Below are 63,622 nucleotides of genomic sequence, written 5' to 3' on the forward strand. Positions count from 1 at the left end.
GAGGGCTTGATTTACCACATTTAACATTATGGTTTTTTTATGTGGACAATTTGCAGCGATGTGCCCAAAACTTAAACATTTGATTTCTGAAGTTTTGGTGGGTGACGTAGGGGTAGAAGGATTATGAGTAGAAACTTTTTTTGGAGAAATGGTTTGTTTGGAAAAATTGGAAGGAGAAATTTGAGTAGAAATTGTGTTTGCATTATTCCTAGAAGAGTTGTAGAAACCATCATCATGAGTATGTTTGAAAGTTGTCTTCAAAAGGTGTGATTCCACTTTGATGGCTAGGTGAACCACTTTCTTTAAAGAAAAGTACTCATTTAATTCTACAAAATCTCTAATATCTCTTCTCAAACCACTTACAAACTTAGCTATCTTGGTTTCTTCATTATCATGCATAGGAATTCTAGCCAAGGTTGTTTCAAAATCTTTAAAGTAGTCATCTAGCGTCATATGTCCTTGATGAAGCCTTTGAAACTTCAACAAGTGTTCCTTCCTATATGGAGGAGGAACAAACCTCGTGTGCATACATGCCTTTAAATCATACCAAGAAACCACGGGAGGTCTCTTGTTTAGTCCAATGTCCATAGAGTCTTATGCCACCATTGCATGGCATAGTCTAAAAATTCTAAAGAAGCTAGTCTAACCCTTTGGTCTTCTAAGACCTCATGTACATGAAAAATTTGCTCAACCTTTGCCTCCCAACCCAAATATACATTAGGAGCACCATCCCCACTAAAACTAGGCAATTTTACAATTGGAAAATAAGGCTTTGCCACATTTTGGCGCCTATCTTCATGATGATGATGATGATGCCTCCTCCGTCTATTTTCTTCTTCATGGCTGTGAGAAGTGGAAGAACTTCTTGAAGAATGTCTATGAGAATGACGGCTTCCATGGTTGGAATGGTTGGTCCTATCATGAGTCACTTCAAGTCTTTGTAATCTTTCCTCTAATTGTTTTATGGCTTCATCTTTTTGTGCAAGGGAACGTTTTACCTCCTTTCACCAAGAATAAATTCTCTTTGTGGAGAGTGTGGTTTGGAAGATTCACCACTTGAATATGTAGCCATTGCCAAAATGAAAACAACAAACACAATGAACAAACCATTTCAAGAAAACAAGGTTAGAAAATTGAACAAGTATGTGGCGGTAATGGAAAGTAAAAGGCACTTAAAGCACTCCAAGAAATAATTCTTTCCTCAACCAAGCTTCTCTTGGGGTTTGGGTAAATCTCAAATGAAAGATGTCAAAGCAACCCACTCTTTCTCAAAGCCAATACACCACAAAACTTTAAGGAACAATAAAAGACAATCAAGAAAAGGTGTAAACAAGAAAAGGCTATAGCAAAAGGAATACAAGAATATTGAATTAAAAGACAATAAAAAAAATAAGGTACTCAATTAAAAGATAGCACACAAAAGGAACCTAGAGAAAAACACTAGAATAGAATGAAGAAAAACAAAAAAACAACACTACTGGAAATTTTTAGAAAATGTGCGTAACTTTACAGATTTATGGTAAACTGGATAATGCAAACTGGAAGTTGAAATTTAAACCAGTGAAACTTCAAGATCTTATCTCAATTTAGGCACTGGAATCATACAAAAACAGTGTACCAATTAATTGTGATAAATTTTCTAAAATCAATGCCGCATCACTGTTTTTCCAGAGTTAGGATTTTACACTATGTACGTATTTTATTTATCATTTATTTATTTATTTTTTCTATACTTATTTTTTTCACTCTTTTGTAACACTTCAAACTACTTCAATCCAAAATTTCAGAATTTTTCAGTAACCACAAAATTTTTGATAAACCAAACAGTCAGCACATTTTCAAGAAAAAACAGAATAAATCTAATTTGGAATGAAAAAACAGAATTGAGAACTTCAAAAGACACAATAGAATTGATGTTTAAGAACTTGTATGGATCTAACACACAAGCATGAACTCAAAACTAAAAATAAAAGGCACCAAAGGATCAAAAACAGAAATATAAAATTGCACTCAAATAAAAGCAATCAACCAAAATTATCAAGAAAAGTACTACATAGAATTGATGACATTTTGGGAGAAACATGACTATGAAAAAACTTATAGAGATTCAAAAATCAAATGACACAAACACAATGAATTGCAACAATTAAAAACAGCAAGAAAGTACTCAAAATAAGGCAAAAACAGAATGCTAATGACAATAAAGGCAAGGTATATGAAATTAAAGAACAAGAATGTAAAGTTCTTGAATTAAAAGTGCCAAAAACAACTCAAACACACAAGAACACACCTAAGACTCATGATACCACATCATGTGAGTTGGTATATAAAAAAACACTTTCAAGAATTGGATCAAGATTCTATAACCATTCAAGAACTCATCAAGAACACATAAAGAACCCGAGATTTGAAATAAGAATGCAACAAGAATTAAAACTACCGATTGGAACACAACAAAGAACAAAACCCACCAATTGAAACTCAAGAATTCAATATAGAAATGGGTTTCTATGGAAACCGAACAAAATGTAGAACAAGTGTAGCAAATGAAAGGAAACAACAAAAGAAAACAATTGAATCGATTGAAATTGAAAAACTACAAGAAAACAACAAATGGGTAATTATGGAAGATGAAAGGAGATGGACTTATGTGGTTGATGACCCTTGGAGTGTTTCACGCCACTTGAAGGGTGGAGAAGCTTCAAGATGAGTGGATGCCGCCACTTGAAAGTCCTAAGAACCTCCCAAGATAAGACTAGGAAGAAGAGTAGAGAACAAGTCTCACACAACTCTCTCACCAATTTGGTATAGCTTCTTTACTCAAAAATTCAACTTTCAACTTGTGTTTACAAAAGCAAGGCTCCTCCTTATATAGGAATATAGGACCGGTTATGCAAGGTAAGATACATGAAGAGTCATTTGTAAATGAAGAGGCAAGGTACATGAAAAGACAATGTAAATGCCACCCCTATCTAAGTCACTTCCTTATTCTAGAAAAGTGATTTTTTCTACTATTTCCCTTCTAATATTCTATTTAGAATTTATTATAAAGATATTACAAAAAAAATATTAATTGGGCTTGGGCCTCATTTTTAGAAGACTAATAAGAAAAACTTCAAATGCTTTGGGCCTTGTCCATTTCTTCTATTGATGAAGTCTTTATTTGCTTGTTGAGATGACCCTTCAAGTATAACATCCTTGGTCATCTTCATGTATTTTTCGCTTACATCATGATCTGAGTCACATAAACTAAGATATCAGGTGGTGAGAAGTTGACGAGGGAGTTCATGCACACCGTGACATATGAGATGCACGACTTGAGTTGTATTGAACTTACCCTGATCCTTTATGTTAGATTCACTGATAATCTTTGGATCAGGTGTTAGTCTCTGGTATGACTTACTTAATACGGGTCTTTCGAAAGACGTTAGTTGTTATTATGTTTGTTGAATATTCGGGATGTGTAGATCCATGTGATTGTTTTATGTTGGGATTTGAAGAAGATTGAATAATTTTGAAATTGATTCATGTAATTTGATTTTTTTTCTTTTGGTTTAATTGTGCATATTATAGAATTATATTTTCACTAGCTTACCCTTGTTTTTCTTGTTGTGTTGTGAACAACGATGACTGTACTATGTACACAAGTAAATGATTACACAGGTATAGGAGGTCCCGAAAAGCTTTAGGATGTTTTAAACCTTATATTGTAAATGTTTGAATTTTCATAAGTCATAATCTTGTAATGGGAATGTTTTGAAATATTCCAAGTTTACATAGAAACCAGTAGAACTTGTATTGTAATAGTTAGATATATTTTTTTAATGTTACATTATGATTGTGTTTGGATTGGGGAGAAGATTTGAGAGAGTAGATTTGAGAGAAAAGTGTAAAGAAAATGAGATTGTTTAGATTAAGGTATGTTAGAGTGGATTGATGAGAAAAATTTATTGAAATTTGTAAATGATATGATGGTTGTAAGAGAATTTTTAATTTTTTTAAAATATGTAAGATATAAGTTTACAAATTTACCCTTATCTTTAAAAATATTTAATAATAAAATGAGATATTTTTTAATAGATTTAAGTTAATTAAAATATTTATTAGTTGTAATATACTTGTTAAAAAATATTTTTTTATTGAATAATTTTATTTTCATTATAAATACATTAACAAATATTTTCATAAAATCAAATTAAAATTAGTTTTTTTTTTATTATTAATAGTATTATTTAATAAGTTTATTTTAATTATTATTAAATATATAATTTATATTTATATTTATTATTATTGTTTATAATTTATTATTATTATTGTAATATATATAAAATGTTAAGGATAGTTTTAACTTTTAATTTTTTGTTAGTTTCTGTCTCTTTTTGCTGCACACCAAGGACTGTTTTTAATCCTCTCCACAAGTATTTGCTTTTTTTTTTCCTCAAACAGATACAAGTGTATGTCTTGTTCGTTTTTCAATCCGAAATCCGAGTGAGTATTATTCACTCGGATGCAAATAAAATCTATATGTCTACAAATATATAATCTAGTGTATTATATGATAAAATATACAAGTGAATATTTTATTAATAATATAATTCATAACATTATCCACATTAATTTTATCAATACTATAAATATATTCATATTATTAATTTTATTATTATTGTTTATATTTTTAATATTATTTGTTATTAATATTATTATGTTAATTGTACCGGTATGGGCGAGACCGACACCTGAACTCCCTGACCGAGACCCACTTGGCTGCTCGAGACTTGTCTACCTGATCGAGACCAGGGAACCTGGCCGAATCCTGAGAGTCTTGGTCGAGTTCTGCGAGTCTTGGCCGAGACCTAAAAGACTTAGCCGAAACCAGGTAAAATCGGCCGAGGCGAGTAGAATCATCACGGTCGGTCTGGCCGGTCGACCCATATTACCCTTAACACTCAAACCAAGGTCAGTGAAGCTAATCAGTTATTAAGAATTAGGTAATACAACCCTAAGCGAGATCCACTTCGCTAATCGGACCCAATAAGGTAAGCTCATTAGAATAATATAAATAGCACACATCCTAAGGAGAAAGGTACGTCATTTATTACTGTCACCTACCAGAGTACTGATCACCCGCTTTACTAACTTGAGTGTCGGAGTGTCTTCGTAGGTACCCCCACCATCCGGTGTTCACCCGAGACTGAGTGTCAAAGGAGAAGCAGGAGGACGAGAAGAACCCTAGTTCATCACCCAGCAACCTGACCGACCAAAGGAAGGAGACGAAGACTTCAATAAATATTAATTTCATATATATCAACAATAATATTAACACTACAAATATTAATTTCATAAATATCAATAATAATAATAATAATATTTTCTTAATATTATAATATTATTGTAAGTAATATTAATAACATTAATAATATTACTATTAATATTAATAATTCATTTATATAATTTATTTGTTTTGAAAGAAATATTACTCAAGATTCATAAAAAAAAAATTGATCATATTATATGTTGATTTGTTGTACAAGGTGATATCTTTTTTTCTTTTTTTTTATTCTTGTAATTTAAATTTAAAATTTGTGCAACAATATTTGGTGTGTATAATAAGTAACTGAGTACGTAATTGAGTATTTTCATTACTTATTTTGAATCTTCTATAAGTGTATTTCAAAAAGTGATTGTTTTGTTTCGATCTAATTACATAAGTATTTTTTGTAATTAGATATTTCAAATTATAGTGAAAAATTCAACTCAAATTGTCTAGATTAACTGCATGTAAATTCAAAAAGAATCGAATCAATATAAAAATATTTGTGTGTTGCTAAGTTTTTATTTTTGCTTATAATCTTACTTTTTTTTTTGTATTTTTGATGTTAATAAATCTTTATTATCAACAGTTTTGAGCAAAATTTTCTTTAAAATTTTTAAAGAACATTTTTCAATTAATTCACCACCCCCTCCCCTCCTTTGATTGTTCTTTTAGTCATTCTGTGTTTTACAATTGGTAGTATCTAGAGCATGTTATTGAAAGTTATTAAATTTTAATCCAAAATGGTTAATCATTCAAAAACATTTGCTAAGGGTGCATATATAAATAAACCTCTTTTTTTTTTAGAAAACTATCATTTTTGGAAAAGTAGGATGAAGTTTTTTTTTAAAAATATAAGGGGGTTTGGGACGCAGTGATTAATCTTCCCTTTGAACTAACAAAAATTGTTGATAAATGTTGTGATTCCTAAAGAATTTTTTTTTTTAACTTCTAACAAAAATAAAAGAGTACATTATGAGATAAGAACTAAAAAATATTAGTTCTTCTACTTTAATTTTTGATGAATTTTATATGTTTTCATTATTTTTTTCAGCCAAAGAAATGTGAAATGTTTTAAAGGTTACATATGAAGGCACTAAGGAAGTGAAAAGAGCAATAAAAAAGTTATTCTCATGTAAAAGTATTAGATATTTAGAATGCTACCGGGTAAAAGTAATTACGATGTTTAAAAGAGATTTATTCCTATAGTAAATCATCTTCTTACTCTTTGAAAATACCTGAGAGAAAAGAACTCAACAACATCAAGATTCTGAAAAATCATCACAGCCAAAAGTTACTACTATCTGAGAAATAAGAGACCTCACCATGATAAACATCATCACCTTATTTGGCAAGCTAAGAGAGCATGGAAAAGGGGCTAAGAAGACTGAAAGAAAAAGAAGAATAACATAGGTGAAAAGAAGATTAACATATCTCTCAAAGCTAACATAATAAAAAAACTGAAACTGATACGTGCATGAAGGAAAAAGATGAGGAAAAATCAGACAACGAAGATCCAAACGCTAGTGAAGAAATTTTCAAAACATAAAAAATACAAGAACAAGAATAAAAACAAAACAGACCTGTCATGCCAAATATGAAACAAAGGATATAATTTATGGATAACTTTATCTTCCTTTGTTAAGAAAACCTCTTGTAAAAACAAAAAAGAAAAAGAGTAGACTACAATGTTAGGAAAAAAGAAAAAAGAAGACAACCAGCAAATCATCGTATTATAGATCCCATTTGATTCAAATTTTTCTAAACAAAAAATTACCAATAAAAACATTTGTATATTTTAATATTAATGTTTGATTTTTAAATAGATTCTAAAATATGTAATTATTTATCTGGAAAAATAAACATCTTTTTTATAATTATAATCAGCAAATATTTTTTACTTAAATGAAATTTCTCAATCATTATCACGCATATATTCCTAACAATACAAAAATTACAATGGTTAAAACAAACATACATAGAGTTCACCATAGTAGTAAAAAACAGTTATAAGATGTAAGAATCATTTCCTACAATCTTTCACCACAAAATCAGACCACCCAACACAATTTTGCCAATCGTTTGGTGCATGATAATGTTCGGCTTTTGACTAAATAAGATTATCCTAAACTAATTAAACAAACATGCGATGTTAGAAGAGGATGCTTTTTCACATGCTGTTCTCTACACCAACTTCTTCATATCCATATATTCACGAGGCTTTGTTATATTTATGAGCACTTTTTTGGAATGGTGACCCAGCTGGAGCAATAAGGCCAAGGTTTTCCATTACTCTTATTCTCCTGGAACTCAACTCTGGGGACTTTTCTAACGAGCTTGTTTCCTGAGTATTAATGCTAAGTTATTAAACCAGGGGCACAAAATGGAATAAACAACATATAAAATAATTCAATAAGTATACGTACATGACTTTGGCTATCCTTATCTTCGTTTGACATATCTTTTTGCTTTTTGTGCTTAATTTTATTCTGCTCCTTGTCTTGTCCATTGGATTTTTTCTTGCCTGCAGCATCTTTGCTCAATGTTCCTGTTGGAAGATAACAGAGAAATTGTGTTAGGCTATTTATATGTTCTGGAATTTATGCATTAATTTGCAATCACGGAGAGTAATCTCATCTGGCTTAATATTCAGTAAATGATTTGTATAACAAATATGGTAATATTTTAACAACCCTGGACCAACTGATGTTGGAGCTAATAAGTTCTCCACTTTGATACAAATACACCCAACCAAATGGTGCCAGACGTGGTCAGACTAATGGAATACATACAAAACATATCAACCATGTTTGAATAAGACCAACTGCACATACAAACAGCACTAGAACATTAATATATACATGTCCATACAGCTACTTGGAGTTGTACAACTACTGCAAAAGGAATGGATTAGACTCGTAAATGACTAACATGGACATATGCCACCAGAAGCCAACAAATGAATGTTCAAAAACCAAGGTGGACGTCCAGTGTACTGACCGGAGTGAGATGAACCATCATGGAATGGAATGAGAAACAACTTCCACAGCCTAGACAGAAGGAAGAGATAAAAGGACAGTAGCCAGGAGATACAAGTGCAACATACAGCAGGACCCAGCACGCAACAGATGAAGTAAAATCAAGAGCAAGGTCGACATGGGAATAAAGAAAGAATTGCATGATATCGCTGTACCACCATGTCAAAGTAGTAATCGAGATAAAATGACAGGCAAGCAACACCAAAGATGACATTTAATTATTGAATTATAACCAGAGATTTATCTAAGTTAATAACCCTATCCTAAAATCAATAAATTATTGTTCTAATATAATCAGCATAACTGCTGATTTTCTAACATATATATGTTAGCATTATAACAGTTTCATAAGGCCTCTTTATTGTTTTCCCCTCAGTTTGAGTCATTCAAGGTTCCTGAGCACCATCACAAACTATCAATATTTTCTTCATCATTCAGCTGGATCATTACCATCTTGACCCTCAATCTGTTATCAATTGAACTTCTTGTCACTAGAAGCCTATATTCTTATAATTACTTGCAACAAAGAAATAAGGCCCCCTCCCCATCACAGAGAGATAACGCAGATGCATATGGATTTCAAAAGCTGTCATCTTTGTATTCATACCATTTAATTTGGTCCCCCTCAAAAAAGGAACAGAGGTAGGTGGTTGGTCCTTTAAATTCCTCTATCAGTGCAGAAGAGACTTTTGGTGTTAGTTAAGAAATAGTAAGTATTTAATTCTGTTACTATAAATGGGAAAAATAGGAGAAATTGATATTCCGGAGTTAAACCAGCACTTTCGAGTTTTAAGTATCCTGCTACCCACCTGTTTGTTTAATGTCAAAAATATGAATGCCTTTCTTCAAATGTCATAAAAACTAACTTCAACATAAATGATAAAGGATAAGATATTATAGCAACTAACTTTACCTCCATTATAGAAGGAATAGAGGCCATCTAATATTGCAATTTAAATCCCAAAATCACTAAAATTCATTTAATTCTTTTATTTCACTGGTTACCTGTTCCTACGTTTGATCCAATTCATTCTTTTGACTCACTTTATTTTTGTCATGATTATCCCTATACTGCACACCATTCTCTTGTTCAATTTGGTGAACCATTGAAACCCTAGTCACTATTTGAACCATTCCCTCCTTCCTTCCCGATCTGTTGGTGGCTCTAGGAACTGCTATTAATTTGTCTTCCTCCATCCACTGTTTGAACCTCTATTTCACATATTGGCTTTTGTTGTTCTTGTTCGTGCAAAAACCACCCACTTTTGTTCAAACCCACATAGCTACATACCAATCTCCATTCTTCCAACATCATTTTTGTGGTACGGTCTGTTATTTGTATTTAGGACTTGTTGAATCTTTTCCTACTGTGTCATGACTAATGAATATATATGGAATATGGATTATCAATGCACTATGACTTTGTAAAAAACATCGGTTCCTACTTTAACCTCAAATATTTGTATTATTCATAAAAAGCATTGGTTATACACTCCCATATTTGAAGACATTGCCTGTCTTATCAAGGAAACCGTGTAAAGAGAAGTAGTTATCTTGTACATGATCCACTTTCTTACTACAAGTGCATTGAGGATCCGCAACCACTTCATCCTCCCCTATTTCCAAGGCCTCCCTTGCTGCGAGTAGATACAATGACAGATGATTCAATAGAATCACGAAGATTTCTACTGGTAAGTGGAAACACAAAGCAACCATGTTGTTAGGCTTTCAATTGATGAAATTTCTTGACCGGTTAGGATTTGGACTCAAACTTAATCAAAATCAAGGTGCACGGCATGAAGAATCTTAACCATATAGAACTCATCCAACTTCATCTTAATCTCTTATGAAGAATCAACATCTAAAACCATTTTCAATTCCTTACTAGTTGATTGAACTTCAATAATAAAACAAGTCATGTCATGATTTGTTTGTTTAAGAGATGTCAATTTATGAGCAGAGTCATAAAGTCGTTGAATATTATTTACAAAATACTCTTAGCCTTCTTCTGAAACGAGTGACACAAGCTCTAAGAGTGCCTAATATATTGTGTTCCACGTAATGGCACAACAAGGCACAAAGCTAAGAATCAATCTTTTTCCATCGTTCAACTCTTTCTAATGGTATTTTACTACCATCTTACAAGTGCTCATGAAAACCATGACCAAGAAACCACAATTCAATTGATGGAGACCGAGGCAAATCACTTTTTACATTAAATAAAGTAATTGTAGGTGACAAAGAAAATGAGTGGACAAATCCAAATGCCATTACAGATCAGAAACAAATAGCACATGTGTAAAAAATGCTATTTCAAGATGTTCAAATGGAGGCTTGAACAACAATCAATTGGAAAGGAGGAAAAGGAAGTTAGAACATAGACAAAAGAGAGGCTGGCAAAAGTAGCGAAGGCAATGGCCTTCCGGATACCTAAAGGTGGCATGTGAACTACACATGACTAGGTTAGCCATGCAAATATGCTATGAGTGATGGAGCATGTGGAGGAATTTGCCTCCCAGATTAGTTGGGTTCTCCATTGCCTGGAGACACGCTCCAAATCTAATGTTTGGAGAAAAAAAAATGTGGCGATTAGTGCAACAATCGGCTACTGTGACTACGGGGTTTGGCATTGCTCAATGAGATGAACACAACCAAATGCTCATCGGAGAGAAACTACAACGGTGGCCAACAACAAATAGCGATGTACTAACCAAACAATGAAACAAAACACGATCAACTTTCTCCAATACCAGCTTAAGATAGAAGTATGGAAAACATGTTTAAGAGAGTGATTCATCTCTTGGCTCATTCATTCATTTATTGGGGTTTCTTACATCAAATATACAGAAAGTCATGATTAATCCTACATGTCAGATAGATAATGTTATTCATAAGTCAACCTATTATAACAAGTTAAACCATCCAATTTAAATCCCAAAATCACTAACAATAGCAATACATGCTTGGGATTGAGCCACTTCAGTCCCAAGGAAATATAATCCCTGTTTTGGAAATAAAAAGTGTTGTTTTAAGTGCCTCAACAATTCCTACTTAATAATCTCATGTAATAACAAAATTGTTGACATACGCCACAAGATAAATATGTTTATGAGAGTGAAAACACTCAAAGAAAATAGAGTGATCTATTTTAGAACGACTCAATCCTAAACCGCTGGATGACATTGCTAAATCTTCCAAACCATGCGCCAAGGAGACACAACCAACTTTAACATGTACAACAACAACCAGTAGACTTTCCAAGGGGAGCTAGAACAAAAGTGCAAGTATGATTGGATTCTAATGTAGTTATCTCCTCAACCAAAGGTGATTGTTGAAACAATGGCATAATAGAATAAGACAAATAGTGACATTTCTATAAACTATAAATAGGATAAGAATTAAGGTTAAAATTTTGGATAATATGAACAAAGTGGATAGACACCTGGCCTAGGAATCCACCACGCATACTTTGCTCTTTGGTAGCCATTGCATCCTCCAACCTCTAACAACCGCTACACTACCTAAATCATGGCCCCACCTTGTGTCATCGGCTCCTCAGCATATCATCTTGACACACCTTTACCAAATCGCTGTGTGAAACTTTGTCAGCTCTAGCAACCAACTAGCTATTATGTTCACTTAGTCTCTCAAGGGGCCTCGTGTTGATAATAATATGTTTGACTCATGATATATATGCTACAGATCAAGGGAGAGTGCTAAAGATATTATTTGATTCCACTAAATAGGAAAATACATTATTTGATTACATCCAATAGTTAAATATCTTAGCAAATATTTCTCATTATTAATTATTGATTTGTTTCTTATTATTGTAGTTCTTCTTCATTCTAATTAAGAAACTCATGTGTGTACACAACACACAATTCTAAATATATTCAATTACAATTGGAGAATCAGTCCAAGACTTCGGTTAAGGAATTCAAATTTAGAAGAAACAGTCAATTAACATTTTGCAATTGGGATATTAAGACTTGTCAATGTGATTTTCTACTATATTCAAAGTCCTAGCCCAGAGCAGGAAGAATAAAAACCATAAACATATTATTAAGCTTCTGCAATATCTTTTCACAATCATCTTAGATTAATATTATTAGCTTAATCTCATCAATTATTTGATTGTGCCTTGCTCAGAAAGGGCACATCATGATTTGTCACCTAGAGTGTAGCTAATCTATGAACAAACTATATGACAACTGCATATCATTGGCATAAATATATCGATCTTTCTCCAAAACATCGTAACAAGTCTTTTATGGGCACAAAGGCGTACCCTTAACTCTAGATCAATTATAATCCACCAGTTGTCACTCTTCTCTCTCAATAACAGTAATATCCTTTACCTTCATGGTGGGGTGCTCAAAAAGACCCTGATTAAGAAACCAAACCTCAATAGTCGTATACTAATCTAAGAAATGTCTGCCATTGACTATTTCAGCAGTGGGAGCCCAAGAAAAAGCCAACAAAACCAAACTATTTTTTCACCTTTAGAATCAGCCTTGGGGGAATCAACTAATTTTTCAGCTATTGAAACAAGTCATTCAAAAAACAGAACCAAATCACAATAAGACACCCCAACAGAGATAAGGCAGAACAGACAAAAATGCAGCGCCCAAATAAGCAAAGTGCAGGAAACAGTTAGGCTAGTCAAAAAACAAAAAGGTCCTAAACCAAAGGGAGACCCACAGACCAGTCAAGGCCAAAAACAAACTGGGAGAGTCAGCCTGGACAATGGATGACAAAGACCAAGAACAAACCAGAGGAGCTTTGATACCAACTTGAATTTAAAATATAATGCTTTATTGATTTCTTGCAGAAGAGAACCCTCAGCTAGGACTGAATATATACACTTACGATACAAGGGATAATGCAGGAAATAAGCATCTCTTAATCTAAGGATTGACCTAAAACAGTTAGAGATATTTAACCTATCTAAAATAACATAAAAGAATAAAAGAGTATTGCATTTGATAATTATACAAAAATTAACTACAACCAACAATAACAAATGGAAAAGGGATACCACCAAATGGTGGTACAAATCATTGCTTTTACACTCATCTCTTTTTCTCCTTTTTCTTTTTCGTTTCTCTGGAAAGAGAAAATTCAAAATAGCTATGATATTTGTATTTTAGTAAAGTAAAACCATTAGAGTCACAAGAAAATTGGCTAACCTTTAGGCTTCAATGAAGACCCTTTTGACCTACTGGATTTTGTGCTAGGAAGATCCTTCGCCCGTAAAGAAAATGACAGCAAAGGAAACATGGTTAATTCAAAGTGTTGAAGGCAACTTGCTGCCTAACCAAAAAACTGTTGGAGACCACACTCATAACTTCGTCATTAAGAATCCAAACAAAGAAGGTATGGATACCTGTTCAAGAGTTTGCAAAAGTATTTTCCTGAGAGAACCATCATTATGCTCAAGTATCTGAAAAGCTTAGATTTGTAAGCACAGAGAAAATCATGGCAATACCATGATAATTACAAAGAGACAAAAAGTAACTAAGTAAATACGTATAAAATGGTTACCAAATATCATCTTACCGTCTTAAACTCTGCACGGCATTTAATAGGATCTATATACGAGCTGCAGAAATAAAGAAGGACTGTCACACAAGGAATTAAATGTGCAAACAGGTGTCTGGCTAGCCATTGCACCCCTTTCAAAAGTATGTTCTAAATAAAAGATACATGAAGTATTTCTTATCCAAAAGTGCATTCAGCCCCCCAAAGTACATGCAAAACGGATATATAAGCATGCAATATATTGTATCGTAAAGAACATAAATGTAGGTAAAAGTACTAACTATATATAGCTTCCATAATGCCTAACAAGGATGTCCCTGGGCGATCGCTTGCTCCGTTTGCTAGGCTTAACACTCTTGTTAACACTATTTTCATCAACTACCTACAACAAAGTCAATTATTTTAGAAAAGGGTTTAAATTTACTTTTGGTCATTGTAAAAATCTAATTATACATTTAGTCTTTCAATTTTCCAAAATCAAGCAATTCTGATTCACTATTAATATTGGCATGTTTGTTAATACCAATGTTTAACAATAAGTAATAGCAAAGTTTAACAATAAGTTTTAAAACCTGTTATCCTCGAAGAACACATTAGCATTTTCTACTAGCAATTTGATGATATACTAATGTAAGATTAAAAATTGAATGACCAGTGGGGCTATTAAACTTTGCAGGGACCAAAATTGCAGTAGAGCAAAACTGTAACAACCAAAGGTAGATTTGATCCATTAGAAAATTGTAATTTAAACATCAATTAATTAACCATAAACATGGAATCTTGATTTTCATCAGGTTATAGAAACCAGCAAGCACGAAAATTCATCCACCTGTGCTGGCCACCATGAGCTACCGCGAAGCTTGATAAATATCACATCTCCGAAAGCCACTGACTCATTGGCACCGCCTTCACTGGTCTCACTTTTCCCACTCTCACTCCCACAAGCACTCATAGTTTAAATCTCAGTTCTAAGAAAACCCAAAGGTCGCAACTTGGTCCTTTCAGTGCAAAATAATACACTAAACCTATAAGAAAACAAAATCAATTAGTCACATTAATATGTGTTACACCGTTCTTACTTAACCAGAGAATTAAATTGTCATAAAAAGCAACAAAGAAAAAGGACCAAGAACTAAAAATTGTAGACCATGGTGTTTGGAAATCAAATCGCGATTCTTCTTTCACCAGTGACGTGCAAGAATGATTAAACGCAAGAAAAAACATAAAGACGAAGACATGTTTGGCAGGAAAGTACAGTAATCACTTGAGAAAGAAATGTGAAAGGAAGGAGCAAAGAAGAAAGAAGTGAGGGAAGAACAAACCGTCTAGAAGATTACCAAACACCGATCTGTCACAGAACTCCACAATCCTTGTTTTCCAGATTTTCTCTGTTAAAAACTATCTATTACAGTGATGTGTTTATACAAAAGGGGGTGGGTTATTAATTTTTAATGGGTATCTGAAATTTAAAACACAAAATACAAATATGTTCATAAAATTTTCAACTATTTTATTTAAGTCTTTAATTCAATTATTTGTTATTATTTTATTCTATAAATAAATATATATGTGTATGTATATATATGCTATGTTATTAATGTTATATAGTGGTCAGACTAATATGATTCATAAATTATATTTTCCATTTTTTTAATTAAATTATGCATTTTTACACATAATTAAATGAATGAAAAAAAAGTATTGTTTATGAGTAAAAAAATTAATCATTCTATTTATTTATTATAAATAAAATTATTTATTGGTATTATTTAAATATTTATTATTGTAATAAAAACAACTACGACAATACATTATAAGAAACTAGTGGAACCCAGCGCTTTCGCACATGTGTATCCAATTTTTTTTTATCATCTATATATATTTATATTTAATATTAAAATTTGAGTAAAGAATATTAATATTATTATAGTATATTTTAATAAATATAAATATACATGAAAAGACACATAAATTATCTAAGTGCACTTACGGATATATTATGAAAGAAACATAGCAAACATAATATATGATAAATTTATAAATATCTTTAGTTTTAAAAATAGAGAAGAAAATCAATTTAAAACAGAAAATCATTTTTCAAAACAAATGAGCCAAAATCAAACTATTTGGTGATTAATTTGAATTGAAAATTAAAAAAGTAATAAGAAGCATTATGTCATAATCAGTTAGATTAAAAACAGTTAAGGTAAAGCCAATCACAAATTTCATAAATTCAAAACTTTATGGCAATCGAAAAAAATGAATTTAAAGGGGTTATCCGCTAAGTTATGGTAGAGCAGTTTGTGAATGTCTTCGTGGAGGACTTGATTTTATCAAAGATGATGAAAATGTGAATCCCCAACCATTTATGCGTTGGAGAGACTATTTCTTATTTTGTGCTGAAGCGATCTATAAAGCACAGACTCAAATAGGTGAAATCAATGCAACTGCGGGTACATGCGAAGAAATGATAAAAAGAGTTGTATTTGTCAGAGAATTAGGCGTTCCTATCGTAATGCATGATTATTTAACAGGGGGATTCACTGCAAATACTAGCTTGGCCCATTATTGTCGGGATAATGGTCTACTTCTTCATATACATCGTGCAATGCATGTAGTTATCGACAGACAAAATAATCATGGTATGCACTTTCGTGTCCTAACTAAAGCATTACGTTTGTTTGGTGGAGATCATGTTCACTCCGGTACCGTAATAGGTAAACTTGAAGGGGAAAGAGAAATCACTTCAGGTTTTGTTGACTTATTGTGTGATGATTTTATTGAAAAAGATCGAAGTCGTGGTATTTATTTCACTCAAGATTGGGTTTCTTTACCAGGTGTTCTGCCGGTTGCTTCAGGAGGTATTCACGTTTGGCATATGCCTGCTCTGACCGAAATCTTTGGAGATGACTTTGTACTTCAATTTGACGGAGGAACTTTAGGACACCCTTGGGGAAATGCACCAGGTGCGTACTAATCTTTTCACTCTCTCCAAATAAAGTGGTCCACATCTAACATACAATAAATAAAATAAATTATTAAAACTAAAAAATTATTTTGTTAACTGCTGAAATTACAAAATAACTATAATAAATTAATAAAATATTAATAAGGTTAAAATAGGAAATTCATAACTATATAATAGCAATTGAAAAAAATGAGATTAAAACAATGTATCAATCTCTCCACTATTTCCTTGGTTCACATCTAGCAATCATTAAGTGACAATAAATAAAATAAATTTTTAAAACTAAAAAACTTGTTTTGTTAACTACTGAAATTACAAAAAGACAAAATAAAAAAAATAAATTAATAAAATAAAATATTAATAAGGATAAAATAGAAGAAAATTTGTGTACATCAAAAATAGTTATAATATGGAATCTCATTTTTTCTTTCCTCTCTAAATCTCATTGTACATCTACACACTAACAATGAAAATTACATTCTTTTTCAAAAAATTTATTTATTCCATTAGTTATTGTCAAAATCATGTAGTACAAAGAAATTTTTAAAAATTGTGATTGAATTTTTAAAATTTATTCAAAACTACAAATTCAAGAGAGAAAATAATTAAATAGATTTTGAGTTTCATATTTTTTTATAATTTGTTAATATTTTATAAATTATGGGTAAAAAAACTATATTTGATGAAGTTGTAATAGTTAAAATTTATTTAAAACTACAAACTCAATCAAGAAAATAATTAAATAGAATTTGAGTTTCATTATTTTATAATATTTTATCAATTATCGGAACTAAACCAATATTTTTCCATTAGGCACAGCCAATTATATATGACAATTAGGTAACTTTTTGAGACTCTTAATCATTACAACACATGTGACACAATTAAGCAATAAACCAAAAATTCATCCTCAATTATTCAATCAACATTGATCATGAAAAGTATTATATACAAAAGAAGAAAATATATGAAATATGTTCATTTTTTTCTTTGTCTTGGACTCGTAAAGAGACTTAGTCAAATCGTTCCTATCATTTACCATCACCGTCAACCACTTTCCCTTTATATCCTCCATCACTGCCACCTCATTATTCTTAACCCTCCAAATCAAATCTCAAAACGAACCATTTTTTCCTATTCCCAAACAAAACAAAACTACCAACCTTTCCCTACATTATCCAGTGGATGTAGAAGCGCATGCAAAAAAAATTCGAGAATGCAACACGCACCGAATCTAGATTACACACCGCTCTTAACAATGTTTCTTCGCATTGAAACCTTGCACTTGGGGGTAAGCACAATAGTGTTAAGAATGTGCACGGAAAATAATGCTTTGGGGTTCAGTGTCTTCCTCTTTTTTTTTAAAAGAAGTTTCTCCCTGTTTGAAGATTGTGAATAAGTAATAATAAATGAAGAAAAGAAATTAAAAAAAAAAATTGGGGAGGAGGAGAAGAAGAGGAACTCTTGTTACTGCTTCTAAAGTTTTTCCTTCTCTTCTTACTCTATTTTGCTATGAAATTTAACCATCTACAATTAACAAATAAAGAACAAACAAAACATCAATATAGCATATAAAAAAGTAAAATTAAGAACATGATGGCATACCTTCTCTACATAATGTTATTTGGTGACCAAACCCACGATTTCTATTTTGAAGGTGGTCTCTTGAATCTGAAATTTATAAAAGTTAAGATGATTGTACTATCGAAAAGCAAAACATAAAAGAAGAAAATATAGAGGAATAACAGATAGATAAATGGTGATAAAAAAAATAAAAAAATCACATTGGAAGTAAATTTTCCGTAAAACATGAGGAAATGCGAATATCACTACAAAAAAATCTTGTATAAAGTGACAGTTTTAATATGGCGGTTATTAATAACCGTCACAATTTTTCGTATAATACGACGTTTTAATAACTGTCACAATTATCCTAAATAAAATGTCGCGTTTTTCTTCCCTCCATACACCATTTCTCATTATTCCCATTTTTTTAAACTTGTTTTGACTCTTGAAAACTAAATCCTACCACTTTTCACACTTTTGAAAATCCCGCGTTTTCCTTCCCTCCATACACCATTCTTCACACTTTTCATTCCCTCTCTCTCACGAAATCCTACCATTTTTCCCCTCTCTCTCTCTCTCTGCAAAACCCTAGCTCTCTTCAGTACACACTCACGAAACGCAAGCTCTCTTCACTCGCGTTCACTCTCGCATCGCTGTCTGTGAACCCTAGCTCTCTTCACTCTCATGTTCACACGTTACACGGTTCGCGATTGTTCGCCATCGTCTGCCATCGTCCACCACTATCCGCCACTGTCTGCCATCGTCCGCCACTATCCGCCACTGTCTGCCATCGTCACCTCCTCCGCCATCTTTTGTTCAGGTTCAAAATCTACTACCGGATTGTTCCTAATTTGTGAAATCTATTGTGATTCCTAATTTGTGAAATCTATTGTTCTTAATTTGTCAAATACTTGTTACATGATAAATGTTGATCAATTAGGGAGGAATGAGTTTGAGAATCAGAATGTATGACAGGATAATGTGCTTTGTGAATTGTAACATGGTTGCACATTTGGAAGCAATTAATCGGCAAAATACTGCACAATCTTCTTAAGGTATTCTTAAATTGCATTGATATGTGGGTTACTTTAATATTAGCTAGCGTGCATGACTATGATATTTGCCATTGTTGTATATGATTGTACAGATTATAAATGGAGTTGCTCTCCTGTTTCCTGGGCCTAATTATTCGATGGCTTAATAATCTTTCTAGTTCTAGTGGGGTTTTCATCCCTGTTACATCATTGGTGTTGGATGTTTTAGAATACAAAATTGCCAAGGACAGTGGGAACCTAGCAAAGTCTTGCAACCAATGTGTACCGTAAAGGTTAGATGAATTTGACACCACCCTTGCCCCCAACACAATAATTTCTTTGGTTTAAACAATTATACATATCTAATATCATTCAGCCTCTTTCGTAGCACATATATGGACCATTTACTTTATCATTATAGTTGACAGTTTAAAATTACTGCAGCTTCCAAAGCATTGGTTAAAATCACGTGGCTTCCAAGAAGAGTGTATCTTATCCGCCTGTGAACCCCTTTCAGAGCACTTTGCACAATGGAGCTATCATATATCATTTCCTGAGCTAGCGACAACTCCACTTAAACACCTAAAGAAGGTCTTTGAGAAAACTTCTATTGAGAGTTTCAGACATGTTATTAAGCGTTTCATTGATCAGGTGAGTAAAGTAATCATGTTTTCCTGTTTGTCTATTTAGAATATTACATGCCATCTTGAATTTTGACATTTAGTTGAATGTCTGCAAGACTAGTTGAATCTTGAAGTCACTATCACATAGCAAACTGGCCATCATTGCTGTAAGTTGTTATGAGTGCAATTTAGATTGCCCTGTTCTGTCATCAATTTTGCAGCATGTTACTTGATCACCACTATTGCTTTTCTATTTTCTGTTTTTCTTGTTGGTATAGTTTGTCATCATTGAAACCCTTTGACAGGTATGATGCTTGCATGGATGTGACTGATAGTGATCACAAATCTGTCCAGTGTAAATTCAATGTAAAAATTTCTCATATTGATAGATCAATAAGGAGAAAGGAGTTTGGGGTGATTATGAAATCAAATGAGAAAATAAGATCTGTTCTTGAAGATTTATGTTATGTTCCAGAAGCCACTCTCAGCCCAAACAGTTTAGTCCTCCAGAACATGGACACTTCGTTCTTGCTTATTACTAACAGAAGTACAGAAGATAAGGCTATATATAAAATTACTTGTCAAGGCATCTCAATAGTCAAGAATGATGGACATGCACCTGAATATAGTCCAAGAGGTGGCTTTGGCTTTCCTAGATGGCTTGAGGTATTGTATCTTTTACCTTCAGATTCTCTATAATGCACTTCACCCGTTTTAGATTCCCTTCTCTGAAAATATAAAACAATAAACAATTTTCAAACAGATCAAGCTTTCACTGTTAACACAATTGGATTCCTTAATCAAAGTTTGGACTTCGATTTTATCTTAAGCATAAACTTCATATGCTCCAAATGGGTAATCCACTAAGAGAGATTAGTTGGATGCCGAATAGAAGCGTTAGAAATACCCGTACGTTAATTAAATATATTTTTTATCATATGATTAGCAGAATTTTGGTTTTAGGTTTTATTAAAAAATTGTTTTTGATCTTTATAAAATTTTCTTTTTAGTTTTTTGTTTTAGTTCCTTAAAATGTTTTTCTATTTTAATTTAAAAATTAAAATTAAACTTTACTGAAAAGGATGTAAAAAAATAGTCTAAACTACCATAAATATTAAAGACTAGAAATAATACATTGTATTTATATTATTATTATTATTATTATTATTATTATTATTATTAAACTTCAGATTTCCAGCAATTACATTACCGGTGATTTATACTAGAAATAATTTGTTTGGATGATTCCACTAATGACTTCTTGCGCAGCATTCATGAAGGCCTCCATTGGAATTTGAGAAAGACACAATCATTTGATGGCCCTCGAGAAACATGACAAAATCTCATTATCCATCTTTCTTAGTAAGTCTGTAGAGAGCATTGTCGTTGGAAACTGGTTAGTTCTTCATCAACAATATCTAGAAGCAACTTTAATTTTAGTATAGTTTTAGTTTAGATTAAATTATTCCCCTCTGCACCTTATCCTCTCTTATTTTATCATGTATACTCCTTTGAGAAAGAGATGAATATAAATTATTCATAATACCATTGATTTTATGTTTCTTTCAGCTCAAGTATCATGACACGGGTAGAGAGAAGGATTGTCTTCCTCAAGTTGGGCAATGGAACATGATGAACAAGGTACTTGTGTACATTATATGATAATAATATAAAATGTGTGTTTTCTTTTATCTTTAATGGTTTAAAGATGTGAGCCGTATTTGGTTAATTAGTTTTTAAGTTTGAGTGAAATTCTAATACATGCATGGTTACAAGGTGTTTGTCTTTTGAATGACTTTATTAGGATGTTTGGCTTGTTTTTTGCAATTAGATTATTTCTTAACTTTTTTTTTATGAATAATAATTTTCTATTTCTTTCAGAAAATGGAGAATGGGGGTACTGTTAACAACTGGTTCTGCATAAATTTTTCAAAGAGTGTTCAAGATAGTGTTTCCCGTGGCTTTTGCTATGAACTTGTTCAGATGTGCTATATATCTGGCATGGTTTGTATACATCCTCTTTAATCAATTTGTTTTGCATGCAGCTTGCTTGATTGCTTGTCATTTGTTTCATGTGCTCAGACATTTAATCCCGAGCCAATTGTCCCACTGGTTAGTGCTCGCCCTGATCAAGTGGAGAAAGATCTGAAAACCCGTTATCATGATGCAAAGAATAAGTTTCAGGGAAGGGGGTCGGATTTGCTCATTGTTATTTTGCCTGACAATAATGGATCTCTTTATGGTTGGTGCATTTACTGTGATCGTTGTAACTTGTTTTTTTTATGCACACGTATATGTGAAAATATCTTAATTTTGTATTATTTTTTGTGTAGGTGACCTCAAATGTATATGTGAGACAAATCTTGGACTAGTTTCACAATGTTGTTGGATTAAGCATGTGTTTAAATGAGCAAGCAATACCTTGCAAATGTTGCATTGAAAATTAATGTAAAAGTGTCTGGAAGAAATACTGACATTTTCTTTAGCTATTTAAATAATAATGGTGTGTTAAAACTGCAGGTTGTGGCTTCTCAAGATTATCCTGAAATTACAAAGTAGGCTGGTTTAGTCTGAGCCCAAGTTCATAGACAGGAACTCATTCAGGATCTTTTCAAGCAATGGCAAGATCCAGTTAGAGGAACAGTGACTGGTTCTTCATCACCTAATAAAATAATAGAATCAAGTAATAGGATCAAGTGCTCGAAGCAAATTGATTAGGGATGTATGAACTTTTGAACAATTATGTGTTGTAATTTTAAATTTGATTAGGGATGTATGAACTTTTTATGTGTTTAAATTTTCAATTACATATAAACTTTTGAATATTATTATTTGTGTTTTAATTTTCAATGAAATGAATGGATGATTATAACTTTATACATTATTTTATTTTATTATGAAAAGGTGGTAGTTAAATTTTATAATTGTATAAAAAAATTTATAAAAAAGGTGGTGGTTATATTTTATTTATTCAGAATTAAAATTACGTCAGTTAAAAATGCCACTACTTACGTATATAATGGCGTCGGAATCTTCTTCAATGAATGTAAATTGCGACAGTTATAACTGACACTACTTATGTATATTATGGCGCCAGAATCTTCTTCAATGAATGTAAATTGCGACAGTTATAACTGACACTTGTTACATATAAAAACCGTTTCTACTTACACTATGTTTAAAGTGGCGGGTGTTGCGGCGGGTAACATAAAACCGCCACATTAAACTTTGTGGCGGCCAGTTCTATGGCGGTTTGGAAAACCGCCACAAGCGTATATTGTGGCGGTTATAAACGTCACTTTATACAAAAAAAACCGCCACAATATACACTTTTTTTTGTAGTGTATATTTTAGTAAATGTTTTGTATGATTTTATCTAAATCCATAAAATTGTTCCAAAAACATCTTATGATCAAGGACTTTCATCATGTACCTTCTGCCTCCTCTTGTTGAGTCTTTCTTATTCCTTTAGTCAGATGTTTCAATCACAATTTCATATAAGAAAAATGTCAAATTAGTGTTTTACAAATTGAAATGCACATAAAGAGAATTATTTATTGTTGTGATGGTGCCTGCAACTCCTTTTGTTAAGTTTTTCCCCTCCATCTAGTCACAACCATCAATTACAATTTCATAAGACAAAGGTCAAATTAGGGTTCCACAAAAAATATTAATCAAAACATAGAAAGAGAAAGAGAATTGATAATGAAATTTTATGCTTTTACATGAAAGAGAAAAGAAGATGGGAAGTAGGGGGTACAAAAAAGAAAGTGAGAAGTAGGGTGGGTACGTGAGTTTATGCGTAGTGGAGATATTCATATTTAATAGGGACCAAGTAAAGAGGAATTAAAAATTGCTTATTAAATCAATTTGAAAACTGTTCTCTATGGAATTACGAAATGTTTAGGATAATTTAATAGAATGAAAGGTTGTTATAAGAGTAAATGAAAAAAAAAAAAATAAGCGGTTATAAAGAGGAATCTTCTTTATATATAGGTATAGATAATTAATAGATGATGATGAAATGTATAATTTATCTTGTATCTATGATTTGTTTTTCTATATCAACATCTGAATAATTTTAATTGAAATAATTGTTATTAAAAATGTTAGTTGGTATAATATAGAAGATAAATATTTTTAATTGAATAATTTTATAAAAAATATTTTTTAATAATTTATATTGTAATTAAACAATTTTGTAATAAACAAATATGTTAGGCTTTGTTAAACTTTATTTGGTTGGGGTGAGAGTGGAAAGTTTGATATTTTTAGGTAAGAAAAGTGAATGAATTTGAAATGAAAGTTTATAAATGATTTGATTGAAATGTAAAAAAAATATATAATTTAATCATTTACTGAAACATCTTTATCTAAAATTAGGTAAGTTTATTTTAAAATAAATATAAAAGTGTATATTAAAAGGTTTTGTACTTTAACATATTTAATGAAAAAGTAACTGTACCGACCAGGTCATCAGGCGTGATGACGTGTCTTGCACGTGCTCGGGTGGGGCGTGCTCAATGGAACGCGTAGACTAGAAAAGATGAATGGTTCAGAAGTGGGTATAGTCGCTGATCGTTGAATTGGCGTTCTCCAATCTCTAGTGTGCGTAACCGGCGGTCACCAGAGTTACGTCGCAGTCGTCGTATGAGAGTGCTAGGAGAACGGATGATCAGAGATCGCCCGGGAATGCTAGGAGATCGGGTGGTTTACACGCCGCCACAAGGAGCACATCGCCGGATCTCCCAGCAAACTTAGTTAAAGCTGTTGAAGGCTCAGAAGGGTAATTTCAAGCGTGTAAGTTCAGTAAGACGATTGTGGCACCAGCATGGGGCATGAAGGTTGAGTGGGTTGGGGGGAACACCTCGCTCATCAGCGACAGGATTCCCAGAGTGGACATTTGTTGGTGGCAAGGTTTCCCCAGCTAGAACATGCATGGTGTAGCAGTAAGGAGGGTGCCATTCGCGATGAGCGATATCACAGAGATGATTCACTTTGTTGCATCCGATACTCGCCTTGTCGAGTGGTGTTTCACAACGCATTATGTGCTAGGTTGCTCCTTGAGTTGAGGACTTAGCTGTGCGGCTGGTTACTACACAAGAATGACTTTCAAGTTGCCCCAATCCAGATGACGACACGTGTAGGGTTGGATGTCACCAGTTACTCCAACCTAGATGATGACACGTGTAGGGTTGGGAGCAATGGAGAAATGACGGTCAAGTTGCCTTAGCTCAGATGACGACACGTGTAGGGCTTGGCGCTACCTGCTATCCCAGCCCAGATGGCGACACGTGCAGGGCTGGATGCGAGCCACGCGTCCAAAAGCATAACGGCCTGGAGAGAGAAGAAACCTAGCTATAAAGGTAACCTTAACAGAACCTGCAGAGGTACGTTTTTCATTACGGCTGATACTGCTAGGGTTGTGTGCCTACAGTACGGTCCTACAAAGCATATTCTCTCTTAGTTTTTGGGTGTTCTTGTCACTGACTTGAGCGTCGGAGCGCCACCGGCCGCAGAGGCGCCACTGTGTGTTTTTCAGGTTCTCAGAGAGGCTATCTGTGGAGTGGACTTGGAGGGCACGTGGTGTCAAGCTGGTGAGGAAGATCGTGACGAGGCAACGCTCTTGCGCTAAGTCAACCGGCAGGATCAGTAACGCTACACAATATTGATAAAGATTAGTTATCATATTAGTTTCATTCTGTTGAACTACATTTATCAAAAATTGTCGATCCCTTCCTGTAAAACTACAATTTATTTCTTCGTCTTCATCACATAAATCAAAATCATCAATAACTCTTTTCTCCATCGTCAAAGCACACTTTTTTTTAAACATAATTATATTTTCCATTAATAATAACGATATGAACAACATGGTTTTAAATAAATAATGATATCAAATTATTGTAACAATAATAAACATAATAATACTTCTAGTAGCATTTGATAATAAATGTATCAGATGTTTAGTCTCACTATTTATATTTTGACAATTTTTAATAATGGAACCTTCCACATACAACCTACATAATAAATGAAACACTCCTCTTTGTTATTCGTTAAGGTTATACAATTAAGGTTTATTGTTTAGGGATTATGTATAAAGCATTTAATCAATTACAAAAGCATACATAATTGATTATAAAGAAAAATGTAATTGATTATAACAAAGCATGCATAATCGATTAAATGATTTTGTGTAATTAATTAAGTTAAACAAAATTATTGATTACATTGAAAAGGTTGATCAATTATTATGGTAAACATAATCAATTAACACGTCAGGCTTAGTCAGCCTGTTACAAGGTCGAGTTGAGTTGGTCTAGATTCAGGTAGAGCCAAGTCCACTCGGGTCCAAGTTGAGCCGAGTCAGTCCAAGCACAGGTCGACCCTAGTCCACATGGGTCCATATCTAGTCGAGTAAGCTCTGATCCTTGTCGAGTTGAGTCGCCCTAGTACCAAATTGAGCGTGGTCAGCTTCGGCCCATGTCGAGACGAGTCGGTTCATACCCATTTTGAGGCGAGTCAGCTGGAGCCCATTTCGAGTCGTGTTGGCGTGGGCTCATATGGAGTCGAGTCGACCTGGACCCATGTTGAGCCGAGTGAGCTCGGACCTATGTCGAGTTGAATCGTTCTTGTACCAAGTCGAGTGGGCTCGAGTCCAGGTCGAGTTAAGTCAACTCATGTCCAGATCGAGATGAATTTAATCTAATTGACAAAGTTGATTTTGATGGGAAAAACCGCACGCGGAAGCAACACACACAATCACGAATCAACTGCAGAAGAATAAACGACACAAGATTTAACGTGGTTCGGTAGCCAACTGCAACCTACATCCACACAAACAACTATTAGGTTTTATTTCTTTCCTGTTGCGTACAAAATTACAAGCACAATGATCTCTTTAAATAGAGATAATAAAGGGACACAATGATTAAACAGTCACTAAAAAATGGTGTATAATGAATGTAGTATAATGAAGAAGAAAAAATGGTGAAGTGAGGGAAGAGTGCTTACACTTATAGAAGATAAAAGAAAAATATACTTAAAAAGATATTAAATAAAAAATAATTTTAAAGATAAAAAATAATTAATCATTATATTAAATAAATTAAATACTATTTTAGAAATTAAAAAAATTATTAATATTTAAATTAATTTCTATTATTAATAAATAGTTTTTAAATTAATATCTAATTAAATATTAATATTTTAGTTAAATTAATTAGATTTTAAAGTTTATAACTAAAATCTTAATATTTAATTAATAATATAAATTAATTTAAATATCAATATTTTTTTTAATTTTTAAAATAATATCTAAATTAATTAATATTGTTATTAATTAATTTTTATTTAATATTTTTTTATTAGTAGATATCACTTTGTGACACTTGGTAGTTAATATTGATTGTAAGAAGAAGATAGGAAGATGGATGTTGAGAAGACCAAGATGAGAAAACTTTGCAATATAAGATTGTAAGAAAGAAGTAATGGGTAGACACAAAATGGTATCTTCTTATAAAAAATTACATCGGTTATCAAAATAAATATTTTGTTCCTACTAAGGAGATGAGACCTAGAGAACTATTGAAGTCTTTTTCTCCTTCCTTCGGTCGGTCAGGTTACTGGGTGATGAGCTGGGATTCCTCTTGTCCTCCTGCTTCTCCTTTGACACTCGGTCTCGGGTGAACACCGGATGGTGGGGGTACCTGCGAAGGCACTCCGAAGCTCAAGTCAGTAAAGCGGGTGGTCAGCTCTCAGGTAGGTGAACAATAATAAATGACATACCTTACTCCTTGGGATGCATGCTATTTATATTATTCTAATAGGCCTACCTTGTTGGGCCCGTTTATCGGAGTGGACCCTGCTTAGGGTTGCATTACCTAATTCTTAATGACGGGTCAGCTTCACTGACCTTGGTTTGAGCATTAGCGGTAATATGGGTCGGCCGTCAGCCAAGCTCCCCTGGTCTCGGTCGTCTCGGCCAAGTCTTCTAAGGTTTCGGCCTGGCCTCGGCCAAGTCTTCTAAAGTCTCGGCCAAGTAGACCGTCGACCTCGTCATCTCAGCCAAGTCTCTCGGGCCTCGATCAGGTAGACCAGGTCTCGGGCAGCCAGGTGGATCTCGATCATGGAAACCAGGGATCGGCCTCGCCCATACCGATACATATTTCATCATTAATTATATAAAAAGTCAACGTAATATTCATTTTCTACAACGGTTACAAAAACAATCAAAGACACTTGTTTTTTCTAGTCACTGGATAAAATATATACTATATTAAGTTCTTTTACAGTCAATATAAGATCTACTTTCTACGTCAATTGAGAAATCAATATAAAAATTCATTCTAATATTTATAAAATTGTCACTTTATGATTTTTACATATTTTTTATAAATTAATATCAATAATTCATGGATTTTTTTTGGCACTGAAAGGGGACACAACTTACCATAATTTTATATATAATTTAAACGTAACAATTTTTTTTTAAAATTTTACCTGTTGTCGTGATTACAAATAACCAACTTTATAAATCGAAAGCCATCACTTCATCTTTCACATTTTTTAATAGTCTATAAGAAAAAATTACATAAAGTTACATAATGATTATGTAGTTATTTATAATTAATTTTCAATGTTCTATAATTAATTATGTTGGCTAGAGTTGTTCATTTTTCATTCATCTCCTCTTATCTCAATAAATCGATCATCATATAAAATTTTTTGTGTCACACTCATTTTTTCACTCTTTCTTTTCTCACTTCAATGAGTAATGTCTTTGTCATGTTACTTGCTCTCTTGTCCATCTTTTTTTTTCACACATCACTAATGCTTTGTTTGGATTAGAGGGTGTGGGGAGTGGAAGTGTGAAGATTTGTGAAGAAAGTTGAGGGTGTTTGGATTGAAGTATGTTAGAGTGGATCTGTGAGAAAAATTTATTGAAATATGTGAGTGATGTGATGGTTGTAAGGATATTTTGAATTATTTTTAATTGAGTAAATTGTAAGATTACAAATTTACCCTTATGTATAAAAGAAGAAGAAATAAATTATAATTAATTTTGCGCACATTATATTTAATTAAAGGAAATTAAAGTTTTAATTATAAATAAAATAAAAAATAATTTAAAATTAAAAGAAATAAATAAATAATTTTGTATATTTAAATATAATTTTATTATTTTCTATTTTTAATTAAGTTAATTTATTTAGATAATTTTAATATTATTTATGTTTCTTGAAATTATGTTATATATATAAAATTATTATTAATAAGGATTTCTATTATTATCATTAACAAAATAAATATATTATAAAAAGTAAATGGTTATTTACAACATAACATGAATATTAATTAGTTCTCAAAATATATAATATAAAGTCATTATATTTAATCTGAAAAGAGATAAACACGTGTTCATTTGTTTGTAATTTAGAAATTAAGATAAAAAGGAAAACATAATAATGTTAATTAGAAGAAAAAAAATTAGAAAATAAAATATATATATATATATATACAAAATTATTATTAATAAGGATTTCCATTATTATCATTAACAAAATAAATATATTATAAAAAGTAAATGATTATTTACAACATAACATGAATATTAAGTAGTTCTCAAAATATATAATATAAAGTCATTATATTTGATCTGAAAAGAGATAAACACGTGTTCATTTGTTTGTAATTTAGAAATTAAGATAAAAAGAAGAACATAATAATGTTAATTAGAAAAAGAAAAGACATCCCCAGTAATAACATTTTAATCCTTCTTGCGGAGATCACCAAACGGTTTTCTAGAAGACATATCTTATTCTATTGTATGATAATAATTGCATCTTTTTCATTGACAACGTCTTCAATGCACCATTTGCAAAAATTACAACCTAGAACCATGCCACTTCTAATCTGTTTTCAACAAAAGAATAAAATTTAACAATGAATAAGTTTAAAATAGCATTATTAAGTTTGTATGAAACCTAATTGAATAAATTTTACCTTGTAGTTGGGACAACCCAAAAAAAAATTCCAGCACTTTTTTTTTCTGTTATTGCTATTTTCAAAATAGCAAACTATCCACAATCACAAATAGGAGCAACAAAGGCACTTGTGCTCGAAGTAGCATGGGTAAAAGTACCACATTTTTGCACACTACAACCAGTACAACTAGATGACGATATATTATGATACGCAGACATTGAAGGCCACTTAACCAATGTTGTCGAAGTTTCGTATTAGGTAATGGAACCCAAATATGATTTATAAATAATAAAAATAAAATGTTAAAAAAGTTGCACTCAAAACAATATGATTATTCAAAACAATGTTCAACGTCAAAAATAACAATAACAATAACCATTAATGTTCAACATGAAAATTATAAATAAAAATAATAATGACAATAACATAATGATAACACAATCAATGGTCTTAATGACGTTGAATGTCATGCAGAGTATCCTCAATTCTGTCAATGCGGGTATTAATGTTTTGTATCCCGGACAAAATTTGGGTTAACAATTCGGTACGATTGGGGATTGCCAACTCCCTTTGACCACCTTCAACATGTTCTTCTGGCAAATGATCCTTTTCATCATCTTCTTCGTGTGACTGGTGAGGCCTACCAAGTTGTCATACGTCATTGACCTGGAATATATTTAATTTTTTCATACTATTTTTCCCAAAGTAATGATTCCATCCTAGCATTATTGTTTGTTCATTCGACAAGTCGAAGCCATACACCTGCAAAATCCTCGTTATCAAATTTGCATACGAGAGAGGCATGTTGCTATCCTGACATTTGATAATGTGTTGCATGATGTAATGAGGCCAATTAATGATTACATTATTTTTTATTAACCACAACATCAAAATATCTTCATTCAGTAATTGTGCGAAGTTGCTTCCACGAGGGCACAAGATATGCACCCATGTGTAATGCAATAGTCGGTCATTCATTTTCAGACTACCGACATTTATGACATTTTCATGAATCATGGATGATAATGCCAGTTCTCGATCAAAATTCAGTTCCTCAGGGATCGTCTCAGGGGTTAACTTAAGACCGTCATACCTAAAATGAGCAATGTTCATCCAATCCATTTCTTTAATGTGTATCATCCTTCCGCAAATCTCAATAGCAAGGTCACCAAAAAGTGTGATCTTTACATTTGTATAAAATACTCTTATCAAGTTCTCATAATACGGAAGATTAATTCCAAGGAAAGGTTGTAAACCTTGCCAATTCAGAACATTTTGGAATTCAAATCATGGAGTAACAAAAAATGGAGTATGCATAACTTTTGGTGGTAATACTGGTCTTTCGTGAAACTTTTTTTCAAACACCACCACTTGACGTCTTGTACTAAAGTATCTTGAATAATCAAGAACGTTTTCAATCCTCGTTGTTGGTTGAGGAGGAACGACAACATCTTCTGTTGGAGCTTTACCCTTATGGGTTCTGTTATGTTTCTGGGATGATAATGTCATGTATAAAGCAATTACTACAATAAATAACTAAACATATTATCATAAACATATTGGTAGATCTTGTCAAACACAATAGTACAAGTTCACAAAGCAAAATATTACATGACCAATGAAAGTACAAGTTCACAAAGCAAAATATTACATGTCCAATAATAAACAAACACAGTCAAATATTACATGTCCAATAATTAAAAGACATGAAGGTAACGTCGACGCAGAGATATAAAATCAACGCCTAGTCATAAATGCAAACAACTTTGTTATGCGACGCTCATATGGCATCCCAAATAGTTGCTTCACTCTTCCGGGATGGTCACATAAAAACTCGTAGCATTGATCCATGACCTGTTCATCCTGAATGTTAAGCTCCACCAGCATTGCCCAAATATCAGACTCAGAGTACTGATACAATGCATGATGACGGTGATGGTGTACATGCTCAGCATATAAGTCGTTCCTTCGTCTTATTTCCACAGCTATATCTTGTGTTGCGGTTGCTTGTGCACGAGCAATAGTGTCACCCCCAATCCAAACACAGTGTGAAATCTAAATGCATTCACAAATTCATCCGAATGAACAATATTAATCTGAATGCAAATAGAGTGTAAGTAATACTTTTTTGTGAATTTTTATCTCTTTGTATTTATTTCTCTTTTACTTTAAAATATTTATGAAACAAATATATCACCATTTACATTCAATATAAAATGGAAACTCTTATGGATAAAAAGATGTTAAGTGTTATGTTTTATTTTAATTAGATAATAGAAAATTAGACTGTGAAAAAAAGTAAAAATAAAATTATTTGAAAAAAAAAGTATAAAAATAATTATTAAAGACATATATGTATATGTCATAATAACATTAGATTGAATGTTGTAAATCAATACTTATATAAAAGAGATTCTTCCTTTTTTTTTATTAATTTTTTTTTATCTTTATATTAATATTTTAATAAAATAATAGAAAATTAAACAGTGAAAAAAATAAAAATAAAATTATTTGAAATAAAAGAGTATAAAAATAATTATTAAATATTTAATTTTTAAATTATTATTATTATTTTAATTATAGTAAAAAAATATTAAAGACATAATTAGTATATATATATATATGTATATGTCATAATAATTTGTAAATCTATACTTATATATAAAAATTATCTTTTTTAACTGTTTTTAATTCTTTTTCTATTTTATTTGTTAATATTTGATTTTATTTTTTTTCATATCTCAATCTCTCTAAAAAATTATACTTTTTATCTCTTCTTATTATTTTATTTAGTTGACATCTTTTATTTAATTTTTAATATTAAACATAATTATATATAAATGATAAAAATAAAAAATGCAAATACAAAGACACTATTTTGGTTTAATTGACATATTTTATTTAATTTTTAATATTAAACATAACTATATATAAATAATAAAAATAAAGAAGTGAATGCATAGGCGCAATAGTGCCTGTGTTTCCTTAAGTATTAATAAGATAAATTTTTCATAAGCATGGAATATATCTATACATATATATAAAGAGGATTCCTCTTTATAACAACCTTTCATTCTATTAAATTATCCTGGGCATTTCGTAATTTCATAGAGAACAGTTTTCAAATTGATTCAAGAAACAATTTTTAATTCCTCTTTACTTATCCCTGTTGAATTATGAATATCTCCACTATGCATAAACTCACGTACCCACCCTACTTCCCACTTCCTTTTCTGTACCTACTCCCCAATTTCTTTTCTCTTTCCTTTCTTCTTTCATGTAAAAGCATACTTTCATTCTCACTTGTCTTTCTCTTTCTATGTTTTGATTAATCTTTGTGGAACCCTAATTTGACCTTTGTCTTATGAAATTGTAATTGATGTTTGTGACTAGATGAAGAGAACTTAACAAAAAGAGTTGCGGACACCATCACAATAATCGGTAATTCTCTTAATGTGCATTTCAAATTGTGAAACACTAATTTGCCATTTTTTTATGAAATTGTGATTGAAACATTTGACTAGAGGAATAAAAATGACTCAACCAGAGGAGGCAGAGGGTATGTGATGAAAGTCCTTGATTATAAGACGTTTTTGGGGAACAATTTTATGAATTTAAATAAAATCAGATAAAACAATGACTAAAACGTATTCTCATTTCCTCGTGTTTTACGGAAAAGTTACTTCCAATATGATTTTCTGAATTTTTGTCATCACCATTTATCTCTCTACTATTTCTCTGTATTTTCTTCTTTTAGTTAGTACAATCATCTTAACTTTATATAAATTGTATGTCATCGTGTTCTTACCTTTACTTTTTTTCTTTACTTTAACAAGAGAATGTAAAACTTCAGAAGCAGTAACAAAAGTTTGTCTTCTCCCCATTTTTTTTTTTATTTTCTTCATTTATTATTACTTATTTACAATCTTCAATTAGAAGAACGTAGAAAGAGGAAGACATTAGATCCCAAGGCACTATTTCCCGTGCGCCGAAGCATAAGGTTCCAATGCGAAGGAACATTGTTAATAGTGGTGCGTAATCTGGATTTTGTGCGTGTTGCATTCTTGAAAAAAAGTTGCATGTGCTTCTACATTCATTGGAGAGTGTATGGAAATGTTTGTTATTTTGTTTTGTTTGTGAATAGAAAAAAATGGTTCGTTTTGGGATTTGATTGGGAGGGTTAAGAATAAGGGGGGTGACGTTGATGAAGGATATGGAGGGAAGTGGTTGACGGTGGTAGTAAAGAATACAAACGATTTGACTAAGTCTCTCTGCAAGTTAAAAGCAAAGAAAAGAGTAACATATTTTATTATATTTTCTTCTTTTGTATATAATATTTTTCATGATTAATGTTGATTGAACAATTGAGGATGAATTTTTGGTTTTTGATAAAATATTAAAAAATAATGAAACTCAATTTCTATTTAATTTTTTTCTTGATTGATTTTGTAGTTTTAAATAAATTTTAACTACAACTTCATCAAATATATTTTTTTACCCATAATTAATAAAATATTAAAAAATCATAACAAAAATACTCAAAATCTATTTAATTATTTTTTCTCCTTGAGTTTGTAGTTAATAAATTTAAACTATTAAAACAAATGTCTTTAGAAAAGTATTATCGTCATTTTTTAAATTTCATTCTTATTTAAAATTCAATCACAATAGTTTTATTATAAGTAACAAAATAAATAAAAAATTATAAGTTTATCTTCTACGTAAGAAATTTTTAAAAACTTTCTTCGTACTACATGATTTTGACAATAATTAATAGAATAAAAAAAAATTAGAAAAAAATGTAATTTTGTTTGTTACTATGTGGATGTACAATGGAATTTAAAGAAGAAAGAAAAAAATTAATAAAATAGTATATATTTGTGACTCAATTCCCAATTTAGCACCATTTACACTTTTATTTTCCTATCTAACACCTTTTTGTTTTTATTTCCCTATCTAGCACCCTTTTGTTTTTATTTCCCTATCTAGCACCCTTTTATTTTTTATTTCCCTATCTAGCACATTTTCAAAAATAAATAAAATAATATATATATAGCTTTTTTTGATAATTTTAATTTTGAATATATTAAAAAATAAGTATTTTTAATGTTTAAAATAGTTAGAAATATAATTAATGAATAAAGAAATGAGTTTTTACAAAATAAAAATAAAAAAGTAATAAATTAAAAATGTTTAATTTAAATTTTTTTTAAGAATGAAGAAAATAAAAAATTAAACTCTACAACAACATAAAAGTTCAATCTATAAACATAAATTAGTATTTGTTTTTATTATTATTGATGATGTAATTATGTTAATTTCAAGTAAAAAATACAGGATATAATTATAAAAAATCAAATTCAATTAGTATTAATTAATATTGAACGCACAAATAATATTGAAGTGTCTATCTACCCTAAATGCAAAATCCTAAAAAAAACAATTGCTACACTTAATGCTTAAAAATGAGAAGAAGAAAAATGTAAAAATAAATAAATATAGAAAATAAAAACAGCAACATTGCAACATATCTTTCATGTTACTAAAGACTATTTGATGGAACTAAAAAATGAAGAATATTAGTCTGCATATACTGGTCAAATACTATGTCTAAGTCTCGACATGAAAATAACTTTCAAGGAGAAACCTAAGTCAAATCGAATAAGGGTTGATATGAACATAAGAGAACAACATGATCGAACAAAACAATGTTCATATTGTCAAACACCAGGATACACAAAAAAGAACATGTCCCAACATTATTGTATTGTGCACTTCTCGTCATTAATTATGTTATATTTCATTTCGCACAAACTATTTAATGTACCATTGAAGAAAATATTAAATGAATGATTTATTTTTCTTTTTATGATCAACATCGGCTTATTGAATATCGTATTATATCTTTTATCTTTATCTTGTTTGGATTTTTATTTTTTTTATATCTTGTATATTTATCTTATTTTGTTTTGCCTTTATTTTATATCTTATATGTTTTTAGTTATTATTTTTTTTCTGCCATTGTTTATTTATTTTTGTTTTTTGTTTTTATTTTATTATTGCTGCTTTTATTTTCTATACTTATTTATTTTTGCATTTTTTTCTTCTCATTTTTAAGCATTAAGTGTAGCATTTGCATTAGTTTTTTTTTTAGGATTTTGCATTTAGGGTAGACACTTCAATATTATTTGTGTATCCACTATTAATTAATACTAATTGACTTTAGTTTAAATTATTTTTTTAAGAATGAAGAAAATAAAAAATTAAACCCTACAACAACGTAAAAGTTGAATCTATAAACATAAATTAGTATTTATTTTTATTATTATTGATGATGTAATCATGCTAATTTCAAGTAAAAATACAGGACATAATTATAAAAGAAACAAAAGTCAATTAGTATTAATTAATAGTGGACAAACAAATAATATTTTTGTCTACCTTAAATGCAAAATCGTAAAAAACAACTAATGCAAATGTTACACTTAATGTTTAAAAATGAGAAGAAAGAAATGCAAAAATAAATAAGTCTAGAAAATAAAAACAACAACAATAAAATAAAAACAAAAAACAAAAATAAATAAAGAATGACGGAAAAAAAAATAACTAAAAGCATAAAAGATATAAAATAAAGGCAAAAAAAATAAGATAAAGATAAAAGATATAAAAAAATCCAAATAAGATAAATATAAGATATATAAGACGATACTAAATAAGTATATGTTGATCATAAAAAGGAAAATAAATGAAAGATGATCATTCATTTAATATTTTCTTCAATGATACATTAAATAGTTTGTGCGAAATGAAACATAATTAATTACAAGAAGTGCACAATCCAGTAATGTTGGGACATGTTCTTTATGTGTGTCCCGGTATTTGACAATATGAACATTTTTTTTGTGCGTTATTATCTTATGTCTATATCAGTCTTTATTCAACTTGATTTTTTTTATAATTATGTCCTGTGTTTACTTTATTACTTTATTAATAATAATAAAAATAAATACTAATTTATGTTTATAGATTCAAATTTTATGTTGTTGTAGAGTTTAATTTTTTATTTTTTTTCATTCTTAAAAAAAATATTTTTTAAACTAAACATTTTAAATTTATTACTTTTTTATTTTTATTTTGTAAATACTCATTTCTTTATTCATTAATTATATTTCTAACTATTTTAAACATTAAAAATATTTATTTTTTAATGCATTCAAAATTAAAATTATCAATTTTTTTTAATTTATTATTTATTTATTTTTGAAATGGTGCTAGATAGGCAAATAAAAAATAAAAGGGTGTTAGATAGGGAAATAAAAACAAAAAGGGTGCTAGATAGGGAAATAAAAATAAAAGGGTGCTAGATGGGGAAATAAAAGTGTAAATGGTGCTAGATAAGAATTTACCCTATATTTATATTAATTGTTATAATCTATACTTATATAAAGGAAATTTCATATTATAAATGTTTTTTTAGTACATAAATTTGTTTCTATTTTATCCTTATTAATATTTTATTTTATTAATTTATTTTGTCATTTTATCCTTTTGTAATTTCGTTAACAAAGTAGTTTTTTTTTTTTGATTTTAATCTCATTTTTTTCAATTGCTATTATACAGTTAAGAATTTCCTATTTTATCCTTATTAATATTTTATTATTTTAGACTATTTTTAGTAATTTATGTGTCTTCTATATATATTTATATTTATTAAAATATACTATAATAATATTAATATTATTTATTTAAATTTTAATAATAAACAAAAATATATATAAATGATAAAAATAAAAAATGGGATATATACGCTGAAAATACTTGTGTTTCATTACTATTATAATACTTTTGAAAAAAAAAATATTTTTGCGTAGAAAGTTTAACGCGCAATAAATATATATATATATATATATTATCTGAACTAATAGAAACACATATAACGTGCGTGTTTACTTTTTTTTATTATAATAAAAATATATACTTAAAAATTTAGCTATTGTAATACTTATTTATAAAAATATATATATATATATATATTATCAGTTTTAATAATATTTTTAAAATATTAACAATAAATAAAACTAAGTATATATTTTTATTATAAAAAAAAGTAAACACGCACGTTATATGTGTTTCTATTAGTTCAGATAATATATATATATATATATATATATATATATATATTATCAGTTTTAATAATATTTTTAAAATACCAACAATAAATAAAACTAATTATATTTTCAAAGATTAAAATGATACAAAGTATAGATACAAAAGAACATTTAAAACACATTTTTCATTATTTATGTTTGCTAGGATAGTAAGGGCATAGAAATATAGGAGCACTTACCAAACATAATCCTTTGTGTTATATATATTATATTTTCGGTTATTTATATGATTATTAGAGAGATTAGTATCAAGGTATTTTCAGTGTACCCAATAAAATCATGAATTTTGTGAATGATTGATAAAAATAAGTTTTTAACAAATTAAGGATTCAATTTTTTTTATTGAAATAGTCAGTTCATTATTACATTAAATTATTTAGTAAAAGTAACATGAAAATTTTTGGTCAATAAATTTTTTATTTTGGTGTAAAAAACTATTTTAATTTAAGAAGGTATGATTCTCACTTTTCCAATAAATGTTTTCACAGGAAACTTTATCCAAAATCATATTAAAAAATAGTTTTTAAAGGATATTATTTTTTAACAGGTAAACCAAATATACAAAACATACTTTTTCAGTTTTAAATTTTCAAAAACCTAGAGAATTTTATCCTACAAGCTCTATGCAGATCAACTTATGCATTAGTCCCCCAAGTAAAATGCAGTCTAAATTTCATTATGTTTTTGTGTTTATATTTAAATTTAATTGATCTATGAATTTGTCTGGAAATTTATGAAGTAGAGAACATTTGATTGAGGTGACTAGTGCATGTCTGTTTCAGAACCTGTTAGAATTTCAAATCATTCAGTCAGTATTAAAGCAACCAAAAGGTTGTATTCAGCATTCACTATAACTTCAGAAGAATTTTTTTTTGTCAATAATACAGTCAGCAGAGATACTCCTGCAAACTAGCACCAAGCATGCATCCCAGTCAACAGATGCTGATTCCTTGTGAGTGAAATTCAAGTCGTACACCACCCTGTTTGAAGTATCATGCGTTATCTAAATCCATCAATCACTCCGAAAGCATCTTATTATTGTAAAAAACTATATTATTCATTATGTAAATGCCTCGCAGTACACTTTAAAAACATTGTTATGCAGAATTTTATTTTGTCATGAATATCAGATACAAAGCTTTGTTTGGAGCATAATCACCCGAAGGCATAAGAGTTAGTATAAAGAAACAGTGGTCCACGGAGCAAATTTGAATTCATCAACTTTGAAGGTCGGAAAGGATTAGAGGAACCAGCTAGAAATGATAATGCAAGTCGTGTGTCAACTAGAAAATGGGGCAAATGATTTGTAGAGTACAAGAAATAAATACAAGTCTCAATCTTGCAGGTGTTCCGAGAGTGTGGCACTTTTTGATGCAGAACAAGAGAAAAATACAACCAATAACCCCATAGTATACTAATCTGTGATGTGTATATCTTGAGGTGCATATTCAATTAGGCTTAGCCATGTTCTAGATTGTGGTCCAGATCCCCATTTAACAAAAAGTGCATCATAAATACGGAGTCATAGTTATGGTATTAATGACCTGACAAATGACAAGCAGGCAGGTTTTGTTTTTCTTCTGCATATAGCAGCATATAGAAATGTTTGCTGAGTTTAGCAATATTGTATTAAAGTGACATGTAAAAAACGCCACTAATTGTAGATGATTGGGTGGTAGAAGGACAATAATTTGCCTAAACTTAGGTTGTGAAAACAATTGAAACAGACATGAAATTGGGTTCATAATGTTGTACCGATTCTGAGTTAATCTATGTGATGGGCAAACTACAGACATTAAAAAATAGATTAAGTGAAGAAGAATAAAATTAATGAGCAGAAGCACATGGGTGAGAGGTAGGTGTAGTTTGTGATGAGAGGCAGTGGTCCCGTGACCACTGTCTGCACTCTGCAATTAACTTTAGAGCAATCAGAAATGTTGTTATAGAGAACGATATTCTTGATGAGACTTGACATGTAAAGAACACATGACTAATTGGAGCAAAAACAAAAATGGAAGCAGCATGACAATGAAATTCATTTAGCATGGTGGTGGTGCTACCCTGTGTTGTGACCTCAGCAGATGCAGTATGTGATATTAACAATGTTGCGCTTCTTCCTATCTCATAGGCTCCATATCATAGGTTCCTTTCCCGATGCTGTATCCATTCAACCCATATACAAACACAAGAACCGCCACCCTTTTTATCTACTTCTTTGCTTATTGTCTTTGCTGGGTCCCTCTCTTCCTCATCATCACATTTCTTATTTTTCTTCCATCCAAATCTCATTACCACCATAAGATTGTTTTTTATGAAAAAAATTAACTAAAATATTTGTTATCATATTTCCAGCAAATACATTATTCATTGTTATATTTTACATTAAATGAGTCACTTTTTTCACTAGTGTCCTTTGATTAATTACAAATTCTTGCTTGTAATGTAACTGAATATACATTTAATGTATTTACTAATACATGTTAAAAACATTATCCTGAAAGAAAAGAAAATATAGGCAGGCGTAGCAAAAAGAGGAAAGAGATAAAATTGGATAGTTGAAACTGATGTGTGAGGATTTGGATTTAAAGAAGAAAAAAAAGTGGGTTGAGAAGAAAGAATGAAATGGTTTGAAGGCATTAAATATTGAAATAGTAGAATTAAATTAAAAAGAAAAGATACTACAAGTGGATATTTGGAAAGACGAGTAGGTGATGCATTTAATTAATAAAAAGATGAGAAGTTATATACGTATTTGTCTTTGTCTTTTTGTATGTTTTTCCCCTGAATCCTTACCATAGAATCTCTCCCAAAATAGCTTCCCATGTCCACTCCACATGATTAAAAATTAATGCTGCGCTTCACCCTCCTCAGCTAACCACCACCCGCGCCCCCACATGGCTCCTGCACCTTCCTTCACTCTCTCCCTCTTCCTCCTCCTCACTCTCCTCCTGCTCCTTACACACGCAGCACAGTCCAGAGAAACTCCACCTCCAACTCCCCATCGAATCATTGCTCCACCACCGCCCGACAACGACAATGACAACTCGCCGCCGTTCAGACCAGGCATAGCGGTGGTGGTCTGCGTTTTGACCACCATAATCTCCCTCACGTCGCTGCTCCTCCTCTACATCAAACACTGCAACGGCGGCGCCATCCACGGCGGCGGAAGCGGCGGGAGCTCGATTCCGTGGACGGTGTCGCCTTTCGCCGGGAGAAAGAACTCCGGCATTGACCGGTCCGTGGTGGAATCGCTTCCCGTTTTCAGATTCGGAGCGCTGCGAGGACAGAAGGAAGGGCTGGACTGCGCGGTGTGTCTGACGAAGTTCGAGGCGGCGGAGGTTCTGCGGCTGCTGCCGAAGTGCAAGCACGCGTTCCACGTCGAGTGCGTGGACACGTGGCTGGACGCGCATTCAACGTGTCCTCTCTGCCGCTACCGCGTGGATCCGGAGGACATTCTTCTGGTGGAGGACGCAAAGGCATTCCGGCAAAGTCAGCAGCAACGGAACAGCCACAACAACAACGAGGAACGCGTGCGATTAAATTTGGACGTGGAGAAGCAGGAGATTGTGGAGTGTGGGCGGAGGCATTCGTCAGTGGGCGAGAGGGGAACAGAGGAGCAGAGTCGGAGGTGGACGTCGTCGTTTAGGAGGTCGTTGGATAGCGCGACATCCAAGAAAAAAAACGAGAGCGTTGGTGTTGTTGGCATTGGTTGGTTTGTACGTGGCAGAAAAGACGGGATGCTGTTGACGCAAGAAACGGAGAGGGAGGGAGATAGGACAAGCGTGGAACGGAGGTTGGAACACCGGATCATTGTCTCCCCGGGCCCAGGGAAAATGAATGGGGTCCAGCAGCGATGGAGCGACGTGCAAGCTTCGGACCTGCTGTATCTGACGTCGGAGATGATAATGAGTGAATCGCAATGGAACACGCGCCGCGGAGGAAGAGGAAGAGGAAGAGGAAGGGGAAGGAGGAGGAGCCGTACGAATGATGATGAGGTTGAGGACAGTTGGAGTGGCAGAGGGATAATAAATTCGAGAAGTGTGTCTGAGATCACGGGATTGAGCAGGTTCTCCAGCAATGGCAATAATAATAACGAGGAGGACAGAGACAGAGACAGAGACAGAGAGTGGGAGCAACAAAGGACAGGGAGAGAGAGAGAAGAGGGACTGGTGAGAAGGTGGTTGGGTTGGATTTCAAACTCACGCACACAACAAACCCAACCAGCTGTACGGTAAGGACTTGAAACACATTCATGGATCCTAGCTTAGCATAGGATTTGTTACTCCCAACACAACACACTCTTATATCATTTTTTACCTCTTTTTATTTCTCTCTTTCTCTTAACTTTGGTTTGAATTGAAGAAAGTGGAATAGAGTAGGATAGGGAGAGTAGGATGCAAGTGGAAGTGATAAGAGGCACGTGGATGGAAGGGACATCATCCTCATCCTCATCCTCATCCTGCACCAGTCTAGTAGTGTGCATGAATGGGATACCAATATCCCTTCTCTTCTCTTCCGCACTTTCTCAATTATTTCTCACCCTCCATTCACCACACATACCCCCATTCTTTAACTATTCTTTATTTCTTCCATGCCTACAAATACTTTCATCTCCTCAATTAAATTACACCACTTTCTCCTTTCTCCCCATTTCCCTATAAAACATATCTCCATCAAACTTTTTTTATCATTAAATATCATAAATCGTATATTATTATTTGGACTCCCCAAATGCTACTTAGAAACTAGGAGAGATTTATGTTATTCTATAAAGTAAAGGAATTGATCATCCTTCTTATTCAGGCGGTGTAAGGTCATTCTTGTACAACTCTGTGTTTCTCCTTTTCTTTGTCAAAACCGAATGTAAAGATACTCGCAACCGATGAATTGTGAGCAGGGTCACTGAAAAAACTTAACGGTCATATTCTCTCCACATTTTCATCAATACTCTCTTTCTAAATAAAAAGAAAAAGTAAATCGTTTTTCTACAGGGTGGCCCACAACCTGAAATGAAACAGGTAGAAAACTGACTCTATACAAAACTAAGAATCACCGAAAAAAAGAAAAACAAACAAAATGCACATCAGGCAAATTGCTCTATAAATTACTACAAAACCGGTTCCAAGCACCAGGATATATGGGTTATAGTAATAATAATCAGTGTTGTTCATATTATATAACCCGAAGAGGGGATTACTTTTGTATTTTATGTCTCTTTTGGGATTTCGATTCTTATCTCTCTATTTTAAACTTACACAAATATTCTCGATTGTTTTGATAGCATTACACCAAAATTTCTGGTATAGCAATCACACTAGTCTTCTTAGTTGTTTGAAAAAAATTAGAGCATTTACACATATAAAGATGTCAAACTTTTTAAAAAATGTTTAGATCCCCAACTAGTCCTAACTCATTCCAATTTTGTTATCTATAACTAGAAAAAAAAAACAATTTTGTGTTATATTATAAATAAATGATTAGATCTATATTCCTTGATGTCCCATTTCAATTATGATCTTTATAATTGGTGCCTTGCGCTCAACTCAACCCATGGTTACCAATTAGAGAAAGGTAGAAATACATTTTAATAGCAATCCTATTTCTTTTAAATTAATAACTTTCACCTCCAAAATAAAAAACGCAACTACAATAAATTGATCATCTAAGTTAATTTCTTCTATAGTGGACTACACTTTGTTGGAGCAAGTGCTTTTCCATCAGGATTACTATTTTCTTCATAATTTTAGTCATCAGTTTCAAACTCTTTCAAAATGGACTTAAAAAAACAGCAATAACAATATTGTCTCCTTGTAATATTGATATAAGAGAATAACAATATTGTCTCCTTGTAATATTGATATAAGAGGTAGAGAGAAAGAAGAGAAAAGAAACGAATATAATATTATTTTAGTATTAAAATGAAAAACAGTGTTTAAATAAATAAATAAAAACAGGGAGTGGTAGATGATTCCTGAAAATCGTCTAACCCACAAAATCAATTGTCTATCCCTTAATATTTCCCTTAAACATATGGTAGAATGAACATCAAAAGAATCTCCGAAACAGATTTCGTTAGAAGATCAATGACTTGGAAGTATGCTGGAAGATGAATGAGGTGAAGTAGACAGTGTTGAACTTTTTCACGAACGAAGTGAAGGTTTAATTCAAAATGCTTGCAACGTGAATGCATCACATGATTGGCTGCCAAAAGAACAACCCCAATGCTCTCTGAATAAACTCTGGGAAGAGTAGTAGTAATGTGAAGCTCGATGATGAGAGATTGAACCCAAATGATATTAGCAAGAATAACTTCAATGCTTCTATACTAAGCTTTAGTTCTGCTGAGGGAGATAACTTTTTGTTTGTGAGAGCCTCATGAGATCAAGTTGCGTCCAAGATACACATCGTAACCAGTGATAGACCGTCTATCGTCTAGATCAGATCCCTACTCTGCATCACCGAAGTTGATGATGGAAAAATCAGAACAAGAATGGAGTCTTCAATAGTTGTGGTGCCATCTTGTTTGTGTGTATGTGTACATATAAGATGATGTTGTATACCATTATCATATAGATATGAAGTAAGGGATAAAAACTCAAATAGTAAGCTACGTACCGCACATCCAATTTGATTTTATAATTTTTTTAAACAAAAGAAAATACTTAAAATGTGTAACTTAGATTGAAGAAGATACCTCCAATTGTAACAAGAGTAAGCATCTACAAAGTCAATATAGTAAGGAGAACCATTAGAAGCAGTGTACAAGGATGGTCCCCAAATGTCAACAAAAACAAGCTCAAGAAGTGAAGTGTAAATAATGTTAGACATAATAAAAGGTAATTGATGAGTCTTAGCAATAACACACGTATCACAAAACAATTTTGATTGTTTGCAAGGTATATTACAGAATTTCATCACTCGGTGAACAATAGTAAATGATGCATATCCCGAATGGGAATGCCATAGTTGAGTTCAGAAGACAAAGAATAGTAGTATGAAAAACAACAGACATGATGTTTGAACGAAAAAAGAGGAAAACATAAAGACAATCCTTAAGAATTTCTTTGTAGAAGAATTTGCTTTGAAACCTAATGTTTAACAAGACAATGATTATCATAAAACTCATAAAACACATTATTATCCTTGACAAACTAAGAAACACTTATTAATTTTTTGGTAATAGTGGTTACATGAAGAATATTATTTAGGCGAAGAACAATGTTTGTGTGAGAAGTAGTGCAATTAGCATTTTCAATATGACTAAGTTTCATACCTGCATTGTTACCTACTTTCACATGATTTTAACTAGAATAGGTGGTTTTGGTAGTAAAATTGTTAGAATCATGAGTGATGTGCTGAAACGCTCCCTGTCTGGATACTAGAGAGGATCAAATATGATAGACTGTGCACAAAATATATGGTTCACCAGTTTCGCTAGTTGAAGCAAAGAATTTAGAAGTGTTAGCATGAATGTTATTATATGAGGTTTGATCATACAATTGGCAACAATCAATAGCAAAATGACCAATTTTTCCACAGATTTAGCATTGAATCTTGAAAGGTCCTCCCGATCATGTGGAAGAGGGAGAGAAGAAAGTAGACAATTGTTTCTGGAATCCTCCTCAGTGATAGAAAGAACATCTACCTCTGCCAAATTGAGAAGGGGAACAATTTCCACAAAATTACAGATGATTAGAGTCAGGTTTGTGTATTTGATGGTAAAAGTTGGTGGTGAGATAGGCTTGCAGAATAAGATTGTCATCAGAGCGGTGAGATGGGCTTGCAGAATAAGACTGTCATCAACAAGAAGGTTTCCAACTCTAGCACGATATAAGGATTTGTGCGATATGTGATGGAGGTCACAAATCTGTCAAAATCTTCTAGTAGATCATTAAGAATCACTTCAATGTGGTTAGAAGTTCTAAGAGGAACTCCAATGACTACAGTGTATCAATGATCTTTTTGATGTCAAGAAGATATGTGGTGACAATGCGATCTCGTTTATGTGTTTTGAGTTGGATTTTAAGTTATTTTACCTTTGATCGAGACAAACTAACAAAGTAAGTGATGAGTTTGCTCTAGATTTGTGAGGTTGTGCAAAGACTCACCATCTTCGTAAGAATGAGAGTGGACATAGACTGGAGGAGCCAAGCCATAATAAGGTGATATTGTTGTTTGTAAATCTTAAACGTTGGATTAACTGTGTTGGAGGTGACATCGAATGTAGAAAGAAACTGAAGATGAAATCAAGACCCGTTCAAGAAGTGAGAAAGATTGAAACCTTGAATGGTGACATTGACTTGTTGTTGCCAGATGAAGAACTTCGTCAAAATTCAAAATGACAGGCGTATGTAAGGTTTGCAGAGGAGTAGAAGAAGAGTTAGAGGATTCTAAAGGTGATGTGGTAGTAGAAAACGTAGACATGGTCCCAGGAAAAAAAAAGCTCTAGATATCATGTAAGATTGATATTAGCGAATAGAGAAAAAGAACAAAGAGAAGAGAAAGGAAAACAATCTTATTTCAGTATTGAAATGAAAAATAGTGTGTTTAAATAGAAAACAAAGAGTAGGGTAGTTGATTCTAAACTACATAATTAATAGTGTGTTCCTTAATACTGTTTATTAAGACATGTGAGATAAGATAATAAAAATCTCCATATATTTATGCTTATTAGTTTTCGATTTTTCTTTTCGATTCTTCTAACTAAAATCTTTGTAACAAAATCATAAGAGTTCTATTTACATTATTACTACACCTAATTTTAAAAATAAATTAATACCAATTTTTTCAGTAATAATCCCCATGTGGTAGGTGTAGAAAAGAGAAGTTTCCAACAAACATAAATTTTTGTTTGTATATAATAAAACCAAGCAAAATAAAATAGTTAATTTAACAGGTATTTTTATAATAAAACCAAGCACAATAAAATAGTTAATTTAACTATTTCTCATTACATGATTTAAATTGATTTGACGAATTTTCACACACTAATAATCATACACATATATTTCACTACATGAATTATCTTTATAAAGTGTCAACACACAATGTTCAATCATTATAATAACTAATAAAACTTGTTACATGATAAATGAATATATTAACAAATAAAATTTGATATTAACTAATAAAATTTGTTAGTGAGCATAGTAAAAGAAACATGTTAATGTTACTAAATAATTCAAGTGTAAATCATTTAATTAAATATTCAAGATGGATGAATGATGCTTTACTATAAATATTTACATACTATCATGCATGCATATTAATTTTACAGATGACTAGTATAATTAAACAAATCTTGTAATCACATATAAATAAATCATTTATTTAAAAATTTAAGATGGATGAACGATGCTTTATCATAAGTATTTAAATATAATCATGTAAAATGGATATTAATTTTGTAGATAATAAATATAATTGAGTAGATTTTATTAAATATATTTATACTAAGTAGTCTGTTTCGCGAAAGGTAGAACTTTCATTATGATAATAATAATAAAAATATTAACAATAATAATGTATAAAACAATAATAGTAATGATAAAAATAATATAATTAAAATAAATAATTTATTGCTGATAAAAAAAATAAAAATTTATAAAATAAAAAAATTATAAAAAAATTATAGTAATAAAAGTAATAAAATTAGAAAAATAATAATACTATAATTTGATATTTAATTAAAATTAATTTATATCTGATCAATTTATTTAATATATAATTCTAAAAAAAATAAAATTTATTACATCAATCAAATTATTTATTAGCTTTCTTTTCTATCAGAATCATTGAATTTAGACACAGTGGGGACTGAACTAAAGTTTTAATTCTAACAAAAAGACAATAAAAATCCCTAAGAAATTGTATGAGTTTTGTCCTTGGCGCTGGTAGATCTGGTCCTTTATTGAAGATAAACTGAGTAGAAACTTCCACCAGATACCAATAGATTGACTCTGACTATATAAATATACATATTTATTATTATTTTATAAATATTTGCATACATATTTACTAATATACTGTTATAAATTTAAAATAAATATTAAAAATATAATATAAAAGTTGTATGCGTTCCACTAAACAGAATGCAAGGAGGAAAAAAAGAAGAAAAAAGGTTTTTGAAATGAGTATATGTTGACACAATAATGAGTTTTGAACTGAATATTCTTCAGAAGAATTGTTAATTCGATTTTCAGCGTTTATATTCCAAACGAATATAGTCGTACATAATTCCTATAAAAGGACTTGTGTTCATTGGTTGCGTTAAAAAGATGGTATTGTTCCCCTGCACAAGAAGAGTGCCGTCTACATCAATGCTGAATAGCCAGTAGAAACCGTGAATTCCATGTCTAGCTATTGTATTCTCCTTTCCAATTACTCCACTTGAAAATAAAGCTGGATCTGCTTCTAATTTGTTTATCCGAATCTACCCTCCCAAAATTTAAAAACAAAACCTTGTTAGTGAGATAAATATCAAAATTATTGAACAGAGTTTTATACCTGTAATTCAGCACCATGCACAGATGCCAGAGCCACTCGCAATGTGTAGCTTCCATTGGTATTCACCCGATCAAGGTTGAAGTTAATTTGCCATGTGGTTCCTTGGTAAGTGCCATTATCTTTCCTCCTGCCAAGAAAGTAATTGAGACAGTAATCAGAGAGGGAGAGAGACAGGACATCTTTTGAGACAGTGCTTCTAGTTAAGACAATTGAAACAAACTTTCCAATGATAATATGTGCGCTTTCATGATGTGAGTTTTTGGTTTAGTTACCAACAATAAATATGAATAGAAGACATATATTGGCATTAGCAAAAGAAAAGCCAAAAAACTCACCTATTAACCTGAGCAAAGAACCAATCTTTTTTGTAGTCACTAACGCCAACAGTGTAAACTAGGTCTTTATTTGGATACAAATCAGCATATCTCTCCCACAAACCATATTGCCTGAACCTGCAAGTAATAGGGACACAAACTTTACTTTTCTCTAAAATGAAAGTTCAACGATATAATATTTGGATAAAAAAACAAATAACTTTTACAGGTTACATGAACCAAGCAGTTATGGCAAATTATATTGAAATGGGCAAAAAGGAAAGCAACCTGTCTGTATGGTTGACATAGAGTTTGTTAATGTACATGGGATTTGGGTCAGGAACATAGAACTCAGCAGCTGAACGATCAGGGATGCCTATTTCCCACAACGTAGGACCATCTCTAGGTGGCTCATAAACAAGCTCACTCACATTAATTTCACAACCTATTTAAACATTGGCCTAATGAGTTTAAAACAAAATATATTTTGGAACTTTAAAGAAGCTTCATAAATTTGTTTAACCTGAAGTTACGTTGATGATTTTATCGAATTTATAATCACCAATGTATCCAGTGACCCAGGAGTAAAGATTATAGTCCCCAGGTCGTACGTTAATAATTGAGAAATAGCCTTTATCATCAGTAATGGTCCAAAATTGATAACCCTGTAAAGAAATAATTACAAGTGTCATTATTTTTTCCTCTAGTGGCTCAATATGTTGCTGTTGTTTATTTAAATGCTACAAGGAATTAGTTTAAATGATACCTTACATTCTCGTTGCCAAGATCCAACATCTCCTATGGCTGCTAGTCCCACATAAGCACCACTAACTGGGATGAATGCATCACTGACAATCCTATACAGATTTAGCTATTGGATGAATATACCATCGTGGAATAAAAGTGAAGATGAAGAAGAATACTCGTCATTTATATAGTCAATCTTCCTGATACTTTAAGAAAAATGAATGATGTGTCTGTGACTTAAGTTAATATTCTGCAGGAGTGACTCGTAATTCTGAGATAAGCATTTAAATAACTACTTGATACATTTACGATTGAGTGACAAGACAAAAGTACTAGAGTGACCTACCTGTCTCGGACAAGCAATCTACCTTGGACTTTACCTCGTTCCTCAGATGAGAGAAAGTCCTTGGAAGCTGGAAATGTATAGGGCCAGCTTTCAACTTCACTGACCATCTGCAGTTTTATTTTTCCCTCTTAGACTAAAGGTGGCTACATTTAGCATTGTAACAATGATATTGATTGAAAAATGATTTTTGAAAACAAGCAAGTGACCACGAATTATCTTAAATGTTTAATCAGTTAAAATTAAAGCAAAGCTTGTGTGTGTATTTTAAAGAGAAAATTATAATAGTGGCATACCTGTTGTTTGGCGTCCTCCCAGAGTTTGATTGGGCTAACCCCGTTAGATAGAGAATTAAGGTATATGAATATGGGGCCATAGACTTTCTTCCACGGCTCATTAGGTCCAAATTGCATTATCAGATCCGTCCCTGAATAATGCGTGCTATGAAATACCTGATTCATTTAGAATTGAATTTTGTTCTGATCTGAACCAAAAAAAGAAGATGAGAAAGTACAATACAGTGATAAAAAAATGTTAGCAAAAAGTCTTACAGAGAGTGTGGTGGGGCCAACATGAGAAGTAAGATATTGCTTCAGGGGTCCAGCAGATCGGAACTCATAGCTTGGAGTAATTAGCCAGAATCCAGTGGAATTCAATGGATCAATGCTCATCCAGCCGTGAACTTGATTGTATCGACTCTCGCACGAATACTCATATTTATCATCCACCTGATTTCAATATAAACCAAAATAACTTTGAGGTTTAATATCTTGGACTTTTGGGCTCACAATCTAGGAATTTTAATCAAAGGAGGAAGGCAATTTTTGTTCTTTTTTATCAAAATAAAGTTTTTTTTTAAAACTACGGATATGTCTTTAAAGTCCTTTATAGTCATGTAATATGACATGACTCTATTGTAAATAAAAAGTGAAAACTTTTAAATTTGACACGACTATATTTGTAAATCTATCACGACTATATTGTAACCATTTTAAATTTTCACTGACTTTATTTTGACATGTAGAAGAAGTTGTGTTATTTTAACATGACTTTTTACAATAAAATCGTATCAACAATTTTTCATATTTATAATTTTTTAAAAATAAATGTAAAAAAGGGGAAAAATTGACTCACTATATTAAAAAAAACAGATTTTATTCAATTTTTTCAAAACCGAAAATAACGTGGTGGTTTCAAAATCATATATTTTTGGTAACTAACTGAAAAGAGATTAGATACCCAAATGAAGTAATGTTTACTATTTTGTAAGTTTGGTGATAGATAAACCAAAAGCATACCTCGCCTTTGAATTCAGGCTCCACGGGGTCAACAAGACGCACAGCCTCAGGGTAGGCAAGAACTTGACCTCTTGGGGGTATTCGGTCATCGGGCAGAGGCATAAATCTTTGTCTGTTGTCTGCTACAGACATGTAATGGAACCTGTCCAATAAAAGAACCTCTAAGATAAACAAAACAAAACACGTGATTCACTTTTTATTCTTTTCTAAGCAACCACAAACTAAAACAAAAGTTACCCACTTCTCTTTCCTAGGCTTGAATGCGATCCTAGTATTGTCGAGATCGAAAGCTGGCCATTCCTTCAAATGCTCGTAAATGGCATAGGTGTAGAACCCAGAAGAACCACGAAGCATTATAAACCTGCACAAAATCCTCTTCCTCGTCATCATATCACAGTAATGTTGCTTCCAAAACGCAACTCCAAAATCAAAGAGTAGTAGGTTGAAAGTAGAAGAACCTCTTGTCAATATTGAGTGGCGGAAGTTTCCCCACAAAAGAGACATTCCATGTTCTGGTGAAAGATAGCTCTACTTGTTCCTCGTTTTCCACTATCACCGTTAAATTTGTGGCTTCCATTCTGTATATATTGAATTAATCAATACTCATATTATTTTCAAAATATTTTTATAATATATTTTTTCTCTTTCTGTCTTTTTTTAAAAAAATAAAAAAATATACAAGGTCCGCGAATCAAACCTGTCAAATGTACCCTTTCCCTTTGCTCCTTTTTTTGTTCTATTTTCTCCACCTTGGTCCCATACAATATCCCAGTACCTACACGCATTGGCAATGGGTTATATAAAAAGTAATGTTAAGGTTATGATTTCAGATTCGGATGCAGGCAAGCAACAAAATAGCTAGCTCGTTCTCATTGGACATTATTCTTTGCGTGTTCACTGTTTGTGAATTGTCCTAGAAGAGAGCTTTCTGCCGTTATTAATTTATTCTTTTACTATTTTCTAAATAACATTTGAAATTAAATTGTTGTACCCTCTGTCGTATTCTTCGTTAAGAACTTCGAGCAAATTGTCGATGCCATTATATTGAATTCCCGTGACAATCCCTCCAGGATTTGATAAGTTGACCTGGACTATGCCATTATCCATTATCACCTGGGCAGAACAAATAGAGTTACAGACAAAAACAAATGGCTTAAGCCTCTGCAAAAAACCCATGGTTAAATAATAAACAAAATGTATATATCTACGTAGAGAAGAATCCATTGCAGAAGTGGATTACATGTTTATCTTGAATATCCAATCGTACTCCTGGGGATGACACACACTGAATTAGTCCCTTGAAAAATTTCAGATATCTTAGCAAATAGCTATTATTTTCATTAATATAAATCCTGGTGCAGTTTTTTACTCTTCTGCTTTTAATTTGTTGGACATAGTAAAAAAACTAAAACAGAAGAAGGGTGAGATGAAGCAGAGAAACCTGGTTTGGTATCAGCTCCCAGAGCCACGAGGAATTGCAGCATCATCAAGAACAGGAAGTGATAAGTGAAGTCCATCGTCTTTTTCTTAGGATTTGACTCTTTGGACTTTTGTTTGATGACAAACGTAGTTTTCAGATTCTTTTGATAGATGAGATCTGCATAACTCCTTTATATCTGCATAAAAAGGCTTAAGAGAAAAGCTATAAAAGGGAAATCCTTCTGTTGGAGTATGAAACTTAATTTTAGGCAAGGCCAAACAAAACATTAACTATATAATTAATCATGTAACCAGAACATTTAAAAGTATATCACTTTTGTCAAACTTAATTTTAATACACTGATATTACAAAGTTTTAATATTATTAATTATTGATATTTATATCAGACGTTATGTCAAGAACAAATAGTTATTAATAAAGTCAACATAAGAATTTATAATACACGTTCAAGTTTGTTAAAAATTATAAAAATGTGCAAGTTATTTATAATCATTAGTTGTATAAAGGTGCGTATTACAAAGAATATTAAAGAATGTTCTAGTAGCATGTAATATTCTCAAATAAGCAAACATATTATACTCCCGTATTGAATGAGAATGTTAAATTTATTTTATTATAACACAAATTTTTACAAAACCATAAATTAAAAACATGATCACTTAATGCATTTTAATTGATAATTTAAGTGGACTTTTGCAAAATGTAGAATAACATTAGTAATTTTTAATTAAATGATGTTTTTTTTCAATGAAAAAAATTATAAACCATAAATGAGAGTTAAAGAAGAGTTGGACTTGTAAATCGTCATAAACTTAATTTTAAAAAAAAAATATTTTAAATGGAAAAAATTATATACAATCATTAATATGTTTAATTCATATAAGTAAAAAAACCCTTAAAATGAAAAAAAAAATTATATAATCATTAATATATTTTATTTGAAAATTTAAAGGAATTTTTAAATGATATGCCATTGAATGAAAAAATACGATTAGATATTAACAAATAAATATTTAGAACATAATATTTGATATTTTCATTAACTTATAAGAGTGTATGTGTTGGTTACACATCATACTTTTCAAATAAACAAACGTATGATACACTACCAATTATATAAATGTAAAATAAACACAATTTAATTTCATTCTACTTTTAATACACAAATTTCTTAAACTATAAATGAAAAGAACTTTATCATTAATGCTTTTCAAATTGACAATTTGATTGAATCATTAGCATGTAAAGTATAAAACTAATAATTAGTAATGAAAAGAAATAGGGTGCACTTTGTAAAAAATCATATAAAGGTTTTGTAATAAAATGCATAACACCATTCTCCCCCAAACCTATAAAGTATAAACCATGAGTAGGTAATTTGCATTTCAACAACTAATACTGATTTAGCTTGACTGTGTGATGAGGACGGTGGCTTAGTTGGTGAACAAGAGAAACATGTGACAGCTAAAAAGCAGAAGGGTCTCATATAAATTAACAACTTTGGGTAATGAACTGACTCATAAGCCTATCAGTTAGGTAACATAAAAACACAAACTATAGTCATGTGAAAAAATGCTTCTCAGAATGTTGTTGGACTTTGTTTCTTCAACCACAACAAAACTTTTTTTTTTTTTCTGTAACACATGAAAAATGAAAAAGATTTGCTAACGAAACTCATGCTACAGAAAATTTATTACTTACCCTTTTTAACAGAATCATACAAATACTACAAAGTTAAAGATTTTGTACTATATAATAATTTTGTATATAATTTCTGAAACTAACCTACTTTATTAAAAAATCAACTTAATCTAATTTTATTATAAGATAAAATTTATATTCATTTAGTTGCGATCACACTAACATTAATACATCAGATTCCATTGAAACTTTGCAATTAAACCTGTTTGGACGAGAATATTGTTAAGATGAAGATGTCCTAAGAAGTTAACTTATCGTTGTATTTAGATGAGGACGAGAATATACTAATAATAGTCGGATGAGATGAGGATGTCCAATATAACTAGTGATTTAGATATATTTTCAAGTGAACTTTCCACAAGTTCATGTTACTTCTACGGGTTGAAGTCTTGTAATTAAAAGGTAGTGCTTTTATATTCAGCAAAGCAATAAAAAGACTGTGGTAATTTAATTTTCTTCCTTGGTGCTAATTTAACGGTGGTGCACTTATCATCGTGCCTCTTGGGTATTTTTTTCGTAGAAATAATGATTTGAGTAATGGAAAAGAAGGAAAATGATGGTGGGTAGTTGGAAACTTGTAGTGTATGATTAGCTTTCTATACAACCAACCAATATTGGCAAACAATCCATATACATCCAAGTTACATAATATGACATGTTAACGAATCAACTGCGTCATGATTATATAACTTCAAGTGCTGACTTCCTTGTCCTATGTATGCTAAAATAATTTGCTTGGGGAAAGACACCCAATAATAAAACCCTTCTCTCATATTAACAATAGATTGTGAAACAAAAATGTGTAAAATATTGGATTTTTTTATCAAAATAAAGTAGTTTAATAGATGAATTATTGAAATAGATAATTTTTTTTTAAAATTATTAAAATGAATGTCATGTGATAACACAACTTAATCTATTTAATTAATGTAATTAGATTTTAATTAAAATTGTGTCACTTTCACACTATTTTTGGCACTAGTTGAAATCTAAATAACACAATTTACTTATTTTAATAATTTTGAAATTTTTTATCTATTTTAACAATTGATTTATAAAAATATTTTAATTTAATAAAAAACAAAACAAAACAAAATATTAATCAATAAGTATTATATTAAAATGTACCTGAAAAATTCAAGATAATTTTTAACTTAATATATATATATATATATATATATATATATATTATTCACCTCATTTTTTCTACCAATATACGACTCCCAATTCTAAATTTAGACTCCTTGTACTTCAGATTCTTCTATTGGGGATATCGCAAATATTTTGTTTGTTTTAGACTCTAGTTTTGTTTTTATATATAAACTAGTCATATATGAGGGTCCAAACTAGAGATATGGGGTACTTGTGTGTCATATTTATTTGGGTCATGGTTGGATTTAGGGTTGGTAAAATGGGTTATCAATTCTATTCTGGTCTTTTTAGATTTAACGGTTCCTAGTTTAAAAGTAGGTTGCGACAGAATACTAAGAAAGTCCGATAAAGGATTTTGATTGGTGCGTCAATTTATACTTTATTTTAAGTTTGTTATATTGATTTTTTAATATATATATATATATATATATTAAAAATAGATTTAATTTATAATTAATTAAAAAATATTTTTTATTAAAATAAATTGACAAAAATAATATATATATATATATATATTAAATTACTCCATTATAATTAATTTGATACTGAATTTATAAGTACTCAATTTAAATTACATTATTACATATTTTTATTTTTTAAATATTATAAAAAAATTTAAACACTTTTTATTTTTATTTTTATTTTAATAAATTAAAAAGTGACCAACAACTTAGAGTGACAAACAAAAAAATGTCAACCCATTAAGTTTCACTTACTTACTCACCTATAATTTAATTAATATTTTTGTAATTTCAATAAATTTTTTACTTATTTTGTATCGAGTCAATAGTTTTCTATTTGAGATTGAATACAAAAATTATGTTTGAGATAACATGAGCAATCTATTCATTTTTACAACAAATTAGACAAATTTTTACAACAAATTAGACAAGATTATATTACAATAGTTTCTATAGTTTTTTAATTTTATTTTTCACTCGTGAATTTTATGTTTTAAAATTATTGACACTTAGGCATTTACAAGACTTTTTTTATACTTCATTTTATTATATTATTTTTTATTCAACTATATATTATTTATTTATGCTTTCATGTTTAGGATTTAGGGTTTATATGATTGACTTTCACTAGCACCGCAATAAATTTCATATACATAAGTTGCTTAATTGAGATAAACAACAAAATATATATTTTTTTTAAGAAAATTGGGATATGGTTGATAGTTCTGACTATAACCGTCGTTGCATTGTTTAATATGACGATAAAAAAAAGCATGTAAGAGGATCAATAAAGAGTTTATATGAACTACTATGTCTATATTTTTATGATAGTAAATAATAATAAATATAACTAAAAAATAGTTACTATAATAATTGTAAAAAATACAAGAAAATATTAAATTTATATTAAAGTTATAAAATATTGTGTGTCAAGAAAAACTTATAAAAAATTTCTTTATTTAATCGTTATAATTTTATAATTGTATAATAAAAGTACTTGTAACATTCCATGCTAGTACTTATGGATGTAAGAGTGAGTTAATCCGATTTATATGGGTTAACTCATAAGTTGAGCTGAAAATTGGTTAATTTAATTTGAATCATTTTATGATTAATCAAATATTTTGTTAATTGGTTCAACTTATTACTAGCTAGTGGGTCAGATAGGTTAGTTCACCAGTCAATGACACAAATCACAATATTAGAGGTTTGTTACTGAGTTAGTGACATTTTACGTACAACCACGATGCCATAATCGATTAGGTTGTTTACCATAATTGATTAGGTTGTATACCTTAATCGATCAAGGGTCTAACCATAATCGATTATGCACGTAAGTCTAATCAATTATGGTATTGATGGATGTTGGAGAAGTTTAATTTGTGTAACTTCTATTACATAATGTTATATGCATTAGACAATGCATACCTGTTTAATTCCAAGTAGGTTAAAGAGAAAAAAAATTGATCACGAGAAAATTTCTTCTCATATATATATATATATATAAACATTTATCTTTATTTTAAATTCAAATCTTTCCTAATTTTATGAAAAGAATATTTCGATCAATTAATAAATAACACAAAAAAAAATTAGATTTCACATAGTATCCTCTCCAATCTTTTTACTCAAATCTAATCACTTTTCACTAACTATTCACTGACTTTTCACTAAAATCTACTAATTTTTCACTCACTTCCAACTCATTCTCCTCATTTTCTTCCATTTCCACTTCCACCACCCTCCTCCAAACAAAGTGTAGATGTCTTTTTGCTGCTAAATTATAGCCTTGGTTAAGCATACTTACATATTTGCAATTAAATACTTCTCAATCTTTTTGAAAAGTTGTTGGAGTTCTTGGACCGAGTTTACTACTGCTATTCTTATATTTGCCATAACTCATATTATTTATGAAATTTGGAACAGCATAAATAATATTAAGTTTGATAATAAATGACATTCTCATCAACATATCAAAAACAAAATCTTATGAGTTATTAATCATGGACCTTATTTAAATTTTACATGTCTTTTTCTATAGAAGAATTTAAAATTATAAAGTCTTTTTCTATTTCTTGCAGGTCTGTGAAGGATGTTAAAATTTTACAAGTAAACTGGGCACCTTCGAATCCTAATCGGATAAAGTGTAACATAGATGAAACATACACTCAAATTTGAACCAATGCAAATTTTAAGGAGAATTATGAAAGCTCACACCTAAGATAAGAACACGCAGCAGAACTTTCTTAAAAACTAAAAAAAAAAAAAACTACTAAAATATTCTAAAAACTTCCAAAAAGTTACAGTATGCATCTTAATTTTCTTTTCAAATTCTTTAAGTCTTTGTTATTGTAAATCTCTTTCTTAAAATACCTTTTCATTATTTCTTCCTTTTTCTTCCTTACATGTTTCTTGTAAATATGAGAAGCTTCTTCTTTAAACCTCTCATTTTCCCCTTGAGTTAGTTCTTCCTTGCCCATCATGAGTATATCATCTTATCATGCGAGCCATTTGTACTATTGAGCTTGCTTATTTGTATACCTTAGATATTAAAGAATTGATTATTAAATTTTATGCAACTTTTGACAGTTATGAATTTTAGAATATCTAATTTTTGGGAAAGAAAATAGATGTGTTGATAGTCTTGGCTTTGAGATTAAAAACATGGTTTCTTTTGATGTTTCTCCTTATATTTTCTATTAATTTTGCAGGGATAGAAGTGATCTTCCACACTTTCATTTTGATGTGATTTTCAGGTATCTTGACTATCACAATGAAAACGAGCAAACATGAAAATTCACCTACCTGTGCAGGCCACCATGAACTACCGCGAAGCTTCATGAATATCCCATCTCCCAAAGTCACTGAACTATAGGCACCATCTTCACTGCTCTCACTTTTCCAACTCTTGCTCCCACAAGCAGACATATTTTGAGTCTCGGGCTAAGAAAACCCAAAGGTCCCAACTTGTTCCTTTCACCACCAAAATAATGCACTTAGCCTACAATAAAACAAAATCAATTAGTCACATAATATGTGATACACCTGTACTGTCTTACCTAATTAACCAGAGAACTCAATTTGTCATATTAAGCACCCAAAAAAAGAGGACCAAGAACTAAAAATTGTTTTACAGATTTTGGAAACCAAATCTTGAAAGTAAATAGAAGCATTTCACGGTTTTTCTTTCATCAACGACATGAAAATAATAAATAAACGAAAGAAAAGAAAAGAAAAAAAGATGGGTTTGGCATTAGGAAAGGAATGTGGAAGGCAAGAGAGAAGAAGAAATAAGAGTGAGGGAAGAACAGACCGGATTGGTTTCAGACCAAGATTATCCCCAAAACACCCGACTGTCACAACAATTCACAATCCTTGTTTTTCGAGGAAGATTCAGATTTGTTCTATTAATAAAACTGTTCATTTCGAATGTTTTATTTTACACACTCATATATAAATAAATAAATAAATAAAATAAAATAAAATTTTAATGAGTATCTGAAATTTAAATATATGTTTATAGTGGTTAGACTAATATGCTTCATAAATTATTTATTTTTTTAGTTGAAGATTGATGTGATTTAGTTATGTTTTTTTTTCCACACAATTAAATGAATGGAGAAATGGTAGTTAATGGGTAAAAGATTAAATTATTCTCTTTGTAATAAAAAAAATATTCATCATCATTTATTAATACTATTTAATTATATATTATTGTAATAAAAATACATTCATCTTTATGGGTATACCATAAAAAGTATTTTTCTTCCTTTTTTAACAACGTAATTATGTGTGTAATATAATTAATTATATTTATTTTGTATATTTTCTTACACATTTTTACCCTTATTCCATTTCAAATCAACCGTAAGAGATATAATAAATGCATTAAATATTTCAAGTTTTAAAATAACTTTAAATTAATGTTTATATATAATAAATGTTTTTAATAGTTTATAAACAACAGTAGATAGAGGATGACGGTGAAATGTATAATTTGTCTTGTAATTAATAAAAAAAACTATTAACTAGAGACTAATTTTAAAGATAATAATTAATTATTTTATTAACTAAAATATATATTATTTTAGAGACTATAAAATATTAATATTTAAAATAAATTTTAAATTAATATTTAATTATTTAATTAGATATCAATTTAAACATTATTTATTAATAATAAAACTTATTTTAAATATTCATAATTTTTAAAATTTTTAAAATAATATATAATTTACTTAATAAAATGATTAATTATTTTTTGTTTCTAAAATTATTTTCTTGTAATAAATTTTGAAATTCTTTTTTTAAAGTAACATTTGAACAATCTATACCAATATTTAAAGAGAATTCTTCATTATAACTGGTTTTGGTGTATACAAATTTATTTTCATTTTATCATTCTATCAATATTTTCATTTTATTATTTTATTTTTGTTATTTTGTCATTTTATAATTACTTAAATTTTAAATAAAAAAGAGTTGATATTAAATTTGAAAGAAACTATTTTAGAGACATAACATTTATTATTTGAAAAGAATAAGTTAAATTAAATTTTGAATTAGAACGTGGTTTGATAGATAATTACTTTAATTCATTTAAAATATAATAGGAATTTAAGTAAAATTCCATAAATATCTCATCAATTTACTTTATTTTCTTTATAAAATTAATAAATTTAAAATTTTGATCCTATATAATACTCAGATATAATACTTAGGAAATGTAAATAATCTGAATAAAGGATAAATTGTATGTAAACTAATATTTAAAATCAAATAAAATATTATTATTTGTATATTTATATTAAAAATATAAATTTATAATTTATTTTAATAAATACAAATATATTATATTTATATATAAAACTTTTGTTTTTTATAATTGATTTTAAGAATGATATTATAGTTTTGTTTTGAAAACGACTTTTTTATGGTTAAGTATCCTCCGAAACAAAATTATATAAATAAGTATATATGAGTTATTTAGCTTTTCCGTGTCTCCTACTAAAAATTTGTGGCTCACCAAACAATTTTTTTAACTTTTTTTTTATTTCACTTTCATTATGTTTTTTGTTACTTTTCTATTTATTTCAATTTGTAATTCAATTTTTATTTTTCTTATGAAAAATAAATAAAATTTAATACTTATCAATCACATAGTTATTTTACTTTTTCTTAATCTTGATAAGAATACACTAATAAAAAAATAAAAAATAAAAAATAAAATTGTAATTTTTCAATTTTTTTTTAATTATATGTTCTATACAATTTTATTATTGTTATAATTTAATTATTGAAGATATTCGTGGACAACAATTTTATTTCTTTGAATAATATGAAGACATCCCTTATAACAATCTTTATCTTTATTTGATTTTTCCTTCAAAGAAAAATTAAATGTTTTTTTAAATATATAGATATATAGATAGATAGATATAGATAGATAGATATTTAGCTATAGATATATAAATAGATAGATAGATATAGATAAATAGATAGATAGATAGATAAAGATAGATAAATATAGATAGATATAGATAGATAAAGAGATATAGATAGATAGATAGATATAGATAGATATAGATAGATAGATATAGATAGAGAGATATAGATAGATAGATACAAATATATATATATATATATATATATATATATATGTATATGTATATGTATATGTATGTACATGTATATGTATGTACATGTATATGTATGTACATGTATATGTATGTACATGTATATGTATGTACATGTATATGTATGTACATGTATATGTATGTATATGTATATATATATATATATATGTACCGACCAGGTCATCGGGTGTGATGACGTGTCTAGCACGTGACTATGTGGGGCGTGCTCAGCAGAACACGTGGACAAGAGAAAGACGAATGGTTCAGAATTAAGCATAATCTCCGCTCGTGGAAGTGGCGTTCTGCAGTGTACATAGTCGGTTGTCGCCGGGTTTGTGTGTCATCGACGTATTAGATAATGGAAGATCAGATGGTCTGGCATCGCCGCAAGAAGCACATCGCCGGATTTCCCAGTAAACTCAGTTGTAGCTGTTGGGGGTTCAGGCGAGGAAGTTCAAGCATGTGAGTTCAGTAAAGATGATCGTTACGCCAGCATGGGGCGTGAAGGTCGAATGAGTTGGAGGGAACATCTTGCTCATCAACGACGGGATTCCCAGAGTGGACATTCGTTGGTGGCAAGGTTTCCTCAGCTGGAACATGCATGGCGTAGCAATAAGGAGGGTGGCACTTGCGACAAGCGATATCACAGAGATGGTGTACTTTGTTGCATCCGATACTCGCCTTGTCGAGTGGTGTTCCAGAGCGTGTTACGTGCTAGATTACTTCTCGAATAGGAGACTTGGCCGCGCGGCTGGTTACATAGAAATAACGCTCAAGTTACCCCAACCCAGATGACGACACGTGTAGGGTTGGATGCTACCTGTTACTCCAACCCAGATGATGACACATGTAGGGTTGGATGCAATATAGAAATGACGCTCAAGTTACCCCCGCCAGATGATGACACGTGTAGGGCTGGGTGCTACCTGCTACCCCAGCCCAGATGATGCCACGTGCAGGGTTGGATGCGAGCCACGCGTCCAAAGCGTAACTGCCTGGAGAGAGAAAAAACCTAGCTATAAAGGTAAACTTAACAGCATTTGCAAAGGTACGTTGATTACAACTCGTTGTTTTGGGTTGAGTGCACTTTAGTACGGTTCTACAGAGTATAGTTTTCTCTTAGTTTTTGGGTGTTCTTGTTACTGACTTGAGCGTCGGAGCGCCACCGGCCGCAGAGGCGCCATCTTGTGTTTTCAGGTTTTCAGAGAGACAATCTGTGGTGTGGACTTGAAGGGCACGTGGTGTCAAAGCTGGTGAGGAAGATCGTGACGAGGCATCGCTCTTGCGCTAGGTCAACCGGCAGGATCATCTGGCGCCCACAGTGGGGCCGTATAAAAGGTGATTCCCAACCACAGTTCGAGTTTGTTGAAATTTTGGTGTTTTCTGTTCGACTGCTTGCTGTCGCAGTTGGTTTTCGGAGTTTTCACCGTTCGTTTGGAGTTTCTTTGAGTTGCTGAGTTTACTGAGAAAGGATGAGGACAACGCGGTCCAGTTCAGTCGCGCCGTCAACCGAAGAGGACGCTGTGTCTATGACGCAGGTGATGGAGATGATGAGGACGTTGTAGGAGAACGTAGCTACATCGCGTTCTGAACAAGAAAGAATGCACGAGGCGCTAGTGGCCTCACAGGCTAGGAATGAAGAGCTCAACAGGATCAACGAAGAGCTGCATAAAGCTCTTCAGGGACGGGAGGAGCGTGCGATTAGGGACAGATATGCACCCCCATCCCCACCGCGTAGCTTTCCCATGCCGTTTTCTTAGGAGGTCATGGACACGGTGGTC

At 31.0% G+C, this 63,622-nt stretch overlaps 3 protein-coding genes across 8 annotated transcripts; 1 reads left to right on the top strand and 2 right to left on the bottom strand.

Annotated features, from left to right (window-relative positions):
• Positions 1–7,415: 7,415 nt before the first annotated feature.
• On the bottom strand, positions 7,416–15,378 carry LOC137821603 (uncharacterized). Of its 3 annotated transcripts, none has more exons than XM_068626275.2 (8): positions 15,231–15,378; positions 14,723–14,918; positions 14,175–14,275; positions 13,912–13,954; positions 13,739–13,795; positions 13,542–13,596; positions 7,738–7,859; positions 7,416–7,655 (listed from the first exon to the last, which is right to left on the bottom strand). In XM_068626275.2, exons 2-8 carry the CDS (start codon positions 14,843–14,845, stop codon positions 7,524–7,526), a joined length of 633 nt encoding a protein of 210 aa, XP_068482376.1. In that variant the 5' UTR covers positions 14,846–14,918; positions 15,231–15,378; the 3' UTR covers positions 7,416–7,523. The 3 variants fall into 3 exon arrangements, with proteins under 3 accessions (XP_068482376.1, XP_068482374.1, XP_068482375.1); XM_068626273.2 differs by having other exon boundaries at positions 15,216–15,339; XM_068626274.2 differs by lacking the exon at positions 15,231–15,378 and adding an exon at positions 15,041–15,220.
• A 24,538-nt stretch (positions 15,379–39,916) lies between these two features.
• Positions 39,917–42,586, top strand: ATL43 (RING/U-box superfamily protein). The gene has a single exon (XM_068625497.2). The coding sequence runs from the start codon at positions 41,137–41,139 to the stop codon at positions 42,475–42,477; it is 1,341 nt and encodes a 446-aa protein (XP_068481598.1). The 5' UTR covers positions 39,917–41,136; the 3' UTR covers positions 42,478–42,586.
• Positions 42,587–48,394: 5,808 nt separating this feature from the next.
• LOC137821079 (uncharacterized) lies at positions 48,395–53,130 on the bottom strand. Of its 4 annotated transcripts, none has more exons than XR_016515807.1 (16): positions 52,892–53,130; positions 52,691–52,719; positions 52,442–52,563; positions 52,148–52,225; positions 51,909–52,028; positions 51,692–51,811; positions 51,451–51,592; positions 50,704–50,880; positions 50,449–50,604; positions 50,156–50,262; positions 49,834–49,919; positions 49,586–49,727; positions 49,351–49,507; positions 49,084–49,200; positions 48,749–48,875; positions 48,395–48,674 (listed from the first exon to the last, which is right to left on the bottom strand). XR_016515807.1 is itself a non-coding variant. In XM_068625496.2 (16 exons), the coding sequence occupies exons 1-16, from the start codon at positions 52,965–52,967 to the stop codon at positions 48,441–48,443; spliced, it is 1,995 nt and encodes a 664-aa protein (XP_068481597.1). In that variant the 5' UTR covers positions 52,968–53,130; the 3' UTR covers positions 48,395–48,440. The 4 variants fall into 4 exon arrangements, 1 of the variants encoding a protein (XP_068481597.1); XR_016515806.1 differs by having other exon boundaries at positions 49,351–49,488; positions 49,829–49,919; positions 52,892–53,106; XM_068625496.2 differs by having other exon boundaries at positions 49,829–49,919.
• Between the last annotated feature and the right edge of the window lie 10,492 nt (positions 53,131–63,622).

The sequence above is a fragment of the Phaseolus vulgaris genome, chromosome 9, assembly GCF_051622355.1.
Source record: "Phaseolus vulgaris cultivar YP4 chromosome 9, ASM5162235v1, whole genome shotgun sequence".
Lineage (NCBI taxonomy): Eukaryota > Viridiplantae > Streptophyta > Magnoliopsida > Fabales > Fabaceae > Phaseolus > Phaseolus vulgaris.

What these genes read in the sequence shown, in the direction of transcription:
- LOC137821603 (XM_068626275.2), bottom strand. Translation starts at nt 14,845, where the DNA reads ATGAGTGCTTGTGGGAGTGAGAGTGGGAAAAGTGAGACCAGTGAAGGC. An exon ending in CATTATGGAAGCTATATATA is followed by an intron (nt 13,955 to 14,174) that starts GTTAGTACTTTT and finishes TTATTTCTGCAG; the next exon opens with CTCGTATATAGATCCTATTA. An exon ending in GCCGTGCAGAGTTTAAGACG is followed by an intron (nt 13,796 to 13,911) that starts GTAAGATGATAT and finishes TAAGCTTTTCAG; the next exon opens with ATACTTGAGCATAATGATGG.
- ATL43 (XM_068625497.2), top strand. Translation starts at nt 41,137, where the DNA reads ATGGCTCCTGCACCTTCCTTCACTCTCTCCCTCTTCCTCCTCCTCACT.
- LOC137821079 (XM_068625496.2), bottom strand. Translation starts at nt 52,967, where the DNA reads ATGGACTTCACTTATCACTTCCTGTTCTTGATGATGCTGCAATTCCTC. An exon ending in AGCCTGAATTCAAAGGCGAG is followed by an intron (nt 50,881 to 51,450) that starts GTATGCTTTTGG and finishes TATTGAAATCAG; the next exon opens with GTGGATGATAAATATGAGTA. An exon ending in TGCATGGTGCTGAATTACAG is followed by an intron (nt 48,675 to 48,748) that starts GTATAAAACTCT and finishes TTGGGAGGGTAG; the next exon opens with ATTCGGATAAACAAATTAGA.